Source organism: Glycine soja, chromosome 11 (genome assembly GCF_004193775.1).
Source record: "Glycine soja cultivar W05 chromosome 11, ASM419377v2, whole genome shotgun sequence".
In the NCBI taxonomy this organism is placed as follows: Eukaryota; Viridiplantae; Streptophyta; class Magnoliopsida; order Fabales; family Fabaceae; genus Glycine; species Glycine soja.
The window spans coordinates 30,161,696-30,233,784 of NC_041012.1; the positions used below are offsets into that span (position 1 = coordinate 30,161,696).

The 72,089-nt window shown below is 35.0% G+C and overlaps 1 long non-coding RNA gene and 2 other non-coding genes across 6 annotated transcripts; all 3 read left to right on the top strand.

Annotated features, from left to right (window-relative positions):
- Nucleotides 1-25,940: 25,940 nt before the first annotated feature.
- On the top strand, nucleotides 25,941-30,706 carry LOC114376053. Of its 4 annotated transcripts, none has more exons than XR_003658889.1 (5): nucleotides 25,941-26,098; nucleotides 28,276-28,451; nucleotides 28,683-28,772; nucleotides 28,848-30,113; nucleotides 30,380-30,706. It is a non-coding gene; the product is annotated as an uncharacterized LOC114376053 (long non-coding RNA). The 4 variants fall into 4 exon arrangements; XR_003658890.1 differs by lacking the exon at nucleotides 28,276-28,451 and having other exon boundaries at nucleotides 25,943-26,098; nucleotides 28,848-28,929; nucleotides 29,074-30,113; XR_003658888.1 differs by lacking the exon at nucleotides 28,276-28,451 and having other exon boundaries at nucleotides 30,219-30,706.
- Nucleotides 26,612-26,704, top strand: LOC114377726. Its single transcript, XR_003659165.1, has one exon. It is a non-coding gene; the product is annotated as a small nucleolar RNA R64/Z200 family (small nucleolar RNA).
- Nucleotides 30,707-50,258: 19,552 nt separating the features above from the next.
- LOC114377729 lies at nucleotides 50,259-50,351 on the top strand. The gene has a single exon (XR_003659167.1). It is a non-coding gene; the product is annotated as a small nucleolar RNA R64/Z200 family (small nucleolar RNA).
- The last annotated feature ends 21,738 nt before the right edge of the window (nucleotides 50,352-72,089 follow it).

The window sequence follows — 72,089 nt, forward strand, 5'->3', positions numbered from 1 at the left end:
AGCTTAGTTTTTAGATGGGTGTGTGTAGCTAAGCTCTAGCTTCCCAAGGAAGCTTCTCAAGGAGGTGAGCTTAGTTTTCAGATTGGTGTGTGTAGCTAAGCTCTAGCTTCTCAAGGAAGTTTTCTCAAAGAAGCTTCTCAAGGAAGTTTTCTTAAGAAAGCTTCTCAAGGAAGCTACCTAGTCTATAAATAGAAGCATGTGTAACACTTGTTGTAACTTTGATGAATGAGAGTCTTGTGAGACACAACTCAAAGTTCAACTTCTCTCCCTTTTTCTTCCTTCAATTTCGTGCTCCCCCCTCTCTCTTTCTCTCCCTCTTTCTTTTCCTCCATTGAAGCATCCTCTCCAAGCTTCTTATCCAAGGCTCATCTTGGTGGTGAAGCTCCTTCTTCCAAGGCTTATTCCCTAGTGGATGGCGCCTCCTCTCACTTATTCTCCTTTGTCTTCCATTGCATCTCCATGGTGGAAAATCATCATTAAAGGACCTAATTGAAGCTCAAAGATCCAGCCTCCATAGAAGCCCCGCAAGCAACTTCCATCAAAGGAAGAGCAATGTCAGAGTGGCTAGGGTTCAACGGAAAAACAAGGAAGAGCCTAGGGTTTAATTGGAAGAACAAGGAAGAGGCTAGGGCTTGAATGCGAGAAGTCACTAGCTGCTGCACGCTTTGGCTTTTTTTCTCTTTCTAAATTACGACGGGTTTTAGTAAAAACCCGTTGCAAAGTTTATTACATATAACATTCTAAGGCGGTTTTCAATAACCGTCTTAGAATGTGTGTCGTAAAATGCATTTTTTATTATAATAATTACAAAAATACCATCGTACCACTTTCTAAAGCGGTTCTTATATAACCGTCGTAGAACAGGTGTCGTAAAAAGCTACTTTTTTAGTAGTGATTGTAATTTATTTATTGAAAATTATGTTATACAGCAGAATTAATTAATTATATTATTATAAAAGGGTTTGTCTAACTACCTTATTTTTAATTTTAATGACCAATAGAATTTTGACAATTGCTTTATGATTTGAATTCTACCATTATTGATATGACTATCACGTTTAATGAATGCATTGTCTTTAATTTTTCTTTCATGTCATTTTTTCTTCATATCTTTTATGTATAACATTAAAATTTAAAAATTATTAATTAAAATTTAATACTTAAAGTTATATTAAAATGCATAAATATATGTAATAAAATTATAAAATATTAAAATCTTAATAATTATTATTTTTAATTAATTATAAAAATCTATTCTTTATTCCCTCTAGGTAAATATTTATCATGAAAAATCTTTTGGTGTATAGTTTTCATTTATTTTAACTTTGCAAAAAATGATTTTTAATTTTTTTCAATTTAGTGAAATACATAAAATAGTTCTCATTTTACATGACATTATGATCTGATTGTTCATTTTACATATTTCAATCAATTAAAAGAAATTAAACTTAAAATGTTTCTAAAGTTAAAATAAATGAAAACTTCTTTTATAGATTTTTATAATTAGATATCCAAATTTTAATACTTTATAATTTGTCTAATTATATTTATGTATTTTACTATAATTTTTATTATTAACTTTTAAGTAATAAGTATAAAGTTTTAATTTTATACATAAATGATATAAAAAAGAAATTAAAAATGATACATTAATTGTAATATTCATAACATTAACGATAGAATTGAAAATATAAAATAATTTTCTAAATTCTATTGATCATTAGAAATTTTATCCGATTTTCACTTGTAATGAGTTAGACAAACCCTTGTAAAAAAAAAAGTTCTTAACTCCGCCTATGTTCTCATAGCCGGTCCCAAGCCCGGACAAAGGAGGAGGATTTTGATATCAACAAATGTAATTTATTATAGTATTTTGGATATAATTTGTGATTGGAAGTTGGGTAAAAGCTTTTGCATTATAATTACATTTTAATTAAATTCTATTGACAAGAGATTTCTGAGGAGGAGTTTCTTGCTTTTTGGATAACAAATAAAGTGTGTTTAGTAACTTTTATAAATCAATTCTTACTAGTGTTGATGGTACCATCTTCATTGGTGACATCTATGCGAGGGCAGTCTCATATTTCATTGGCTTGTGGAGTGGCGTTGCCACATTTATCATTTGGGACTGACGAGAGTAACATTTCCATCCATATGTTTTGTTAAATTTTGTTATTTAAATTGAATAGGGAGTTTCATGATATAGATCTATTTTTACTGTTTCTTTTATGTATCCACTGCGATTTATCATATTACTTTTCAGTCATTAGTAGGTTACTCACTATTGAGTTATGCATTTGTGAGTTTTACTTAATTGTTTAAAGTGCTTCTAGTGTATTAGATGCTAATCTATTATTGTAAACACAGAGCTAAATAAAAGCTAAGTCAATTACAAGAGTCTCACTGTTAATATATAGCTTGGAATATAATGTGTTTTATGAAAAAATGTTGTATATACAAAGCACGTAGGTGATATACACGACTTGTTTGGATGAGTGAGGTATAATGTCCGTCGTACAAAACACGTAGGTGATATACACAAATTTCAAACCGTCGCTCCCAACCCTAACACAACCTCGCAGTCTTGCACTTGGCGCGGCCGCCAATACTGAGAAGCATTATCTCCACGGAGTCTATGTTTTGAGGTCATTAAGAAGTTCTATATGTTTAATTCTTTAGTGTCCTAATTGGTTTTATTCTATGCACCTTTTAGCCTAAATTATAAAAATAAGCTTCATTCATCATTTGATTGATCCTGTTCTAATTAATTTTCAACCAAGTACTAGTACTTTAGTGTATAAGGATCAGAACAAATTCATTGTCTTAAATGTCATATTTTATGCTAATTCCAGCTGCATTAATTGGTTTTGTACCAGTTAATTTATCTCTGCCTTCTGCTACTTCTAGAATTCTATCGAAACGATTGGGTTGGTTGAGTCATTTGTACGTGCTATAGTACCATTGGTTTGGTTTCCAAAGGTTGACTGTTTAGTCATTTTATTATATTTATCATGTGCTAGTTTTTAATGTTGTGTTCTTATAAAATGATTGAAAGGTATGAAAACTAGAAACTAATTGTCATTGCTGGATATTGTCATAATTAAAAATTAGGATAAGTTCAGTTTCAAAAGTTGTGTTAGACACTAATGAATACTGTGGTTTGTAAACGTTAGCCATATAAATGCTAAAAATGATGTATATGTGGTAGAGAAGCCACAGAAAGATCAACTACTCTTGCTGCTCACAATTTCGCCATCACCGGTTTTGCCACTGTCTCGGCAATCTTTATGAGAAATTGCTTTTGAATATCTGGATTGACCTCTTAGTTATGAAGATAACGTCCCTTGATATCAGTTTCAACTTGTTGTTTCAGATAAGATACTTTTCCTCATCCAATCAAACGGAAACTGAGAATGATGTTTGAACATATGAAGTTGATGAAAGGTGAGGATTTCTTGAATTTTGGAAAGGATTGAATGGTGAGGAGATAGTCCAATTCAAATTCAAGCTCTAGATAAAATATTATAATCTTTGTTTTTTATCTGTTTTTTGATGCATTATTTGGTACACCACTGCCAATAGTTTTATTGCCCTGGTATTTGCACGTTGAATGCCAACAAGTTCTTTAATTTGCTCTTCGTTTTGAGAATCAAGGGATGTAACTAAGTGATCTTTTAAACTTTTTTGTTTTCCTACATAACATTTGCTCAATTTCTCTGAGGCATTTAACAAGCATCACAAAGAACCAGGCAAGTACATAAAGCATGGGAGAGACATTAAACCAAGGATAGGGGCAGCATATTCATGTGATATTGGCTATGAAAGATTTCTTGGCCCTGAGTTTTGTTCTATAGCCACTCTTTAGATTTTCTCTATTATGCAGTCCTAAATTTGTCTTTTTTTGTTGTGAATCTGTGAACCCATCTCAAGAAAGAATTAATTATATACTGATGGTCTTGAGATGGATACTGAACCTATATCATGTTTTCAACAATTATGTTTGTGAACTAATTCCATTTTAATTTTGAAATATTTTTTACTTTGTATTATAATAATATTTCTTTTGCTTTAATGGGGTTCAAGATATAGCAAAATGAATTGCTCTTTGCAGATTGTCCAACTAATTAAATATTTTTATTTTACTCCTCTACATGTATAGCATTTTTACAAATACTTGTCTTGTGAGCTTCCTAGCTACTACGATTCTCAAATAATTAGTGAAGTTTAACATCCCATCACTATTATTAGTTGTAATATGTAATATGTTAGATCCATTGCCTTTTTTTATTCTGCTTCCTAATTCATTTCTTATTGTACTACACCATGTCTTTTTTTTGTATTGTGATAGATTCACGTTTGTATTGACATAATCTTTTGATAATTGCTTTGATTGATTGTTTCTGTATAGATTTTAGTAGTGGATAGGTTGGATTATTTTTATGTGTCTGCAGGTTTTAAAACATTGTAAATGAAGCAAAACACCTTTGTTAAAAATAATAATATACTGATAGACAATGTTTATTTAAGAAGCACTTTTATGTTTTAGCTAAAAAAGTGTTGTATTTTTATCTTATGTATAGCACTTTACAAAAGAAGGGCTGCCTATTTTCTCAAACTTATACAGAACTTTCCTGCAAGCGTTTATCTAAATATCTATTGCCTAGGATAATAGCACAATAAAAGGGCTTATATAAAGCAGAAAACAAAAAGCACATATCACATTAAAAGGGCTTATATAAAGAAAAAAACAAAAAGCACTATATATCTTGAAATTTGGTGTAGTGTGATGGGAGATTTCTCAGAAGGAACCTTGTATTTTTTGGAGGACAAAAAAATTCTGTGTATATTTCTCTAGTAACGGTCATAAATCAGTGGTTATTGAATGCTACTATTTTTGTTTTAGATATAACACTTTATATAAGAAGCATGGTCTATTATCTTAAACATATACAACACTTTACTACAAGCATTGTATGTAAATATATATATCTTCGATAGTAATAGCGCCAAAAAAGCACTATATAAGGCAAAAAGAAAAAGTGTTGCATATTTTGAAATTTGGCATAGTGTGACGCGAGATTTCTGAGAAGGAGCTTGGTCCTTTTTGTTAGACAAGTGATCCCTGTATCTTTAGAAGGGGGGTTGAATTAAGATACAAAACTTTGTCTAATTAAATTTTTAACTCTCTTTTGGATTAACAATGCACCCTTAATATGAATTACTCAAAGAACAATTCAAAATAAATTTCTTTAAAGTAAAAGATAAACTGCAATAATTAAAAGAAGTTTAAGGGAAGAGAGAATGCAAACTCAGTTTTTATACTGGTTTGGCCACACCCTGTGCCTATGTCTAGTCCCCAAGCAACCTGCTTGAGATTTCCACTATCTTGTAAAAAGCTTTTTACAAAGTCTGAACCACACAAGGACAACCCTTTTCATGTGTTCAGAAATCCTTACAACTTAAGAGACCCTCGGTCTCTTAAATAATTTCCTTTGAATAAAAAGAAGAAGAAGTTTCTCTCTTTAAGAGAAGGATATTACAATGTAAAGCTTGATGCAATCCTACCCCGCAAGGGCATTGGATAGAAGACTCCAAGTAGAATGGGCCAAAGATGCAAGAGAAGGCCCTAGGGTTCTTATGAGCCTTAGGGTAGATTACGGGCCCATGGGCTAAGTACGAGCCCACTTATCTTTGTACATATTAGAATAAGGTTTCATTAATTTTGGGTCTTGTATTTTGGGCTCCATAATGTAGGTAGGGTACCCTAGAAATATAGGATTTTTCAGCCCTTGTATTTTAGGGCACCTAGACTAGTTTTTGTATTAGGGGTAGTTTTGTAATTTCACATGCACTAAGTGGATATTTGATGTGTGTGGTTGGAAATAAATTTAATTGAATTCGTAGAAGCCCAATCCAATTAAATTTTAGAGGGGGAGGTGAGCATTTGCTTACTACACCCCATTGCCACATCATATAGTCACACTTTGTGCATGTCCTTCACGCTTTTCATGCCTCATGACACCTAAACACACTTAGTGGAGAATCTTGGAATTGATCTTGGATTAGTGGGCTGAACCATAACTAAAATTCACTAATCATAATTAGTGAAATTTTCTCTCCAAAGTTTGGCTCCACAAATTCAATTTCAAATTCAAGTGAAATTTGAATTTCCCTCCAATTTTGTGTGACACTTAGGCTATAAATAGAGGTCATGTGTGTGCATTTTTTTTAACTTTGATCATTTGAATATTAAACTTCAGATCTCAAAGCTCATTTAGAGCACAAAATTTCGTGCTCTTCTCTCCCTCTCCCTTCATTCATCTCCTTCTTCCTCCAAGCTCTTATCCATGGCCTCCTATGGTGGTGAGCTTCTTCTAGACTCATCTTCTCCTTGAAGTGGCGTCTCCTCTCTCTCTTCCTTTCTCCATTATGCTGCCATTCATCTTCCAAGAAGCAAAGGAATCCATTGATGAAGAAGATCCTAGGCCTACAAGCTCCAATGAAGCTTGCATCAAAGCTCCCTCAAGATTCCTTATTGAATTTGCAAGTGTTTGGCCAAGGAATATTTTGAGAGTGATAAGACAATTTGGTTATGAGAGGATAAGACAATTTTGTTCAAAAACACTCTTAACAAATTTTGTATCCCAAGTCACCTATTTATAGGCCTTAGATGGTCATACAAAAATTTCTTAAACAGTTGTAACTCTTGGGAGTTATTTTCAAAAATTCCTTACTGGTAATCGATTACATAAAAGTGGTAATCGATTACACAGCTAGTTTTTGAAGAGTTGTGACTCTTCAGACTTGAAATTTGAATTTTTCATGTCTGGTAATCGATTACACAGCTAGTTTTTGAAGAGTTGTGACTCTTCAGACTTGAAATTTGAATTTTTCATGTCTGGTAATCGATTACACAATTGTGTTAATCTATTACAAGCTTTAAAATTTAAATTTAAATTTCTAAAAGTTATTACAAACAGTTTTAACTTCTGGTAATCGATATAGCATTTTATCTTAGATATAACACTTTATATAAGAAGCATGGTCTATTATCTCGAACATATACAACACTGTTGGATCAAGTGGCCTCGGAATAATTAAGAAGGGGGGGTTGAATTAATTATGAACGGGTCTTGATTAATTAAAAAATTTATCCTTCTTAATGTTACTAGATTCAATTTGGCTTTACTACTAAGTTATGAGAAAGTAAAGAACAGAAACAATAACTTGGACAAAAGTAAAGCGGAAATAAAAAGTACACAGCGGAAAGATAAAGAGTGTAGGGAAGAAGAAGACAAACACAAGATTTATACTGGTTCGACAAAAACCCGTGCCTACATCCAATCCCCAAGCAACCACCAGTTCTTGAGATTTCCAATAACCTTGTAAAATCCTTTACAAGCAAAGATCCACAAGGGATGTAACCTCCCTTGTTCTCTTTGAACAACCAAGTGGATGTACCCTCCACTTGAACTGACCCACAAGAGATGGGCTCTTGTTCTCTGTATTACAACCCAAGTATATGTACGCTCTACTTGTACCACAAAGGATGTACCCTCCAATGTGTCAAGACAAAGAATTCTTAGGCGGTTAGTCCCTTGAATCTTTGTAAGGGGAAACAAAAGATATCTCAAGCGGTTAGTCCTTTGAAATCTTTTGTTTAAAGGGAAGAGGAAGAATCAAAAGAATTCTCAGGCGGTTAGTCCTTTGAATCTTTTGGCAAGAGGGAGAAGGAAAAATCAAAAGAATTATCAGGTGGTTAGTCCTTTGAATCTTTTGGCAAGAGAGACAAGGAATGAAGAAGAAGAATAGCACAAGTTTTCGGCCAATGAACTTTTCTTGAATAAATAAAGTTTTTAACAAAAAATCTTAGAAGAATGTTTTGAATAAATGAAAGAAATCTGAAAGTTGTGTCTTTAAAATTCGTTCAATTGTCACATATTTATAGTCATTTGATAACTCAAGTTAAAAGTTTATGACTCTTGGCAATTTCTTCAAAACTGGTCACTTTTTAAAAGTTGTGACTCTTTTGAAAACTAGTCACTTTAAAAGTTGTGACTCTTTTGAAAACTAATCACTTAAGGTTATGACTTTTGAAAAACTCTTCAGAAACAAGTCACTTTAAGAATTGTGACTTTTGGTAATTTATTTTTCAAAATAAGTCACTGGTAATCGATTACCATCATAGTGTAATTGATTACACATCAACATATGTGACTCTTCATGTTTAAACTTGAAAATCAAAACATTTAGAAACACTGGTAATCGATTACAGGTATTGTGTAATCGATTACACAAGTTTTAAATGATTTGAAAATGTTTTATCACTAGTTATGACTCTTGAAATTTGAAATCTAATGTTTTCAAACATTGGTAATCGATTACATTCCCATGGTAATCGATTACTGCTTTGTAAATTAGTTTGAAAAGAATGTTGGCTACTGGTAATCGATTACCAGAGAGTAAAACTCTTTGGTAAAAGATTTTTCTTTGAAAAATTCTCTTGAACAAAATTGTGTTATTCAATATTTTGAAAAACTCTTTTAATTCTTATCTTAATTGAGTCTTCTCTTGAATCTTCACTTTAATCTTGATTCTTGAAACTTGCTTTGATTGAACGACTCTTTGATTCTTGAAACTTGCTTGACTCTTGATTCTTCACTTGAGTCTTTGGCATCATCAAAATAAACTTGGAAAACATTGCTTCCACAATCTCCCCTTTTTTGATGATGACAATCCTGAAATCAAGAGAATACATGCAAGTTTTGTTCTATCGTTCACTCATCTCTTTCTCCCCCTTTCTTTTTGAATTTATGCTTAATTTTAAAGCTTTGAAAATATAATGTCTTGATTTCCAAAATACCCATTTTCTCTCCCCCTTTGGCAACATCAAAAAGCCAAAGTGTGTATAATAAAATCATACATAAATAATTTTAAAACATACACAAAGCATAATTTGAATATCATAAAGTTTAGATACATATCACTGGTCATATATCGAAATAACTAAGTTAAAAAAAACATACTTATAAACAACTAAGAGCAAATAAATATAATTACCATGTTCTGTCATAATTAACCAAGTAGCAAATACTAAAAGCAAACCCAATGTTCAGAGAATAATGTCATAAAACATAGCCAAATACAAGGCTTAAAATTAAAATATTATAATAATAATAATATAAATCTATGAGGATGGTGGTGGAAGGTCAAAGCATTGACGAATATAACTCATAACCTCCTCAAGCTGAGTGATGCAAGTATCCATTCCTGCAAACCGTGCATCAATAGCATCAATGCGGCTGTCCAAGGAATCAAAACGCTCACCAACGAAGGTGTGGAGTCCATCCAATCTGTCAAGAATGTTGTGCATAAGAGATGAAGAATCATCTCTCTCAGGAGGTGGTGATGGAGAATGATCTTCTGCGGCATGTGCTGGTGCATCTTTCTTCACCCAAGAACCATCCCTCTCTTTGCGGTATCCAAAAGAGGAGACCACATTCGCACCGATAGAGAAAGATCTCTTGACTTTAACAAAAGGTTTAGAGTCAAGAGGGACATTAAAATGTTGTAAGAACAAGGTGATCAAATGAGGATATGGAAGTGGAGCATTTGATCGCAATGCCTTATGCATGCGATATCTCACAAGATGGGCCCAGTCGATTTGACAACCGGTTAAGAAAACCCACATAATTATCAAATCTTCCTCAGAAACCTGTGCAAGGTTGGATGATCTAGGGAGTAGGATGTGCACAATCAAGTAGTGCATGATGCGTCATTCGAATGCCAATGAACCGGCAAGAAGCCTTCTGGTCATATCCGCTTGGTAGGTGCAAACCATCCGGTGGGCATCAGAAACAAAGAAATCGAACTTCCACTCATCATCAAGTGTACCCTTAAACGGTACACCGTCACTGGATAATTGAGTGAGATCAAAGAGAAGGGACTGGTCTATGACCATCTTAATCCCATATACATCGGAAATCAAGGAATCTTCTTGAATTTCCAAGTTAGAATAAAAAAATCTAACTAATTCAGGATAAAAAGGAAGTTTCATGGAGATAAATTGAATTAAACAAGAATTTTGAAATGCTTGAAAACAATCAAACACTTCATCATCAAAGAAGGATAAGTCTACAAACTTAGGGTCGATAATGGAATGAGAAGAGAAAAGGGAATTGTACCGGATACGTTGTTCTTTCGAGGAAAACAACGTAGGAGATGATATGGATGGAGGAATTTGAGTTGTCTGTGCTTTGGATGCTCCGTGGCTTTGAGTTCTGACGACTGCGGATGAAGTCGAAACACCCTTTCACTTCTTCGATGGTTCTTCCATTTTAAGGATATTTTGGAAGTTTTGATCGGTGGAGATGAAAGAGAATGAAAAATGATGAATTTTGGGCTTTGTGGGACGTGATTTGGTTGAGAAATGAGGAAGTTATGTGATTTTGAAATTTGGGAGAAAAGGGTTTGTCGTGGAGAAGAAATCGTGAATGGCTGCATTTCTGACGTTTTGAATTTATAGAGGGAGACGCGCTATAATCGATTACCAGAACTAAAACTTTACATGTAATCGATTACATATATACTGTAATCGATTACAAGAAGTTTGTTCTACTGTAATCGATTACACATAGTGGTAATCGATTACCAGAGAACTAACCCCTAAAAATCTAAGTAAAACTTATCAACACATATCATGGTAATTCTTTACTTAATTCAACTATTTTGCATACCAATATAATTCTAACAAAACTTCAATCATGTCAAACTATGCATAACCATTTCAAACATAATCATCAAAAATAAATTCAATTAATCATGTGTATTCAAATATATCAAACAAAAATCACACAAGGATTAAAGGATATAGAACACAGGCATTATCAAACATTTGTTTTTTAAAAAAACTTCACGCTTTGAGAGAGAAAATAACTCAATCAAACATATAAGCACATACTCATAATAGCAATCAATCAAGACAAACAAATAAAATTTTGTTAGTCATCATATAACAAGTTAATTGAGAATAAAATTTCAACCAACTTAATTTAAAAGAGAATGGTTTTGATGTTACCTTTTTCATGATTTAAGTGTCTAGATCTTCAAAGATGGAAGTCAGACTTTTGGTTTTTGCTTAGTCTTCTTGAGAGATGTTCTCATCACTCTCATAGTCCTTGGATAGAAGGTTAATCTCCTTCTCCGAACCATCGGATGAGTCATTGTCATCCCATGCAATATACGCCTTCCTGGATCTTTTTTCTTCATGACTTTTCTTCTCATTCTTCTCAGGCCATTGCTCGTTTGAGGGGAAATTTGCTTTGATATGACCAAGTTGATTGCACTTTTAGCATCTAAGAGTTGGAGAGTCTTCTTGGAATCTTTTTCCATGGTTGAAATTTTGACGCCTCTCAATTCTTCTCTTCTTGACAAATTTGTGAAACTTCTTCACAAAGAGTGAGAAGTCTTCTTCATCTTCTTCTTCTTGTATTGAGGAGGAGGCTTTGAGTGCTATGTTTCGTTTCCTCTTGTCGGTTTCTTCATTTTGATTTAGTCGTTGTAGTTCCATCTCATGTTCCTGTAATTTGCCAAAAAGAGTGGCAAGAGACATAGATGAAAGATCTTTACTTTCAGAAATGGCAGTTACCTTAGGTTGTCATTCCCTACTTAAGCATCTCAAAACTTTATTAATTAAATCTTCATTATGAAAGATTTTTCCTACCTAGGGCATAAGTAATAATGTTTTTGGCTTTAAGATTACATTGAACTTTTCTTCTATCTTCTTCAGACCATTTATCTCTAGGATTTTCTATTTTTGTGTCTGTTGATGTGCTTCCATCTATTATGGAGGGAACATAAGGTCCTATTTCTATGGCTTCCCAAATGTTGTAGTCTATGGCTTCAATAAAGATTTGCATTCGGGTTTTCCAGTAGTGGTAACCCTCACCATTAAAGATGGGTGGCCTATGGATCGAGTTTCCTTTGGGAAACAGAGAATTTGAGAAGGCCATGAATCTTGAATTTGTGAAACTTTTCTCAAGATACCTGCTCTGATGCCACTTGTTGGATCAAGTGGCCTCGGAATAATTAAGAAGGGGAGGTTGAATGAATTATGAACGGGTCTTGACTAATTAAAAAATTTATCCTTCTTAATGTTACTAGATTCAATTTGGCTTTACTACTAAGTTATGAGAAAGTAAAGAATAGAAACAATAACTTAGACAAAAGTAAAGCAGAAGAAGAAGACGAACACAAGATTTATACTGGTTCGGCAACAACCCGTGCTTACATCAAGTCCCCAAGCAACCACCGGTTCTTGAGAGTTCCAATAACCTTGTAAAATCCTTTACAAGCAAAGATCCACAAGGGATGTACCCTCCCTTGTTATCTTTGAAAAACCAAGTGGATGTAGCCTCCACTTGAATTGATCCACAAGATATGTACCCTCTCTTGTTCTCAGTATTACAACCCAAGTAGATGTACGCTCTACTTGTACCACAAGGGATGAACCCTCCAATGTGTTAAGACAAAGAATTCTTAGGCGGTTAGTCCCTTGAATCTTTGTAAGGGGAAACAAAAGATATCTCAAGCGGTTAGTCCTTCGAATATTTTGGCAAGAGAGACAAGGAATGAAGAAGAAGAAGAATAGCACAAGTTTTTGGCCAATGAACTTTTCTTGAATAAATAAAGTTTTTAACAAAAACTCTTAGAAGAATGTTTTGAATAAATGAAAGAAATCTGAAAATTGTGTCTTTTAAATTCGTGTCATGGTCACATATTTATAGTCATTTGATGACTCAAGTTAAAAGTTTATGACTCTTGGCAATTTCTTCAAAACTAGTCACTTTTTAAAAGTTGTGACTCTTTTGAAAACTAGTCATTTTAAAAGTTGTGACTCTTTTGAAAACTAGTCACTTAAAGGTTGTGACTTTTGAAAAACCTTCAGAAACAAGTCACTTTAAGAATTGTGACTTTTGGTAATTTATTTGTCAAAATAAGTCACTGGTAATCGATTACACATCAACAGATGTGACTCTTCATGTTTAAACTTGAAAATCAAAATGTTTAGAAACACTGGTAATCGATTACAAGTATTGTGTAATCAATTACACAAGTTTGAATTGATTTGAAAATGTTTTATCACAAGTTATGACTCTTGAAATTTGAAATCTAATGTTTTAAAACATTGGTAATCGATTATTGCTTTGTAAATTATTTTGAAAAGAATGTTGGCTACTGGTAATCGATTACTGCTTTCTGGTAATCGATTACTAGAGAGTAAAACTCTTTGGTAAAAGATTTTTCTTTGAAAAATTCTCTTGAACAAAATTGTGCTATTCAATATTTTGAAAAATTCTTTTAATACTTATCATAATTGAGTCTTCTCTTGAATTTTCACTTTAATCTTGATTCTTGAACTTGCTTTGATTGAACGACTCTTTTATTCTTGAAACTTGCTTGACTCTTGATTCTTGACTTGAGTCTTTGGCATCATCAAAATAAACTTGGGAAACATTGCTTCCACAAACACTTTCCTACAAGCATTGTATATATATATATATATATATATATATCTTCCATAGTAATAGCGCAAAAAAAAAAAGTGTTGCATATTTTGAAATTTGGCATAGTGTGACAGGAGATTTCTGAGAAGGAGCCTGGTACTTTTTTTAGAGCAAACAAATGGTGCTTGTATATTTGTCAAGTAACTATCATAATCAATACTCATTGGTATCAACAACACCGCCTTTGCAGGTGGAATCTTTGTCAAAGCAATATCATATTCCATTGCCTTGTGTTGGGACTGGCCATTAGACGACCATTTTTTTTTTCAATTGTTTTCTTTTCTTTAGGAATGAGTAGGAATTACTCTACTATTAGAAATATAATGTTTTCCTCTCTTTGTTAATTTTTTTTTCATATTTTGAATGAGTGTTGATTGTAGAAAGTAATAGGGAAGACTTTCTTATTTTATTCAAGCATTAAAAGTACTACTTATATAGAAATATTACAATGAAGTTTGTTCATTGATTCAAGGAATAATAAATGAAACAAATAATAGCTAATAATGGTAAAGATCTTATTTTAAAACAAAGTAAATCAAATCTCTGATTCATCTAATATAGGACACTACAATATCTTCTATTAATTCCTACACCCCCCTCAAGTTGGTGCATAGATATCTAACATGCCTAACTTGCTTGCTAAAGGCTCAAGAATGGGTCTTGTTAGGCTCTTGGTCAAGATGTCAGATGTTTTCTGATTGGAAGGCACAAACGACAAGCAAATAATCCCAGCATCCAATTTCTTCTTTATAAAGTGGCGATCAATTTCAATGTGCTTCATTCTATCATGCTGAACAGGATTGTGAGCTATGCTTATTGCAACCTTGTTGTCAAATTACAACTTCAATGGGAGTTCTATTTCCATCTCCAGTTCTTCTAAGACTCTATAAATCCACAATCCTTCACAAATCCCTTGGGCCATTGCTCTAAATTTAGCTTCCGCATTGCTTTTGGCAACAACACCTTGTTTTTTGCTCTTCTCCAAGTCACTATTTTTCTTAAAAAAACATACCTTTTCCAGGATTGCTCTTTAAATACCTAAAAATTTGGTAGAATGCCTCAATGTGTTTTACATAAGGAGAGTGCATAAACTGATGTACAACACTCACTGAAAGAGCAATGTGTTCGGGTATGAGACAAGTAAATCAATTTGCCAACTAACCTTTGGTATCTTCCAACATCAACATGCAAACTTCCTTTTTCCCACAGTTTCCCATTGGGATCGATGGGGGTATCTACTGGTCTACAACCGCTCATTCCAGTTTCTTCCAAGAGGTCTAGAATATACTTCTGTTGGGAAACAACAATTCCTCTTTTTGAGCAAACAATCTCCATTCCAAGAAAGTACCTCAAGGATCCCAAGTCCTTGATCTCAAATTCTACTATTAAGTTATTTTTTAGCCTAGCCAATTCCACTTCATCATCTCCAATGAAGATAATGTCACCAACATAGACTATTAGTGCAACAATTTTTTCTTTAGAAGAAAATTTTGTAAATAAGGTATGATCTGCTTGGCCAGAAGACTTTCTTATTTCATTCAAGCAGTAAAAATACTGCTTATATAGAAATATTACAATAAAGTTTGTTCCTTGATTTAAGGAATAATAAAGGAAACAAATAATAGTTAATAATGATAAAAAAAATCTTATTTTAAAACAAAGTAAAACAAATATGTGATTTATCTAATATAGGAAACTGTAATATCTTCTATTAATTCCTACAATGATACTTGGGCACCCAAATATTTTAGACACCTCATTGACACCTTTCATATGTGTTTATGTCTCTCTTGTCACATCAAATAGTTATTATCGTTTGTGAGTGAATTTTGTTTTTTCTTTAATTTCTTTCATGCAATTAGAGTTCTAACAGATCATAGAAAAGGGAAAAGAAAGAAAATAAAACTTCAAAGTAAAGAGAAAATATTATAAGGGTACTAATTTTTGTGTTACAATTATATATTCATAGAGTTAGGTAGTTAGTTATGACGTCTATCAACAGTTGTCAATAACTATAACTAACATACAAACTAACTATAACTAACCTCCTAACTACTAACTTAAGATAGTGGAATTGGATACTGTAACTCTCTGTACAATACTCTAATACCCACCTCCCTTCAAAATAAATGTGGGTGAGACTTTAAGGGAGTCTCAAGCACTTTGAATTTGGCTATCAAAAAAATAGTTTTGCTTAGAGAAAGTTGCTTTGTGAGAGAATCTGTCCATTGATTTAGTGCAGGAACATGGTGAACAACCATCTACTTGGTTAGAACTTTCTCCCGAATGAAGAAAACATCAATGTCCATATGCTTTATTCTTGCATGAGGGATAGGTTTGTGGGCAAGAGCAAGAACATTTTGGTTGTCATATAATACAATGGGCGTGTTGAAGGGAACTTGCAATTCATTCAACAAGGTCAGAATCCAAGATAATTCTACAGTACTTTGTGCCAAACTATGATAATATTGTGGCGAGGGGGATCCACTAGCCCTTCTCTTATTTAATATTGTGACCGAGGGCTTAAGGGGTTTAATGGAAAATGCACTAAAAGAAAACAAGTACAAAGGTTATTGGTGAGAAAAGATGGAATAGAAATCAGCATCCTACAGTATGCAAATGACACCATTTTCTTCAATGAAACATCCATGCAAAATGTAAAGGTCTTCAAGGAAATATTGAGGATTTTTGAGATGGTATCAGGCCTAAAAATCAACTATGCAAAATGTCAATTTGGGGCGGCTGGAAAATCTGCCTAATGGTTGAATGAGGCTGCCTCGTACCTCAATTGTAGCTTACTAGTTGTACCATTTACCTATTTGGGTATCCCCATTGGGGCAAACTCAAAAAGTTGTGTGACTTTGGAACCCATAGTTATAAAATGTGAGAGTAGATTAGCAAAGTGGAAACAATTCACCTCAAGTAGTCTCCAAATGGTGGTATGACCTGAAAAAGACGTGCCACAATTCAGGGGAGGAAAGCTGGTTCCAACAGGGCATAAGATGGAATAGGGTCTTGTTCAAATGCTAGATTTTAGGAAGATGGATTGGGGGTTGAAAGGATCCCTTTAAAGGCAAAGTATCCTGCACTGTACCTGAACTCAAAACAATAAAAGCAATACATTTTGCAAATAGGAGACACTTCAGAAGGGAAATGAGAATGGTGTTTGTAGTGGAAGAGGCTACTGTTCCAGACTAAAATAAGTATGTGGGCTGATTTTCTGGAGGAGATACAAGCTATTAATATAAATCTCTGGCAATCGGATAAATGGGTATGGACAAATGATACCAGTGGAAAATACGCAGTTAGAAGTGCTTATCAATTAATGGACAGGAACTCAAAAGATGATAACACATAAAATTTTTCATGACATATGGAAGCTAAAAATACAAAACAAGGTGGCATTTTTTGTCTGGAGATTAAGGAAGGACAGACTGCCCACTAAATTGAACTTGACACACATAAATATAGTTATAAATGATACACTATGTCCATTTTGTACGGAAAAGGAGAAGGATCGATGCAGGGCATTTGGTTTTTAGCTATCACAAAATTAGGCAGATCTGGTGGGAATCCTTGTCTTGGATCAATATAGTGGGACCTTTTTCACAACACCCAAGGAAGAATTTCATGCAACACTCAATTTGCAATACACATTTTGGTATTAAGTCACAGAGATGGTTAATTTGGTGGGTGGCACTAACTTGGAGTATATGGAACCATAGAAACAAAATCATATCATCAAACGATAGCCCCAACACAAGTAAGATACTAGATGATGGCATTTTTTTTGCTAGAGCTGGTTGAGGAACCTGGAAAGAGAATTTGACAATCCTTTTCATCAATGATCAAGCCATATCAGAGAAGAGTTTTGTAATTAGTGGAAAATAGCTCCACAAATAGGGACCACCAATATATAAGACTAGACCCAAACATATGGCAACACCTGAAATTGACCTTTTGTGATCAACATCTAATGCCCACTCTACAATAGAGGTATCAATTTGTATCATAAACGGGGATCCCCGAAGGGACTGTCCTGCTCAGGGCCCCACAAACGGGGAATATTTCCCCAAGAGGATGGGAATGGGAATAAATATTTCCCCACAAGCATGACAAGGATAGGGACAGTTTCCCCCGCCCCACAAGTCCCTGGTCAAAGGAAATTAAAAAATTGTCCTTATATTTTTAGAAATCCTAACAACTCAGTCCCCCTCAAATAGCTCGTTCACTTCACTTTTTATCCTAGATCATGTCGCATCATTCACTTCTCCCCAGACCGCACTGTTGCCATCCAATCTCATCACCATTCGCCACCTGTCACTTTGGAGTGTAAGTGTTGGCTACTCTCTTTCTGCCAATGGATTTGTTTGCTACACATTGAATTTCTTTATTTCTTTGAAAGATAATTTTTTTTTAAATTAATGGTTGTGGATGATATTACAAGTTATTCTTGTGGTCAATTATTGACAATATATAATTTGAGTATCAACTGTTTCCTTGTTTGTTTCTTCTAGTCTTTTTTGTAATAAATTATTACTTACAACAGAATGATGAGTATGGTACACTGGCATTAAAAGTTCATGTTTAGTTTCCCATTCTATTTTCTTAGCACTTATAATGGGTTTATTAGTTATTCTATAAATATTCACTATAACAGGTAACTTAAAAGTTCTATTATGTTTGACCGTTATATAAATTCATGGATATTAAAAACTGAATGATTATTTATCTATTTTCACTGATAATTGTCTAACATGTGAAACTAATTAGACCAATTCTCTTTGAATTACACCCAAAGATTTCCTAGCACATTCACACTAACTTACATCCTGGCTCTTAGTTGTGAATAAGTTAGTGTGTTCTTTAGACTAAGTTCTTAAATTATTTATACGACATAGTATAAATAAGATATTTTACATACTAAAAATCAAAACACTCATAGTCAATCTGACTTTTAGTAATTCACTTTAATCTCTTTTACATATTTTTCCATTGGCATTATATATATTTTTCATCTGATTTTATCTATTTCAATTTGATATTTATGCTACTCTTATATTTATATTGTTGAGTGGTTGATCAAGGCATTATTTATCATAATTCCTGGTTCACTGGCTACAACAACTCTAGAGTCATGTTGACTTATTTTAAACGAATCCATAATTTTAATAGCTCTAGAATGTATTGGAATCTAATATGATGTACCTTAATCCATTATGCGCTTTTTGTAAAACTTATGGATAAACATAAAAAGTGTTACATAAAATTCCAGTTTCAATTTAATGGGGTATTTTCTTTTGCAAGTGCAAGATAATTGTTTTGTTTGTCTCTGCTTTTGTTCTTGGCTGACAGTTATCTTCCATCAAATCATATTGTTTTGGAATAGTATAGATCCATATTTTTTACTTGGTTGATGAATGAGAGAACTTAAGACTTGTTGGTTGTTCAAAATATTACAAAATAATATTTGTAGTTTCAACTATTTGTATTATTATTGAATATTATGTTTGTATTATTTCAAATTAAATTTGTTGTCCATGTTTGTTTATTTGAGTTTAACTGCATATGGATTATTTGAATTTGAATATTATGTTGGCAAGACTTTTTAAGTGTCTTTGAAACTTATTTGTATTAGAATTTAAAATTAATTTTTTGTTTAAAAATATGGGCCCCACGGGGATGCGGGGAAGCTAGGGGGGCGAGGACGGGAAGCATGGGAGCACTCCCCGCCCTCGTCCCATCCTATTGACATCCCAAGTCCACAACACAAAGGGTCCAAACAAAGTAAGGTTGAACCAAAACAATAGCTTCAAGATGAAGACCATGCAAAACTATTCCTTTCAAGTACATTAAGATTCTTTTCCTTACAGTTTAGTGTGACTCTAGGGGATTGACCGTAAATTAACAAACCTGGTTCACAGAGTAACTGATCTATGGTCTAGTGATGGTCAAACATTAAAAAGTATCCACTATAGACCTGTATTAAGTGGGATTTTTAAAGAGATCCGAGCCTATTTTACTAAGTTTACAGTTAGAGGCCATAGGAGAAGAGATTGACTAAGCTGTTGCCATTTTAGTATTCTATAGTGAATCCCTTTTATACTTGCTTTGAGTGAGAAGTAATTACTTGTCAGAAAGAGATTTAGTCTCAATGCCAAAATAGTAATCCAGTTGACCAAGTTGTTTAAGAGAAAATTTTGAGTTGAGTTGAGTGGTTAGGTGTTGAATCAACTATGAAGAACTGTCATTAATGATGATATTATCTACATAGACTAAGAGATAAGTAGTGTGAGAGCCAGTCTTGTAAATGAAAATAGATGGATCACACTTGTTTGTCACAAAACCAAATTGAAGGAGAGTAGATTGCAGTCTTTCAAACCATTGTCTGGGGCCTGCTTAAGGCCATAGAAAGCTTTATTCACTTTCATAGTAAAGAAGTATTAGACTGTTGAAACCTAGGAGGTTGAGACTTGTAAACAGTCCATTACGTAAGTCATTCAGAAAAGTATTATTTACATCTAATTTTACAAGATCCCACTGATTTGTAATGGCTAAACTAAAAACAAGTCTAATAGTAACTGATTTTACTAATAGAGAAAAAATCAAACCCTTGCACTTGAATGAATCCATTGGCAACCAGTTATACTTATTTATGGAACCATTTGCATTTTCTTTCACCCTAAATACCCAGTTACAACTAATAAATAGCCTTCTTGTTAGATCGAAGAGGTATTAGATCCTAAGTATTATTCTTCATCAATGCTTCATATTCTAGTTACATAACTAACAAACAATTTTGAGAAGTCAAGGTATGTTTCATATTCTTTGGTTCAATATGAGTTAGAAGAAGTAAAGGATTCATAGGTAAACAATTACCTGATTTGGATCTAGTTTGTAAAAGAAGAAGAAAAGTGTCAGAAGATCAGAGGTCAGGAAGGAGAAAGAGAAAAATAAGAAGTGTAAGAAGATGAAAGATCAATGGTATTAGGAGAATGAGTAGTATTATTGTCAGCTATTAATAGAGATGTATGTGTATTGTCAATAGACTGAAGAGACACAGCAATAGAAGCTGACTGAACAACAATATCAGAATTTGACTTAAAAGCAGTGTCAGCAGTAGTTGCAACCTAATTATTTTGAAGAGATTGAGATGAAGAACTATAAGAGAAGTTAGCTTGATGAGGAGGCTGGTTATTTATGATTGGTATGGAAGGAAAAATAAAAGAAGTGGGGGATGAGGATGGTTCAGTTGTAGGAAAGGTAGACTCAACAAAACTAAATAGGGGTATTTAAACTCGTTAAATAAGACATCCTTTGAGACAAACATCCTTCCAAAAAGGGAAATACACTTGCAGCCCTTATGAGAAGTAGAATAACCCAAGAAAAGGCATTCATGAGACCTGGAATCCAATTTATGAGTATTGTAAGGACTAAGTAAGGGGAACACAACCAAAAAAGGTGCAAATGGGCAAAATTCTCCTCCCCAATCAGTTTTCGAGGTAGAGAACCATGCTTCTATTGGGGGTGTAGAAACAAGGTTAAAAGGATATAAATGGTAATAACAAATTTAATGACAAAAAATGGGGTTAAAATAGAAAAGAAGAAGATGTATTTAGCAAGAGCCCTATTAAAAAGGTCAGGCCCAGCTAGGCTGCAAGCCACCTAATTGTCTGCGTGGCCTATTTTCACCCTAATAAACACTCCTTATATTAAGGAAATTGCATTTTGTCCTAAAATTAAATTCCTTTTAGTTACCCAATTATTAAATCGCTCTAGAAATTGTAAAATCTACTTCCTTTTCAACAAAAAAAAGCCCAAAGGCCCATTGTTTGATACAACAAAGTTGTTAAACTAACAAAGCCCCAAAGTCAATCAAGCTATATAGCTGAAAGTCAATTCTAGAAAGCAAAGAAAGCTTACTAGTCCTAGAAAATTTAGAAAAAGCAAGTAAGCAAATATAAGCAATTACTATTTTATTATTGTATGGTTGAATTTGAAATGGTAATGAAGATTAATTTTATTTGGTTTATTCAATTACTAAATAAAATTGCATGCTACTATTTTGAGTACAATCTTAATTTTGAGTTTGGAGGCACAGTTTAGCCATCTTGTTTATGGGCTTGACGGTCATTTTAAGGCTACTAAGTGCACATTTGTAAATGTTTGAAAACAAACCTATTTAAGAAAATCTCATCAAATGACACTCACACATTAAAATTTATGAGCTTTAAGCATGGTGTTAATACAAATTCAGTATGCATATCATAACCTCATTATGGATTCAAACATGCATATATTTTATTAAGAGAAGCAAGATTATTTCTTTTCATTAAGAATCAAAGACAAGATACAATTTGAAATACAATCATACTCATGGGTACGAGCATTAAACCGAGAAGCCCTTGCAAGAGGTGAGTTACTTGGTTTATTTGTCTCCTAGCAAAACTCACCATTGGGTTTGGAATAACTACCATCCCTGTTCGACATTAAAGAAGTATCATCTGGTATTCATAAGTACCATGTTGATTAATTTGCTTGCAGATTATCAACCAATGGCTTACAATGGCTTACAATCAATCCAAAAAATAACCTTTGAGATGTTTAACTCTTGTGCATATTTTATAGCATGGAGCAAGGCCCATGCTTTCGCTTCCTCACTGTGTAGACAGTGACCAATACCAACTTTGTTCTCATCAATGAAAAGTGTTGCATCTATATTGATCTTCTAGTACTTCTTTTGTGGTTTTGTCTATCGTGAGTGTGCATCAATTGTCTGAATTGCTCTTGGTGGTTGAGAGGTCTTTTGAGCATGACTTCATTCATGGAGGAATTGCATAGTGAGAGAGATTGAGATGTTTAGAGTAGTATCTACCTCATTCTAAAGTTTTTCATTTTGTCTTTTCCAAATATACCACAAAACCATAGCAATTCTTGATTGGAGATTGGAATTACTGGTTTCCCATAGCTTGAAGGTTAGCTCGCTTGCAGGTCCAACCTGGTAGAATTTTGGCTCAATTAAACTCCAAAGCCCAACAACTTTCCACGTGTTTTGGACATGTTAACAGCTGAAGAAAATATGAAAGTTGTTCACAGAATTGGTATAACATTAACAACAAGTAGAAGAGCATGTGACTCTCTTGGTCTGAAGCCTAACACGAGTAAGAGGGAAGTTTCTAAGAACACACCATCCGAAAATACTTTACCTTGGGTTGTACTTATAATTTCACGATGAGGTTCCAATTTCTAGCTACCTTTTAGTGGTTATTTTGGATTATTATTTCCATGACATTGTGGTAAGTTGATTTGATGTTCTACTCACCATTTGCAATTAATCTCCATATGATTTTATCATTGACTTCACTGTTCAACAGGGGGAGGGAAGCAACATTTCTTTAGTCATTGTCATTGGAAATTTGTTGTACCACATCTGAATGCCAACATTGTTGTTGGTGGTTGATGAGTGGACTGACTTTAAGATCCTGAAGGCTGAGCGGGGTAGATGAAGTGATATATGGTCTTGCTGATGCTGGCACCCATGGTTGGCTCCAAATATTGATGGAGTTGTCATCAATTCCCCACAGAATACCATCCTTGACCTATATATGTGAAGCAAAAATACTATGCCATGCATAGCTTGGTTTATGCCTTAGTTTGGCATCCAAGTATCAAATATTTGAAAAATATTTAGCTTTGAGAATTTTAGAAATTGTATTATTTGGGTTATTAATGAAATTCCAACCCTTCTTCCCAACCCTGCTAGGTTGAATCCATGGAGATTATGAAACCTCATACCTCCAAACTCCTTCTTTATGGAAAGCTTGTCCAAATTGAGCTAAGTTTATTCTTCTTGTTGATGCACCTTTCGATCCCCACCAAATTCAATTCAACATCCTTTGAATCTCATCCTTTAGAGTTGTTGGAAGCAAGTAGATACTCATGGTGTATGACGACATTGCTTGAGCACAAGATTTAATTAGAACTTCCTTACCAGCTTTGGAAAGATACTTCCCCGATCAGTGATTGATGCATTTCCAAATTCGTTCCTCTACATAATTGAAAATTGCTTTCTTTGTTCTGCCATTGACAGATGAGAGACCCAAGTATTTTCCAGACCCTATGATTGTAGAGACACCCAAACCAAACATGATTGTTTGCCTCAAAGATTGTTGAGTGTTGGTGCTGAAAAAAATATATGACTTGTCTAAATTGATCATTTGGCCAGAAGCCCTTTCATAGGTATCAAGGATTTGAGTGGGTCTAGTTGTTTCTTTCTCTGATATCATACAAAATAGAAAACAATTGCCACCAAATAAAAGGTGTGAGAGAACAGGTGTTCCTCTCTACACCTTTATACCATGAATATCTCCCCTACACTCGACTTTTTTAAGGATGGAGGAGAATCCCTCTGTGCACAAAATGAAAAGGTAGGGTGACAATGAGTCACCCTATCTTAGCCCTCTTTTAGGTGAGATTGGTCCTACATGGTTCCCATTTATTTTGACTTGGTAATTTACAATTTTAAAACAAAGCTTCATCCAACTTATTTGTTTTATGTGAAATCTCATTTTATCCATCACCCGCAGAAGATAATCTCATTGGGCTCTATCAAAAGCTTTGCTAATGTCGATTTTCAAAGTCATTTCATTGTCTTTCCTTTTTGTTTTGCATCCCATATGGTGAATATATTTAGTGGCACACATTCTCTCTGCTCTCCCTAAATATTTTTTTAAAAAATTTTAAGAATGAGTGGGAGAGAGAAATAAATGAGTTTTAAAATATAAACATTAAATTACCTTATTATCCATAAATAAATTTATTATCATAAAATAAGTAGTTAAGTTTTTTGTCCAAATAATTTGGTATGTTAACATACCCCTTTATATTTATATCTTTTTTATTTCTTAAAACATAATTTTGAACTATACTTTCTAAAACAACATATATCAATTCCATAAAGTAATTTTTAGGACTATGTTTTAATAAAATACACATAATTATGGAATTTATTTTCTAGAAAATCATATATAAGTTCTAAAATGTAATTTTAAAACTATGTTTTAGCACATTTAAAACAAATTTCTATAAACTACTTTTTGGAATTGATAAATGTTGTTTTAAAAAGTGATTTTTGACCGTTATCGAACATTCCTTCCTTTAAGAGCTACAATTATCACTAATGGTGGGATGCATACTTATTTTGACATTAGACATTAAAAGACTAATTCCTATATCTAAAATTCCCAATACACAAAATGTGAGAAGACAACTAATGTCTATCAACAACTTTGATTTGTGAATATTCTCACACATTTTTTATTGTGTACAAAGAAGGAGTATTATGCACACCATATAATAGATAAAGTGTACATTGAAATGTATTATCACAAGGAGGAAATGTATAGTATCACATATATTTTATGAAAAATTCAGTAATACATAAAAAAGATTTAAAAAATAATGAATAAAGAGGTTAATCGTTTATAATAAAGATTGGATAAAATATAGGATTTAAAAAGTAACAAATATAGAGAGTAAAAATAGGATTTAAAAAGATATAATTGGTAATAAAAATAAAATGGGCAGTGGTGTACTTAGCAAAGAATGTGCAAATAACAAGCCCTTTCTTTTATATGTAAGTAAGCTATTTATTGGACTTGGTGGTTTAATATAGGATTGAGTCAGGCTTAAATAATGTTTTAATTAATTATTATTCTTTATAATTTATTGTGTATATGTTTATCATAATTTAAGATTTTATTTATATTTTAATTAATTATAAATTATTATTGTTTCAGGATTTCTTGTTATTGTTCAATCCAAATATTTTATCGTTTGACTGAGTTTTCTTATAAAAATATAGACTGCGAGTGACTCTATCTATTGTTCAATCCAAATATTTCGATCCTATCAGGTTCTTTATTTCTTTCTTACTCTTTTAAAAATTAGATTTTCTTCTTTGTCATTATTAGATTCTATTAGGTTCTTTTTCTGTTACACGTTCTTAAATCATATCTTCTATCTTTGTCATTTTTAGGTTCTTTTTCTGCTATCTTTAAGTGAATTAGTGATTTTTTTGTCATGTTTTATATAAAATATATATTGCATTAAATAAAAAAAATGTTAAACAAACCTGAATAAAATCGATGAAATAAATGGTCTTAAGACGAGTAAGTTTTATATAAAATATATAAATAACAAAAAATGTTGAATAAAAGTGATTTATTAAGTGAAGCCATGATCAAGTGTCGACATCTATCAAAGGGACGGTAAAGGTCCGCGGTGCATATTTGACATTGATTCCTATGCGCCTCTCCCCACCGTCCGATCCATATCTCTCACCCCAATCTCCAGCCTTTCATCTCTATATTTCACTCCACCCCTTTACTGCCATTTGCAATTGCTAGCAGAAACCCTCCTCGCTCGTGTTATAAAATACACATTCACATTCACATTCTCAACTCAACCTCCATCTCATTTCCACCGCAACTCACTCCCTCTCTCCCTCTCTCTAATTCATTCGTAATACACAGGTTAGCATTTCTCCTATTATCTGCTTTTTATTCAATCGTTTTTCTTTATTTTATGCTAAACCCTAATCACCTGCCTCTCATTACTTCATTCCATTACTCTCCTCTCTGATTATTATTGTTTCTATTGTTCACTTTCTGAAATCGTATTGTCGTCTTCGTTATTTATGGCTTTCCTTCACTGTTTTCTTGTTCTTGAAATTGCCTATTAAATTAAATTCCATCAGTGAATAGACATGATGATTCTTACGCTGGTCTGTTTTTCTGAATCATCATGATAAATATAATGTTTTTATTTTTATATTCTGAATTTCTTCATCTTTTCGTTGGGTTTCCTCTTTGAATTTTTATTTTCAGTGTACGCCCATGTGCTTTCCTTGGATTCTTGTTTTTGTTTCTTAATATTTAATTGTAATATTTCTTGTGAATTTCTTGATTTTGTTGTTTATTTAGGTATTTTCCTATAGAAATTGAAATCTTGAGCTAATCTTTTTAGGTTTTGATTTTTTTTTATATGTTCTGCAGTGTTCATTTCAGAAATAAATTCGCATGTCAGACTTCCGAAATTTTCAAATCGATGAGAATGAAAATTCTGTTACTTAGCAGAATTTTTAATTTATTTATTTATAATTGTGTTGCTGAGCAGAATTTGTAATTTATTTATTTATAATTCTGTCACTGAGCTGAATTTATACTTTATTTATTGATGATGATTCTGTACTCAGCAGAATTCATAATTTATTTATTTATTTATAATGCTGTTATTTAACCGAATTTATAATTTATTTTTTTTTATTCTGCTGTTAATGATAACTTATAATTTATTTGTTTATAATTTATTGATAATTCTGTTAAGCAGAATTATACTTTATTTATTGATGATGATTCTGTTACTCAGCAGAATTCATAATTTATTTATAATGCTGTTATTTAAGTGAATTTATAATTTATTTATTTTTTATTCTGCTGTTAATGATAACTTATAATTTATTTGTTTATAATTTATTGATAATTCTGTTAAGCAGAATTATAATTTATTTATTGAGAATTCTGTTATTCAGCAGAATAAATTATTTATATTATTTTAAAAGGGTTTGAATTACTACCTTATCTTTAATGATCAATAGAGTTTGGGCCATTCTTTTATAATTTGAACATATGGCTATCACCTTTGATGCATTGTCTTTAATTTCTCTTTCATATCATTTATTATTATTTTTTTCATCTCATTTCTTATTTTTTATTCATATCATTTATGTATAAAATTAAAATTTTATAATTATTAATTAAAATTTAATACTTAAAATTATACTAAAATACATAAATATATGTAAAATAAATTATAAAATATTAAAATCTTAATAAATAGTATTTTTAATTAATTATAAAAATCTATTCTTTTATTCACTCTAGGTAAATATCTATCATGAAAAAAACCTTTTGGTATATAGTTTTCATTTATTTTAGCTTTGGAAAAATGAATTTTAATTTTTTCAATTTAGTGAAATACATAAAATTGTTCTCATTTTACATTTGACATTACTATCTGATTGTTGGTACAATCTATATGTAAAATGACAGCTAGTTACCAAAAGTTAATTTTACATATTTCAATCAATTAAAAGAAATTAAACTTAAAATGTTTCTAAAGTTAAAATAAATGAAAAAAATTTATGTAGATTTTTATAATTAATTAAAAATAATTATTAAGATTGCAATATTTTATAATTTGTTTAAATATGTTTATGTATTTTACTATAATTTTTATTATTAACTTTTAAGTAACAACTATAAAGTTTTAATTTTATACATAAATGATATGAAAATAAATAAATGACATGAAAGAGAAATTAAAGATGATATTAATTGTAAAAGTCATAACATTAATGATAGAATTCAAAATATAAAAAAATATCCAAATTTTATTGGTCATTAGAAATGGGGTGGTTTAACCCGATTTTTACTTGGGATCAGTTAGACAAACCCTTGTAAAAAAAAGTTTTTAACTCTGCCTATGCTCTCATAGCCGGTCCCAAGCCCGGACAAAGGAGGAGGGTTTTGATATTAACAAATGGAAATTATTACAGTCTTCTAGATATAATTTGTGATTGGAGGTAGGGTAAAAAATTTTGCATTATAATTACATTTTAATTAAATTCTATTGACAAGAGATTTCTTAGGAGGAGTCTCATGCTTTTTGGAGAGCAAACAAATTGTATATAGTAACTGTTATAAATCAATGCTCACTTGTTGATGGCACCACCCTCATTGGTGACATCTCTGCCGGAGCAGTCTCATATTCCATTAGCTTGTGGAGTGGTGTTGTCGCATTTATCATTTGGGACTGGCCATGAGAGTAACATATCCATCCATTTGTTTTGTTAAATTTTGTTATTTAAATTGAATAGGGAGTTTCATGCTATAGATCTATTTTTACTGTTTCTTTTATGTACCCACTTTGATTCATTGATTATATTACTTTCCAGTCATTCCTAGGTTACTATTGAGTTATGTTTTTGCGAGTTTTACTTAATATTTTAATGTGCTTCTAGTCTATTAGATGCTAATTTATTATTGAAAAAAGCAGATATGAATAAACTGGGATTATAACGGTGCTTGGTAGAACACAGAGCTAAAAGCTAAGTCGGTTACAAGAGTATCACTATTAATATTATGAGTAAGATGTTAAACCATCATCTCTTGTATATATTAAATTCGGCAATTTAAGATCTTGTTGGTAATATTGCTGCAGGCACAGTGAGCAACCGTCTGTCAAAAGTTGATAACCGGCAAAGAATCAGTTTCAGCCCCTGCTTGATTTAAGCAACAATAAGGTTGACAAATAATCAGTTTCAGCACTGCTTGAACTTAAGCAACAATAAGGTTGGATTAATTCATTTGGTATTTATCATGTGATTAAGTCTCTGATAGTTAATTTTTTCTTTTTGAAATTGCCTTTTGCCTTATTTCTCTATAAGGTTGACAAATAATCAGTTTCAGCACTGCTTGAACTTAAGCAACAATAAGGTTGGATTAATTCATTTGGTATTTATCATGTGATTAAGTCTCTGATAGTTAATTTTTTCTTTTTGAAATTGCCTTGTGCCTTATTTCTCTCTTTATGAATTTTTGCGAATTCATCTATATGTTGAGAGACATGATGAGTTTTTCATTGCTCCGTTTTTGGGGAATCACAATGACTGATAACAATTGCCAATTTCTGATCTTCAAATGCAGATAATTTGTCTTTTTTTGAATTTCTAGAACATTTTGTTGCAGTAGAGAATTTTGCGTGTTAATGGCTCTGGTTTTCTGCTTTTTGTCGAAGTATTGGTATTCTTCTTAATGTGAGTGTAGATTTTATCATGCATGAGAATCGTTGCTATATATATTCTTTGCAATCTCTATTTTTTCAATTCTGTAGATGTGTTGCAATTGAAATTCATTTATTATATTGTTTTAGCTTTTGATTTTGGTTTCTGCAGTTCTGCATGTGAAAGTTAATCAAACACTGCATTTTATTCTGCATTTTATGATTATATGATGTAAAAAAAATTTATACTGGGTGTATTTTAATGAATTGAATTCTATTGGAACAATGCCTAAATTTTCAATATATCGCGTAGAATATAATGCGTTTCCAAAAATGGTGTATATATAACACACGAAGGTGATATAAGCCGCTTGTTTGAATGAGTGAGGTCTAATGTCCCTAATACTGAGTTTATATATTGTTTGGACAAAAAGCGGTGTCTAAGTTCTATGGTTAGTGACCTCGCAGTCTTGCTCCCAAACCTAACACAACTCGTAGTCTTGCACTCGGCGCAGCAGCCAATACTCAAGCTTGCTCATCCTTGGCCTGAGTGGTTCCAACTCATGAAGTGCTTGCTCGACAAGGGATACTTCTGTCGTGAAGAGGGAAAAATGTTATGCAATGCTGGTATGGGCATGAAGGATTTCAACGTCATTAGAACCAAGTGTGCCTCAATTTCGGTAGAGACCACTTTCATCTTTTAAGGTAAAATATACATTTTAAAAGAAAGTGTTCCTTGGATTGCTTTTGGCACATGATATAATCTGTTTGATGTTTAGTTAATCATTGGTGTATTCTGTTTGTACAAAGGTTTGGCCGTGCTTCAGAACTCTGTCAGACTGTGATATTCAATTGGACAAGAACCTAGGCTTGATTTATACCATTTTTATATTCCATATTTGAGTTTTATATAGTTTGGAGCGTAGGTTTTATTATGATAATTTTATTCTTATATTGTGTCTGCTGTACAGGAGATTTTTTAGATAAAGGAGGGTATTTCAACAAATAATGCATGCTGGGAAATTGGAGAATCACCGGTTAAGTTAGTGGGCTGAACATTAGTTAATGGCCTTTTCGGAAACCTATTATGTTCATATTGTTTTTATTGGTCTAAAATTTCCCACGTAGCCTTCAGTGTGTAGATTGAAATAACTCATTCTCCAGAGAATCTCACTTTCATGCTAGAGATGTCATTTTTGGTTCTCCGAGTTGTGTAATGGGAGGAGAAGGTAAAGGAATTGGATTGGCTAAGTGGAAATTTTATTTTATATATATACATGAGACTTGCCATTATATTATTCAAATGTGAATACCAAGGAAGATCTATTTGATTAGAAAATGGGAAATTTTGGGTCTTTATAAGTGAAATTTTGTGTTAAAGTGAGAAGCATAGGAGATTAATAGAAAATGTGTTGCATGAAAATGGTGGATGACTCAAGCAAAATATTATTGCTATGACTTGTCTGCTGCTCAATCATTTTGTTCCAATATATTTGGAGGTCATTAAGAAATTCTATATGCTTAAGTATTTAGTGTCCTTTTAATTGGTTTTATTCTATGCACTTTGTGTCTCAGGCATCATTTCTCCAATAGAAAACTTATCATGCAGTATCTTATGGGGTTAGATAGTAATCAAATGGGTACCCATAAAACAGAGTTTATTGTAACATTTTTTGCAACATGTCACATCACTTTGGAAAATTGGATATAAACTTAGACATAGTATTAGGAAATAAATTTTTGGAGTAACTTCGGATTTTTATCCAAAGGGTCGTGAGAACCCTAGGGTTTTCTCTTGCATCTCTGACCCAATCTATTTGAGTTCTCTATCCAATGTCCTTGCGAGGTAGGATTGCATCAATTCTGCCTTTGAGACAAAGAGAATGTCATTCTCTTCCTTAGACAGAACATATTTTATAGTTGTTTTCACCCGGTTCTTATCTTTATGGAATTTGGCCCATCCTTGTTAAATACCAACATGCATTTATAGCTCATTCCATATTTAATACTAAGATACCGTTTGGCCCAGTCTTATTTTTTTTTCTTTCTTAAAAGTTACTTAAGTTAAAATAAAAAATAAGTAGAAGTTGTTTATTATTTATTATTTTTTTACTTTAAACATTCTTTAAATTAAAAGTTGGATAAAATAATTGAGAGTATAACCATAAATATTAAATTTTCTAAAAAATATTTTCCTTTTTTGTTATTTTATCTTTAAAAATAAGAAGCTTTTTGTAAAGAAGTTTCACTGTTTGGCTCAACATTATTTATGATATTATTTGTGATATAATTTTACAAAATTTTGATATCAAATCAAATCAAATAAATTATTTAAGTAAGAAAAACAGAAAGTCATAAAATTATTATAACAAAAAACTATTTTCACAGTGATAATATAGATATTAATATAATTTGAAGTAAATTCTTCATCTATGTAAATTAAATGAAAACTTTCATATTTTATATATATATATATATATATATATATATATATATATATATATATATATATGTATATATATTATATTTTGTTTCGTTAGCATATTAAGAAATTTATCAATGGCAAAAGTGTTAAAATAACCATGCAGGATTTATCCATCAAGACAAAAGTTCTTTTGTGATTTCATTTATTCTCTCTTCACAATGGATTTATCTTGGTGATGGAACTATATCATCATGTCAAAAGGCAGCAAATGAGACTTTTAAGCTTAGAATGAGATGAAATGATTCATCTTTATATTGTTTGAACAAACATCTTGGTGGCACTGAAATCTAAGTTCTTCACATCCTGTGCTAAGAACAAAAGCTTAAGAGAGAAAATAACATTTCAAGGACTTGAGTAACACACTTGTAGTGTTCAAAATTTTAGAATTTGATATTAATTTTGTTTAAGAAAATATGTATCTAAAATATTTAAATAAACTCAACATGAAGCAACTACTACAAAAAGTTATAAATATCTGCAAAATGTTATCAAACTTAAAATTTGACGACCTTTAAGACTAAATCATAAAAAAATTAGTATCGATGAATAGAAACAAAATTAGAAGTTGAAGACCAATCAATTAATTTCAATAGAGGAATTCTTGAAAGGAAATAATCTGATTCTCCAAATACGAGTAGTCTTGCAACAAAGACCATCACAAAGCCACTTTCATTGCTTGAATGAAATTAATAATTGATGCAAAATATTATAGCAAAACATAAGATCACATGCTATGCACTACGATGATCGAAAAACAAAAGTTAACAATTGAGCTTTGCCACCAAGTATGCGTAGTTTGCTCACACCATTGTTTCCTTTAGCCTCATGTTGTCGAGATAAATTAAATCAGAACCTAAGATCACATACCCGACACTCCCAAAACAAATCAAGCCATTAACCTTTGCCAACAACAAAAAAATTGTTATTTTTCATTTTTGATATTTTCATTCTCATGTTGCCAACAAATGAAGTGTTTTGATTACCTAATAGCAATACGATAATAGCATTAAGTATAATTAAAAAGCAGAAATTGAAGGACTTAAAAACAAATATTTGTCTAGTGAAACAAAAACAAAGGAAAACATTAAATTAAAAATATGAACAAATATTTTTATATTTTTTTCTATTTCTTATACAAAACCAAAACTCATACTTTTGAAGGACTTCATTTTGGCAAACTACACTATGACTATAGTATTTGTACCTTCTCTAGAAGCAAGGAAGCATTCAACTTGTCAACATATTCTCCGAATAGAGTACACTCTATCCTCACCCTGCTTGTACACAATCATTATTTTAAATAGACAAATAAAACATAAGAATAAATAAACTTCCAAAGAAATATATCTTTCATCCTCAAGTTGAATCACATTCATCTTGGTCTTCTTGCCATCCTTTTCGTTCTCTCCCTCATTTCCAACTCTAGTGAATAGTCCCATGACATCTTATCCAACAAATATCACAAGAGCATAATAGTAGAAATAATAATCAAATCAAAATTTATTGAATTTAGAAGAGCAACCTTTCCCACTAAATAATCAACATCAAGACCACCATCCATGATTGTAGAAATAGGCACCAAATCATACACAATGTTTGGGACTGCACCATCCTCTAACAATATGACCTTGGTGCTAAATTGAAATATGAGTTTGTAAGGATGGTGGTTAGTCTTGAAACCACCAATATTAGAAGCAACACCCATCAGATGGAAGGAATAACATTTTCCTTTCTTGATTTCATTTTGAAATTTGTAAACCAATGTCCTCTTCACAGTGGTGTGGATTCTATCTTCCAACAAAATAAATTTCCTTCCTTGATTTCTTTAATGTTACCAGATTTTGTTTCCATATATTTTTTACATTGCATTTAAAAAATATATGAAAACAAAAAGTTGTAACATTGAAGAAAACCACCCATATGAGAATTTACCAATACCATCTCCAAGGAGTGTGATAGTTTTTTATTTTTGAAATTAGGAACCAACCACAAACGAACAACCCTAACACATAGTTTCCAGTTTTCTCTAGTAGCATCAATCTCAACAACAATGTTATGATTGTTGGCCATTATGAAAATTATGGATATACGGGTTTATGGATTTAGGAAAATACAGTGATAGCTAGAATGGTTTGTGCACTTCACACTAAAATTTTGAATCTATTTATAAGGTTCAAAATACGTTACCCTATCCCTCCATCAAAAATCACATTTGAAATTAAAAATTAAAAATTTGTTCATTAGTGGATCAGATTAGGGTTTGAGAGAGAAGGGAATAGTTGTGAAATCCCTAAACCTATTTTATTTGAACTTCAAAATGACATAACAGCTACAAACTTACCTAAATTTGGACTCCTTTGTAAGTGTGCATACATTATTTGGAGGACTCTCCTCCGTTTCCAGCATTCGCATACCTTTGTAAGTGTGGTCAAATCCCTATTCAAACTACTATCACTTTATTTTTCTATTTGGGTGAAAACTATGCTCTCTGGGTAGCCTTCTCTTGCTCTCTGTCTCCCCCCTACACGTTCTTCTTCTATGATGTTTTGCCTTTACGTTGGGTTTGGTTTTCCTTTATGTTGTTTTGCCTTTGCGTTTTGTTTAGTTTTCCTCCTTGTTGTTTTGCCTTTGCCTTTGCATTTTGTCTTTGTTTTAGATTGGTAATTCACTTTTATTATACTCCATTTTATTTTACTATTGCAATTCCTAAAATAGTAAATAATGGAGATAGTAATTTTTGGATGGATTGCTCACAAGTTGACACCTGTCAAAAACTTATTTTTGTGTTTGCTTTAGGTGTATATAATATAGATATAGATATCACCCATAGCAATAGTATAACACAGTCTACCCAACATACATATAAATAAGAAAAGCATATAAATATGCAGAATTTAATTAAATCAATTTTATTCAAATCACATAAACAAATTCAAGTGGGTAAAAAGGTCACATTCACTACACTATTACCAAAAAAAACTTATTAAAAACATATCCGGCTCAGAACAAGGCCGTCCAAGTTTACAAAATAAAACTCAAGTTAAGCAGTGGAATAAAATAAAGTAAAATAACATGTTTAGAACATCATGCAATTGAAAATGCCCTAATGTCACATCCAATCAGAGAATTGTGTCATAGTGTCCTCTAGCACAAGGTTCTTTAAAGTCATCCACCTAACCATCTACTCCCACGAGCACAAGGTTCGAGATCATCACAAGATCAAAATACAAAAAACACATAGGGAGTGATTTATCACATTCCTAAACAAGTAAAGATAAAAGAAAACACACACACACACACAAACATACATATACTATAATATCATATAAGTATAATAAGCTCAACTTAGCACAATGCATGTCATTTTACTACTCATTAATCACTTATTCCAAGGATTTAATCACAAAATCACATTCCACACCTTCACATTAATCACATGTTCAGAACAACACATCTCAAGTACAACACAACATCTCACATTCACACAATTCAATACCCACCATCACGTAACAAGTTACAATGATCATTACACAGGCACTATGCAACAGATACACTTTGACTCAATCCTATATGCAATGTGGTATCATGTCAGTGACAAAAACTTGTTGGGTGCTTAGGAGTACATGACAATATCAACCACACACTAGAAAGTTAGGTTCCTCTCACTTGGTAAAATCATAGGGAAACCAGTCAGGGTCACACTATTTTCCGAGAATGCTTTAACCATGTGGGATTAGCACAAACTTAAAGGAGCACTCAAACCGGGTGTATTTTCTCCCAAGGCCTAGACTCTGAAGAGTCCATTAGGACCTCTTCCTCTTGATTCAGGTCCAACCCAGAAAATATTTTAGCATGCAGACTGTATCTATGAATTGTACAAAACACATGACTCCTTAATTGTTCTCAAAATAATTTGAACTCATCGCACCTCAAAGTGATTAAATTTGTCAGGTTGCCTTAGTGGATCCCATCACAATACTCATTGCGCATCATCAAAGTTATTAAACTCGTCTGGTTCCCACAGTAGATCACATCATAATACTCATTGTGTATTAACTCTTCGCCCTTAAAAGGTTTTATAATCGTGTTATTGTACGGTTTATAGCTCACAACTCAATGCACAAAACATCTCAATATGCATGTATCTTACAATTAAACACATACTAAATCTATCACATATGCCCAATCTCAATCACAATGTTATAATCCCAAGGCAACATGTTATCACACCTCATGAATCATATACACATCACAATATTAATATATACATGGCACAAACACAAACTCTACCTATGAATTATGCAATGTACACAACTACTCAATTGTTTTCAAAATCATTTTAATTTGATGCGCCTCAAAGTGATTCAACTCGTCGGGTTCCCACAGTGGATCCCATCACAAAACTCGTCGCACAAAACTCGTTACCCTTAAAGGTCTTACAATTATATGATTGTATAGCTCATAATTCACAACTCAATGCATACAATATCTCCATCACATATTCAATTTCTCACTTGCACACAATGTCAATTACAATTTCATGATCCCAATATAACAATTTATCACGGTAATCTAGTAAATTTTGTCCAAAATACAAACAAATTATACAAAAATGTTTCTCACAACATGAGGAGTAAAATCCCTCAAACAATTTCACATAATCATATCAAAATTAAAGGAATCAAAGTCATAGGTCAAACACCAAGAGCACTCAATTATATCAATCAATTCGCATCATGACATCAATTGGTCCATCAAACATAACAATCTCGTAATTATAGTCTTAATGTAAGAATTACATTACAATAAAAATCCCAAAATAAACCCCAATTTGATCCTCTAAGGATTCCTACACATGTTCATTCTAATCCCAATTGCAATAAACTCATCTCGTACCTCTAAGCGGGCTCACGTGTGTAGTTCGACAACGATAGTGACATCTTTAGTGGTTCCCTAAGATTTCTCAAACTTTTCTTTGTTGGGAATAAATTTGTATGACCACAATCCAAGTCATCATGAAATCAATTCTAATTTTAATAATAAAGTATTATTTTGTTTTCATTGTCATATTTTACTATTTGATTCAATGGTCCATTTGATAATGTCCTTGATTAAAATTAAAGACTTGTTATTATAATAGAGATTATGATAGTGAGAAACAAGTTTGTTCTAATTTTAATGTAAACCGTTCTTGATCATAGGATTATTGTAAATAGGATATCAATAATCTGGATAGATTAATATATATGTGATAATATTTATTGGATAAATATTAATAGATCTCATTTATTAATTTGCATATATAGATGAGTCACATGTTGATGTGATCATTGAACTGACTCAATTGAAATTTTCTAATGGTTAAAATTTACCATAAACTGTCAATAGAAAATTCTCAAGAAGAGGTATAATAGCTTTCTTTGACCTAAGATTGTCATATAATTAATAGGTTATTTGTTGTATTTTGATTCTGAACACCTAATGCTTTAGAGTACTTGTTGAATGGATATTGAATATGATTAAATACCTGCAGAATTAATGATTAATCAAGAAGGAATTCATCAACTCTTGGTAATGAGTTTGAGCTCTATGAATAAAATTATATCCTGGCCAGGAAAATTAAATGAAAGAAGAAATGAGTTTCTTAAGTCGTTATGAGTTAACTCAAAAGGGTTTGACAGTAATATCATACTCTAGAGTTAACCCAGAACTGTAAAGATGGAAGAAATTATTACAGTACTCTTTTATTGCTACTTCATGCTATCCAGACGTTAAGGAGTGTTGCTAGATGTCTACCTTGATTAGTATTCATGCTATCCATAAATTATTACAGTAACTCAGAAGGGTTTGACAGTAATACCATACTCTGAATATCACTTCTCTATTCTTATTTTTTTCCACTTCTCAAAGTTGTTGGCGAATAGAGGTTAGTCTCAGTGTGGATACACATAGAGTCTTCACACTATTGAAGAATTTTTTGCTTCAAGAGCTCATCAACAGGTGCACATTTTAATATGTCATCTGTTTATAATATAATTTAAATACAAAATAGATCCTTTTATTCCACTATTTTTGAAAACCTTTTTTCTTACATTCTTATGATTGCTCTACTAGGGTTTTCAAGCATTAGAGAGAAGGAGAATGGATTGGAGCCTCAATTTCACTGTCTCTGTGCAAGTGACATTTCTCTCTCTACAAACATTATTTCACATATCCCAACTTCGAGATATTGAGAAAATGAGTTGCAAAGGTGGTGTCCAAATTTCACGGTGATCTAACGGTTAACGAGTCTAGGATCATAGTTTTTCTGGGACATATTTGGGTGTATGTGGGAGAAAGATACGGTTTTGGGAGAGGAAGAAGGGAAAACGAATTTGAGAAGAAGAAAGAGCATAGAGCGTAGAGATGTAAAAATTGATCTAATATGATTGTATTTATAGCTAGGGTATTCTTAGCCTATTATTTACTCTATTTTTCTTTATTTTATTATCTTATTAAAAGGAACTATATTTTACTCTTTCATTGAACAAATAACCAATTAAAATATTCCTTTATTTTAGGGTACTAATTTTTGTGTTGCAAATCTATTGAGTTAGGTGTCAACAGTTGTCAATAACTAACTTTAGTGGGCAAGAGCAACAACACTTTGGTTGTCACATAATATAATGGGTGTGTTGAAGGAAACTTACAACTCATTTAAACACGGTCTGAATCCAGGATAATTCTATAGTAGTTTATGCCAAACTACGATATTTTGCCTTTGCACTTGATCTTGCAGGTCCACCAAGATATATGATAAGGGCCCAAATATATGGCAAAACCTGAAATTCACCTTCAGTGATCAACATTTGATGCCCAATTTGCATCACAAAGGGCTTGAACAGAGTAAGGTTGACCTAAAACAACAACTTGAAGATGAAGACCATGCAAAACTGTACCTTTCATGTACCTTAAGATTGTTTTCATTGTAGTTCAATGTGACTTTAAAGGATTGGCCATAAATTGGCAAACCTTATTCATAGAGTAACTGATCTCAGGTCTAGTGATGGTCAAGTATTGTAAAGCCTATTTTAGGAAGTTTACAATTGAAGGCCATAGGAGAAGAGGGATTAACTAAGCTTCTATCATATTAGTTTTCTGTAGTAAATCCATTGTATACATGTTATGAGTGAGAAGTAAGAACTAGTTAGAAAGAGATTTAACCTCAATGCCAAGAAAGTAATCTAGTTGACCAAGTTGTTTAAGAGAAAATTTTGAGTTGAGCTGAGTGGTAAGGTGTTGAATCAACTAAGAAGAGCTACAATTAATGATGATATCATCTACATAGATTAAGAGATTAGTAGTTTGAAAAGCAGTCTTGTAAATGAAAAGAGAGGGATAACACTTTCTTTCCACAAAACCAAACTGAAGATAGTAGATTACAGTCTTTTAAACCATTGTTTGGGGGCCTGCTTAAGGCCGTACAAAGCTTATTCACTTTGCACTCTAAAGAAGTGTTAGATTGTTGAAATCCAGGAGCCTGAGACAAGTAAACAGTCTCATTAAGTAAGCCATTCAGAAAAATATTATTCAAATCTAATTGAGCAAGATCCCACTGATTTGAAATGGCTAAAGTAAAAATAAGTCTAATAGTAATTGGTTTTACTACTGGAGAAAAGGTTTATGAAAAATCAAACCCTTGGACTTGATTCAATCCAGTGGCAACTAGAGGAGCTTTATACTTATTTATTGAACCATTTTCATTTTTTTCATCCTAAATATCCACTGGCCTTCCAATTAGATGAAAGAGGTACTAGTTTCCAAGTATGATTCTTCATCAATGCTTCACAATCTAGTTGCATAGATGACAACCACTTTGGATAAGTCAAGGCATGTTTCACATTCTTTGGTTCACAACGAGTTAGAAGAAGTGAAGGATTAATACTAAGTAAATGAATACCTGACTTGGATCTAGTTTGCGTTTAGGATGAGTATTTGGTGGTGCAAAGAGGTTCAGGGTTCATAATTTGAGTAAGGATATTTAACCTATCTGATGAACACTCACCATCCCAAAAGAAGAATAAACAAGAGTAACCAAAGGTTTTTAAAAAATTGTAATAATGAGATTTCTTAAAGAAAACATGATAAGGTATGGAAAAGTTAAGAGAGGCTTTGGGAAATTTGTTTATGAGGTAAACAAATGTGAGAAAGACAAAGTTCCAGAACTTTAAAGGCAAGGAGGCATGATGTGAAAAGGTAAGACCAAGTTCAACCACATGTGTTTGTTTTCTTTCCACCACCCCATTTTGATGATGGGTGTGAGGGCAAACAATTTTGTGATTAATATCACAGTCAACCAAAAAATGTGCTAACGGATGAAATTCTCCTCCCAAATCAGTTTGCAAGGTAGAGAAACACGCTTCTGTTGGGGGTGTATAAACAAGGTTAAAGGGTATAATCGGTACTAACAAATTTAATAACAAGAAAGAGGGTTAACTTAGCAAACAATGAGGTTTTTTAACAATAGCCCTATAAAAAATGCCAAATTTAGGTAAGACATGACCCCCTCACGAACTGTTTGGCCTATTTTCACCCTACCAAACACTTCTAATACTAAGGAAATTGAATATTATCTTAAAATTAACTTGTTTTTAGTTATTTGATTATTGAATCACTCAAGAGATTGTATAATCTACTGCCTTTTCAACAGAAAAAAAAGCCCAAAGGCACAATGTTTGATACAACAAAATTGCTAAACTAACAAATTCCCGAAGTCAATCAGGCTATATAGCTGAAAGTTAGTTCTAGAAAGCAAAGAAAGCTTACCAGTAGTAGAAAAAAAATTAGAAAAAGGAAGTAAGCAAATGGAAGCAATTACTATTTTATTTTTGTATGATTGAATTTTAAAACGTAATAAAGATTAATTTTATTTGATTTATTCAATTACTAAATAAAATTGTATGTTACTATTTTAAGTACAATCTGCATGTTGAGTTTGGGGCTTCAATTTAGCCCATCTTGTTTATGGGTTTGTCCATCATTTTAATTATTGAATTTGTAAAATTGCACCTAATATCCAAGCCGAATAACAATTAAATTAATTAGAATTTACTTTTTGTGTAATAATTTTTTAAATGTAATTTAATTTAAGATTATTATATAATTAAAAAATCAATAATTGTTTTAAAAGTTATATTTAAGGTGATTAAAGATTTATTCCTAAAGTTTCAAAATTAAAATCATCTACAACCTACAACTACCTTAACCAATAAAACCTCCAAAATAAAATAATATTTGGATAAGCGAGCATGATCCATGTCTTTGTTAAAATATTATAAATTGTTAAAATCTTGAAGAAGAAAAATTGACAAAAACTAAGTGCACATTTGGAAATGTTAAAAAACTCTGTGTATTTAAAAAATCACATCAAATGACACTCACATGTGAAAACTTATGAGCTTTGAGTGTGATGTTAATGAAAATTCAGTGCATATCTCATAAACTTATTATAGATTCAGACATCCAGAGAAATTTTTGATTTTTTAAGAGAAGCGATATTATTTCATTTCATTATGAATTAAAGACAAGATACATTTGGGAATGCAATCATACTCAAGGATACGAGCATTAAACTGAGAAGTCATTGCAATGGAATAAGCTACTTGGTTTGCTTGTCTCTTAGCAAAACTCACCATTGAGTTTGGAATAACTATCATTCTTGTTCTACATTCAAGAAGTATCATGTGGTATTAAGAAGAACCATGTTGACTTGCTTGCCGATTATCAACCAATGCCATACAATCATTCTTAAAAAAACCTTTGAGATGTTTAACTCTTGTGCCCATTTTATAGCACAGAGTAAGGCATATGCTTTCGCTTCCTTTGCTTCTAGACTTCCTGAATCTTGCATAGTTTATGCCTTAATAAAGGTTCCTTCCTCAATGCGTAGACAAAGACCAATGCAAAATGACAGAGATTGAGATGTTCAAGTACTTCCTTTGTGGTTTTGTCCATCGCGAGTGTGCATAAGCTGCTTAAAATTCTCTTGGTAGTTAAGAGATCTTTCGAGCATGGCTCCATTTGTGGAGGAATTGCATAATGATAGAGATTGAGATGTTTGGAGTAGTGTCTACCTAATTCCTTAGTTTTTCATTTTGCCTTTTCCAAATACACCACAGAACCATAGCATTCTTGATTGGAGAATGGAATTACTCAATTATTGGTTTCTAAGAGCTTAAATGTTAGCTTGATTGTGGGTTCAACCTGGTAGAATTCTGGCTTAATTAAACTACAAAGTCCAACAACTTTGGACATGTTCACAACCGAAACACATGTGTAAGTCATTCTCTAACTTTTCATGACATTAACAAGTAGAAGGGCACGCGAATCACTTGGTATGGAGCCTAACACGAGTAGGAAGACAATTTCTAAGAACACGCTATAAGAAATGCTTTACCTTGGGTTGGACTTGTAATTTCCAGACAAGGTTTTTTCAATTTTCAGCTACCTTTAAGTTGTTATTTTGGACAATTGTTTCTATGACATTGTGGTAAGATGATTTGACGTTGTACTTACCATTTTCAGTTAATCTCCATAAGATTTTATCATTGACTTCGTTGTTCAACAGGGGGAGGGAAGCAAAATTTCATTGGTCGTTGTCATTGAAAATTTGTTGTAGCACATCTTGACGCCAACATCGTTGTTGGTTGTCGATGAGTGAACTGACTTTGAGATCATCAAGATCGAGCAGGGTTGATGAAGTGATATATGGGCTTGTTGATGCTCGCACCCAAGGTTGGGTCCAAACGTTTATAGAGCTACCATCACTTTTTCTGCACTAATTGCTTTCTTCGACCAATATATGTGAAGCAAAAATACTATATGATGTATAGCTTGGTTTATGCCCTAGTTTGGCATCTAAGAATCCAACATTTGGATAATATTTATTTTTGAGAATTTTATAAATTGTAGTATGTGGGTTATTAATCAAATTCCAGCCCTGCTTTCCTAACATGGCTAGGTTGAATCCGTGGAGATTACAAAATCCTATACCTCCAAACTTCTTCTTCATGGAAAGCTTGTCCCAATTGAGCCAGTTTATTCCTCTTGTTGATGCACCTTTTGATCCCCACCAAAATAAATTCTGCATCATTTAAATCTCATCCTCTAGAGTGGTTGGAAGCAAGTGGATACTCATGCAATATGAAGGGATTGCCTAATTAGAACTTCCTTTTTACTAGCTTTGGAAAGATACTTTCTCTAGTAGTGATTGATGCATTTCAAAATTCGATCCTTTAGACAACTGAAATTTGCTTTATTTCATTTGCCTATGATAGATGGGAGGCCTAAGTATTTTCTAGACCCTATGATTGTAGAGGCACCCAAAAGAAACGTGATTGTTTGCGTCAAATATTGTTGAGTGTTGGTGCTGAAAATTTTTTATGACTTGTCTAAATTAATCATTTGGTCAAAAGCCCTTCCATAGGTATCAAGGATTTGAGTGAGTGTAGTTGCTTATTTCTCTGATGCCATGCAAAATAGAAAACAATCGTCACACAAATAAAAGGTGTGAGAGGATAGGGGCCCCTTTGCACACCTTCATACCATGAATATCTCCCATGCACTTAGGTTTTTTAAGGAGAGAGGAGCACCCCTCTATGCAAAGAATGTAAAGGTAGGGTGGCACTGAGTCACCTTATCTTAGTTCTCTTCGAGGAGAGATTGGTCCTGCATGGTCCCCATTATTTTGACTTGGTAGTTTATGTTGGACAATGGCAAACTGAAGCCACAATTTATTCCCAAATTTCCTAACTGATTTTAAACAGTTTTGATTGTTATTCTTTTAACAAATATTTCCTTTTTTTTAATGCTCTTGATTAGCTATAAATCAAATAGCATAACCTCCACTTTATTAGCAATTCTCTAACGGTCAATTTGTTAAATGTGTAGCTAATAATTATGATTTGTGGACAGGAAAAGAAAAAGAGGTTTTTCATTGTTTTGCTATTAAAAGAGGACTGTCATAGTCTTGCAAGGGTAGAAAATAATTTCAATTCTTTTCTTATTATCTACTTCTAAAATTCTGGGCAATTGCTCTGTGATTTCCATAACCTAAGGCCACGAGTGCACATGTTCATAGGCTCGTTGTGTTAACCTTGGGGAGCAGTCGGCAAACTAGATTGCATCAAGGTCTAGCCGAATTTTGCTTTCAAGGCACTGATTTTTCACGGCACAACAAACCTCCAATCTGTGTTATATTTTTCTATTTTGTACTTCTGACTTCAAGTTTTTCCAACAATTTGAAAGCAAAAGTTCATTTTTTCCTTGCATCAAGTACTAAATAGAAATGGCTGGAAGTCTGTCAAAAATCATTCCGGATATGTTGAAAATAGAACCTCTAGACGGCTCAAATTATAGGAGATGGTCTCAAAAACTATTGATTTTGTTTGAAGCCTTAGAGGTTGATTATGTGCTATTTGAAGATCCTCCCGCTGATGTCAACGCTTCTGAATCATCTACTCCTGAAACTCCTGCTACCCCTGTCGTCACACCGCTTCCTGCAGAAACCAAGAAAGCTGACGAAGAAGCAAAGAAGAAATATGAAAAGGACAACAAAATTGCTAGAGGTCATCTGCTAACTCATATGGCAGATAATCTGTTTGATCTTTTCATTAATCAAAAGTCTGCGAAAACAATATGGGACACTCTGCTGAAACGTTACGGCGATGACGATGCTGGAAGAAAGAAATATGTGGTAGGAAATTGGCTGCGTTTCCAAATGATGGATGACAAACCAATCATGGAGCAGATTCATGAGTATGAGAATCTAGTTGGTGATATACTAAATGAAGGAATGAAGATGTGTGAGATATTGCAGGCTAATGTGCTTCTAGAAAAATTTCCACCTTCGTGGAGTGACTACCGCAACCAACTGAAACACAAGAAGAAGGACTTGTCACTTCAAGAATTAATAAATCATATAAAGACAGAGGAGGCCAACCGACTTAAAGATAAGCATGTTTTACATTCTGTAAATTCAGTTAATGCTAATGTTGTTGAGTTTGCTGATCAATACAGGTCAAAAGGAAAAGAAAAATGATTTCAGAAAAAAGGACAAAAGAAAACACACACTAATATCAACAAAGGTGATAACAAGATTCAGAAAAGAAAGGGTGAGTGCTATGTTTGTGGCAAAACAGGTCATAAAGCCTATGAGTGCAAACTGAGGAAGGGACAACAATCTAACAACTCGAAACCTGCTGCACCACATGCTCCTCAAGCACATCTAGCAGAAAATGAAGAAGTGATAGCTGTTGTGGTAGTGGAAGCAAACATGGTCGACAACAAGGTGGACTGGATTCTAGATACCGGTGCTTCTAAACACCTATGCGCCAACAAAGAGCCTTTTCACCAGATTGAGTATGCTGATGACGGAGAATGTGTTTTCATGGGAAATTCAGCTACAGCTGGAGTGCTTGGTAAAGGAAAGATTCTCCTTAAACTTACTTCTGGAAAAACATTATCTTTGAGTGATGTTTTGTATGTTCCCTCTCTGCGTAGGAACCTAATTTCTGGTAGTTGTCTAAATAGAGCTGGATTAAAATTGGTTTTTGAAGCTGACAAAGTAGTAATAACTAGAAATGATGAACGCTATGTTATTAAGTTCTGGTATGTCTACCCAAATGTGGGGGGAAGCCATTTTGTCGGCCTGTTATATACTAAATAGAGTTCCCCATAAACGACTAGATAAAACTCCCTATGAATTATGGAAAGGATTTGCGCCAAATTTAATTTTTTTAAAAGTATGGGGATGTCTTGCTAAGGTAGCTCTACCAGATTTCAAGAGGACTAATGTAGGCACCAAAACTTTTGATTGTGTGTTTATTGGATATGCTCAAAATAGTGCTGCTTATAGGTTCTTGCGTTTGAATGATAATTCTATTTGTGAATCTAGAAATGCAGAATTTTTTTGAACAATAATTTCCTTTAACAAAACATGTTAATGAATTGATTTCTTCTTGTAATACTACTTCAGTGCCTTTACATTTGCATACTTCTTCCTCTGTAACAAATGAACAAGTTAATGAACCTAGAAGAAGTAAAAGGAAGAGAATAGAAAGTAGTTTTGGACCAGATTTTGTCACTGCCTTCGTGGTTGAAAACAATGATGTCGATAAAATAAATGATGTTTTTGTATCTACTTTTCTCATTGAGGAAGATCCTAAAACTTATAATGAGGCTGTAACTTCCATTGATGTCAATTTTTGGAAAGAGGCAATTAATAGTGAATTAGATTCTATCATGTATAATCATACTTGGGATTTAGTTGACTTACCTAAGGGAAGTAAACCAATTAGATGCAAATGGATTTTTAGAAAGACATTAAGAACTGATGGAACCATTGATAAATTTAAGGCTAGATTAGTAGTTGTTGGTTACACACAAAAGAAAGAAATTGACTATTTTGATACATATTCTCCTGTTACTAAAATTTCCACAATTCGTTCTCTTATTGCTTTAGCTGCTATTCATGGACTTATAGTGCATCAAATGGATGTAAAGACAGCTTTTCTTAATGGTGACTTGAGAGAGGAAATTTATGTGGAACAACCTGAGGGCTATGTGATTCAAGGTCAAGAGAACAAAGTGTGTAAGTTGAGAAAATCATTATATGGCCTTAAACAGGCTCCCAAACAATGGTATGAAAAACTTGACCAAACTTTGGTAAGTGATGGTTATATTGTGAATTCATCTGACACTTGTGTTTACTCTAAATTGTTTGGACAAGAATGTGTGATAATATGTTTATATGTTGATGACATGTTAATTTTCGGTACTAATGTGACTATAGTGGAAAAGACCAAATTATTCTTATCTTCTCATTTTGATATGAAAGATCTAGGAGAAGCTGATGTGATTCTTGGAGTTAAAATGAGAAAAAGTGATAATGGTTTTTCCTTGTGTCAGTCACATTATATTGAAAAGATACTTAAAAAATTTAACTGTTATGATGAATTACCTGTGAGAACTCCCTATGATCCTAGCATACATCTTAAGAAAAACAATGGTTCTAGTGTTTCACAAACTGAATATGCTAAAATCATAGGGAGTGTTATGTTTCTCATGAATTGTACTAGACCTGACATAGCATATGCTGTGAGTAGACTAAGCAGATATACTCACAATCCAGGTAATGAACATTGGACTGCACTTCGTCGCTTACTCAGGTATCTTAAAGGTACTATGGATTGGTGTTTGCATTTTTATAAATTTCCTGCTGTGTTAGAAGGATTTTGTGATGCAAATTGGGTTACTGATAATGATGAAGTAAGTTCCACTAGTGGATATGTTTTTACTTTAGGTGGAGGTGCCATATCATGGAAGTCTTCCAAGCAAACTTGTATAGCACGTTCAACTATGGAATCAGAATTTATTGCTCTTGATTTAGCAGGTCAAGAAGATGAATGGTTGAGAAACTTGTTGGCAGATGTGCCATTGTGGGGGAAACGGTCTATACCAGTTTCTCTTCATTGTGACTCTGAAGCAGCTATTGGAATTGCTAAGAACAGTGTTTATAATGGAAAAAGGAGACACATACGCATTAGACACAGTTCAGTCAGAGAATTGTTAAAAAATGGTGTGATCTCATTACAGTTTGTTAGATCAGAGAACAACTTGGCAGATCCGTTCACTAAAGGTCTAACAAAGAAAGTTGTACTTGAATCGTCGAGGGGGATGGGGCTTAAGCCTTTGTGTTGAGGAAAGTATGGTGGATACCATCAATGGTCAAACGAAACCATATGATTACTCTATTGTATTACATTTCTCATCTCCATGACATGTGGTAATACATTGTGGATAGGTTGAACTTTCAGTTCTTAATGAGTGCATAGCCTTAATTATTAGGTGGTCCATATGAATTGGACTTGATGGACTCACCGCTTGTTATTTTGAAAGATGAGAATTTTTTGCTCTTAATGAATCCATAGCCTCTTTGGTGGTGCTTTTGAGACGCACTTGATGGATTCAACTTCGTGAGAGTGAAGGTGGGCCGCCTTCTATGAAAGAATTAGGCTTTCTTTCTAGAGCTCTCATTAGTATCCAAGGTGTGCGCATGGCCATTAAAAGCGCTAGTTTGTAATATCGCGGAAATCACAAATATTAGAGAAATACATGTGTTGTAAGGGTCTCATTTGAAAACTTGGTAGTTCAAGAGTAATTCACTACCTAGACACAATTGTTGCCTTACTTCACTATGTATCAATTCAATCATTATGATATTGATACTTAAACGTTACTCTCTCTTTTGCCCAGAAATTGTTTTTTTTTTTTTTAACTCCAGCTTTACCATTGGTGGGGGATTGTTGGACAATGGCAAACTGAAGCCACAATTTATTCCCAAATTTCCTAACTGATTTTAAACAGTTTTGATTGTTATTCTTTTAACAAATATTTCCTTTTTTTTTTAATGCTCTTGATTAGCTATAAATCAAATAGCATAACCTCCACTTTATTAGCAATTCTCTAACGGTCAATTTGTTAAATGTGTAGCTAATAATTATGATTTGTGGACAGGAAAAGAAAAAGAGGTTTTTCATTGTTTTGCTATTAAAAGAGGACTGTCATAGTCTTGCAAGGATAGAAAATAATTTCAATTCTTTTCTTATTATCTACTTCTAAAATTCTGGGCAATTGCTCTGTGATTTCCATAGCCTAAGGCCACGAGCGCACGTGTTCATAGGCTCGTTGTGTTAACCTTGGGGAGCAGTCGACAAACTAGATTGCATCAAGGTCTAGCCGAATTTTGCTTTCAAGGCAGTGATTTTTCACGGCACAACAAACCTCCAATTTGTGTTATATTTTTCTGTTTTGTACTTCTGACTTCAAGTTTTTCCAACAGTTTATAGTTTCCAAACAAAGCTTTATCCAACCTATCTATTTCATGTGAAATCTCATTTTATCCATCACTTGTAGAAGATAACTCCAGTAGGTTCTATCAAATTCTTTGCTGGTGTTGATTTTGAAATCCATGTCACTTGTCTTGCCTTTTGTTTTCCATCACTTATGGTGAATAAATTCAGAGGAAATCAATGCATTATTAAGAATGGATTTGCCTTCAACCAAAGAAGATTGTTCATTGGATATACATTTTGGAGGAGTGGTCTAAGTCTACTGGCTAAGGATTTAGAGATGATCTTGTACAAGATGTTGCAATGGGAGGCGAGTCTATAGTCTCTCATGATTTTCGGATTATTTATTTTGGGGATAAGGACAATGGAATTTTGGTTTTCTTGTAGTGGGATAAAATCTTGTTCAAGCCAAGATGTAGCTATTGAAAAAATATCAAGGCCATAAAGATTCCAAAATCTTTTGTAGAAAGTTGGGTTTAACCCATCAGGACTGGGGGATTGGTTAGAAAACATGGAAAAAAGGGCATCCTTAAATTCTTCAATGGAGAAAGGAGCAATTAAAGAAATATTATTAGCAAACAAGGTATAAGAAGGAATTGAGGGACTGGGGGATTAACCCATGAGGACTGGGGGATTGTGCTTGGCCCAAATAATGTTTTAATTATTTTTTATTGTTTATAATTTATTATGTATATGTTTATCATAATTTATGATTTTTTATATATTTTTTGATTTTACCTTTAGACTGTGATTACTTATAAAAGTATGCATTGGGTTTTTGCTTTTCGATACACGACGAGTTTTAGCTTTCTGACTCTGTTTTTTTCTTACTTTCTTTAGAAATCATATTTTCGTCTTCCTTATTGTTAGTTTTTATTAGGTTCGTTCTCTGTTACATTTTCAAAAATCATATTTTCTTCTTTCGTCATTTTTAGGTTCTTTCTATGTTATTTTGAGAGAATTAATCATATCTTCTTCCTCAAATTTAGTTTTTTATGCTATTATCTTTATATTAAATCATATTTTCTACTTTGTTATTTATCGCTTTCTTTCTCTATTTTGTTATTTTTGAAATTATCTGTCCAATTTAATTCAATCACCCTGTTTCTTAATCATCATGATAATATAATATTTTTATTTTTATATTCTAAATTTTTTCATCTTTTCGTTGTGTTTTCTCCTTGAATTTATTTGCAGTATACGCCCATGTTGTGCTTTGGTTGGATTCTAGCTCATTTTTGTTTCTTCATATTTAATTATAACATTTCATGTGAATTTCTTGATATTTTTGGCTTTGACTCATTAATTTTCTGTCTTTATTGTAGACTTGTAGTATAGGCTATTCCGATTCTTGATGTGAGCCGCTGCTATGTGTATGTCTTAAGAAACCTTAATTTTGTTGTTTATTTAGGTATTTTCCTATAGAGATTAAAATCTTGAGCTAATGTTTTTAGGTTTTGATTTTGTTTTTTATATGTTCTGCGGTGATAATTTCATAAATAAATTCATATGTCAAACTTCAGATATTTTCAAATAATTGAGAATAAAAATTTTGTTACTTAGGAGAATTTATAATTTATTTATTTATAATTCTATTGTAATTTTGTCACTGAGCTGGCTATATAATTTATTTATTGATGATTTTGTTATTAATTCATAATTTATTTATTAAATAATGCTGTTATTTAGAAGAATTTATAATTTATTTATTTTTAATTTTGTTATTTACCATAACTCATAATTTATATTTTTATTATTTATTTTTAATTCTGCTTAGCAGAATTGTAATTTATTTATTGAAAATTATGTTATACAGCAGAATTATTTATTTATATTATTATAAAAGGGTTTGTCTAACTACCTTATTTTTAATTTTAATGACCAATAGAATTTTGACAATTGCTTTATGATTTGAATTCTACCATTATTGATATGACTATCACGTTTAATGAATGCATTGTCTTTACTTTTTCTTTCATGTAATTTTTTCTTCATATCTTTTATGTATAACATTAAAATTTTATAATTATTAATTAAAATTTAATACTTAAAGTTATATTAAAATGCATAAATATATGTAATAAAATTATAAAATCTTAATAATTATTATTTTTAATTAATTATAAAAATCTATTCTTTATTCACTCTAGGTAAATATTTATCATGAACAAACATTTGGTGTATAGTTTTCATTTATTTTAACTTTGCAAAAAATGAATTTTATTTTTTTTAATTTAGTGAAATACATAAAATAGTTCTCATTTTACATGACATTATGATCTGATTGTTCATTTTACATATTTCAATCAATTAAAAGAAATTAAACTTAAAATGTTTCTAAAGTTAAAATAAATGAAAACTTCTTTTATATATTTTTATAATTAGATATTAAAATTTTAATACTTTATAATTTGCCTAATTAGAAATCCTAACAACTCAGTCCCCCTCAAATAGCTCGTTCACTTCACTTCTCGCCCTAGATCGTGTCACATCATTCACTTCACCCCAGACCGCACCGTCGCCACCCAATCTCATCACCATTCGCCGCCAGTCACTTTGGAGTGTAAGTGTTGGCTACTCTCTTTCTGCAAATGGATTTGTTTGCTACACATTGACTTTCTTTATTTCTTTGAAAGATAATTTTTATTTTTTTTGTAATGTAATGGTCGTGGATGATATTACAAGTTATTCTTGTGGTCAATCATTGACAATATATAATTTGAGGATCAACTGTTTCCTTGTGTGTTTCTTCTAGTCTTTTTTGTAATAAATTATTACTTGCAACAGAATGATGAGTATGGTACACTGACATTAAAAGTTCATGTTTAGTTTTCCATTCTATTTTCTTAGCACTTATAATGGGTTTATTAGTTATTCTATAAATATTCACTATAACAGGTAACTTAAAAGTTCTATTATGTTTGACCGTTATATAAATCCGTGGATATTAAAAAACTGAATGATTATTTATCTATTTTCACTGATAATTGTCTAACATGTGAAACTAATTAGACCAATTCTCTTTGAATTACACCCAAAGATTTCCTAGCACATTCACACTAACTTACACCCTGGCTCTTAGTTGTGAATAAGTTAGTGTGTTCTTTAGACTAAGTTCTTAAATTATTTATACGACATAGTATAAATAAGATATTTTACATACTAAAAATCAAAATACTCATAGTCAATCTGACTTTTAGTAATTCACTTTAATCTCTTTTACATATTTTTCCAGTGGCATTTTATATATTTTTCATCTGATTTTATCTATTTCAATTTGATATTTATGCTACTCTTATATTTATATTGTTGACTGGTTGATCAAGGCATTATTTATCACAATTCCTGGTTCACTGGCTACAACAACTCTAGACTCATGTTGACTTATTTTAAACGAATCCATATTTTTAATAGCTCTAGAATGTATTGGAATCTAATCTAATGTACCTTAATCCATTATGCGCTTTCAGTAAAACTTATGGATAAACATAAAAGGTGCTAGATAAAATTCTAGTTTCAATTTAATGGGGTATTTTCTTTTGCAAGTGCAAGATAATTGTTTTGTTTGTCTCTACTTTTGTTCTTGGCTGACTGTTATCTTCCATCAAATCATATTGTTTTGGAATAGTATAGATCCATATGTTTTACTTGGTTGATGAATGAGAGAACTTAAGACTTGTTGGTTGTTCAAAATATTACAAAATAATATTTGTAGTTTCAACTATTTGTATTATTATTGAACATTATGTTTGTACTATTTCAAATTAAATTTGTTGTCCATGTTTGTTTATTTGAGTTTAACTGCATATGGATTAATTGAATTTGAATATTATGTTGGCAAGACTTTTTAAGTGTCTTTTAAACTTAGTTGTATTAAAATTTAAAATTAATATTTTTTGTTTAAAAATATGGGCCCCACAGAGATGCGGGGAAGCTGGGGGTGAGGATGGGGAGCTTGGGAGCACTCCCCGCCCTCGTCCGACCCCATTGACATCCCAAGTCCATAACACAAAGGGTCCAAACAAAGTAAGGTTGACCCAAAACAATAGCTTGAAGATGAAGACCATGCAAAACTATTTCTTTCAAGCACATGAAGATTCTTTTCCTTACAGTTCAGTGTGACTCTAGGGGATTGACCGTAAATTAACAAACCTGGTTCACAGAGTAATTGATCTATGGTCTAGTGATGGTCAAACATTAAAAAATATCCACTATAGACCTGTATTAAGTGGGATTTTTAAAGAGATCCGAGCCTATTTTACTAAGTTTATAGTTGGAGGCCATTGGAGAAGAGATTGACTGAGCTTTTTCCATTTTAGTATTCTATAGTTAATCCCTTTTATACTTGCTTTGAGTGAGAAGTAAAGACCTGTCAGAAAGAGATTTAGTCTCAATGCCAAAATAGTAATCCAGTTGACCAATGTTGTTTAAGAGAAAATTTTGAGTTGAGTTGAGTGGTTAGGTGTTGAATCAACTATGAAGAACTGCCATTAATGATGATATCATCTTGTCATACCCTAATTTCGTCCGGGGACCTTTGCTTGATGACATGCGACCTTTCTTTGGTCCTTGTGAGGTGCTTGGCACCCATCATTAGGCAATTTGTGAAATTCCAGGACATGCCGGAAAACCAAAAAATATTGATGCACAATCCGTAAGTTTCCGTGACACACCGGAAATCAAATGGAAGCATCGTTGCATAATTAAGTGAGATTCCGTAACATTCCGTAAGTCAAAAAGGGGATGATTATGTAATCCGCAAGGTTCCGTAACATTACGGAAAGAAAACAAGTATCGTTACGAGATTCGTAAGTTTCCGTAACTTTACGAAAAAAGAATCACCAAAAAAGGTAAGGGGGGGTGAACTTATCAAGATAGGGGTGTAAATAGCAATTCAAATCTAGGCCCTTCCAGAACATTTTGGAAGTTGGGTTGCTTAAGGAGGAAGCAACTGGGCGGCAAGCTCCTCCACGTTTTTGAAAAATGGTTTTCGGGGCTTCCGCGGCTTCCGTAATACTTCCGTAAAATTTCCGAAAACCTTGGGTAAGCATATTCCACTTAACATTGGTAAAAGGGAAAAGAAAAAAGATGAAAATCAAATTCGAAAACAGTTCCGTAAGGCTTCCGTAACTTTTTCGTAAAATACGAAAAGGGGGGTGAACTTAGTAATTCGGGTGCGCTTAGAAATCTTCTTCATTAAGTCTTTGGGCGGCAAGCACCTCCTTTTTTTTCTATAAATAGGGGAGGGGGGAGCTGTTTCAAAATGTTCAAGACCCATTTGGCTATGCATTTCGGCTATTTTGGGCAAAAAACACGTTTTCGTGAAGAAAAATCAAGTCGAAGTACTTCCGTAACGCTTCCGTAAGCGATTCTGTGGAAATTCTTCATCGTTCTTCGTCGTTCTTCACCGTTCTTCATCCGTTCTTTGTTCGTTCTTCGTTCTTCAACGGGTAAGTTTTCGAATCCGAGACTTTCAATTCATTTCTTGTTTTGTGTACTTTCACTTTAATTTCGTTTACTTTCAGTTTTCTTTTCTTCCGTTTTTAACGTGCTTTAACCGTTTATTTAAGCCGTTTTCTCGCCTAGTAAATGATAAAATGAATTTCAACCGATCATTTGTGTTGTAATCTCATTTAATTACTTTTAAAACGAAATCTAACCGATCGTTCACGCTATAACCTCGGTTAAACCAAAAAAGGTAAAATAATAATAAAATAATCAAAATATCTTGAAAAATAATAATAAAATAATCAAAATATCTTTGAATAAAATAATCAAAAAAATCAATCGGACGTTTTTCTTTGGAAGTTTCCTTGAATGAATTGATTAATAACCAAAGTAAAACTAAGACTAAAATTGACTCACAAATCAAGTTTTGTCCGAAAAATCACTAAAAACCGTTTTAAGGTCCAACGCCTTAAACGGTCCTCTTTGCTTTTATCGGTTAACATGGACCGTTCAAAAGCATAAAATCAACATGTAACTTTACCGCTTTTGCAAGAACTACGTAGGTCTGATTTCCTCATCGCAATTGAGGATACGTAGGAGCAAAAGCCCCGCTTTTGTCGACCACCCCAAGAGATCGTTAATGGTCCAAATGCCTTAACGTTTCTCTCCTTTCAAAAACAAGAGATCGTTAATGGTCCAATGCCTTAACGTTTCTCTCCTTTCAAAATCAAAAGACCGTTTAATGGTCCAACACCTTAAATGACCTTTTGTTCAAATAAAAAACATATTTTGCAAAAAAGACAAAAAATAAACTTAAACCAAACACTTTGTTCCGAAAGAACTACGTAGGTCTGATTTTCTCATCCCAATTGAGGAATACGTAGGAGCAAAGGGAAACACCCTTGTCGACCACAAAAAGAGAAAAAATATAAAAAGGGTACAAAGGATATAAGGACATAAAAGGGAACGTAAAAATCAAAGTCATGTTTGCACATTCGATTAAAGGCTGTCGTCCCTTGTGACGGACGTGTGGGGTGCTAATACCTTCCCCGCGCGTAAATACAACTCCCGAACCTTTCACTTAAAAGTTCGTAGATCGCGTCTTTTTCGGTTTTTCCAACGTTTTCCTCAAATAAACGTTGGTGGCGACTCCGCGCGTATTCCTTTCGTGGAACACGCATCCCGCGAGTCACGCGTCGCCCTCCCGCCGAAGGGTAGGTTGCGACAGTTGGCGACTCCACTGGGGACTGTTTTTAGAGAGTTAGGCCATTTAATCTTGTGCAATGTTTTACCGTGACTTATCCCTTTGTTGGTTTTCCTTCATTATGTTCTTATGTATATAAACTCTTTGTTGCTTTTAGTGCGTTTTAAAATGTATGCATGGGGTAAATATTTATTCATTTGATGCACACAAACACCAACACTATTTGCACACACTGTGAGTGAAAAAGGGCCCTATACCCGGGTTCATGGGAACATAAGGAGCGGAGGTGAATCTGTGGTCATGCTAGGTCTCCGACTTGCTTGATTACAGTGAACCCTCATCTAGAGCTTTTTTCTTTGAAAACTTATTGTTGCTAGTAGTCCCTACTGCTGCAATATGTTTTTCGAAGAGAATGATACCTCTAGAAACTATCAAAAGAGATATGACTACCTTGGGGGTTATTACTAAAAGCCTAGTTAGCTCTCTCCCTTATAGGTCCCTTAAATAGGGGCACGGAGCAAACACGCCGCGTGCCATTTTTCACACTGCCATGCATAAGTGTCATATACCCTTTTACTTATATTCAGTGAGTATTGTCATACTATGTACATTCCCGTGTTGCGCCTTTCACATATGCATCGCACATGGGTTCTGTCTCGATCCCCTCTGTAAACAAACCAACGAAGGGTCCGTGTCACCATTTTAAATACATACGTTGGGGCACTTTGCTACCCCTAGACGTTGTATCTAAGAAGGAGACAGTTTCTCGGGCTCCCGTATTCGTAAATTGCATCTGTGTCATATGCATTTCTTCATGCATTCATCCATTCCACCCATGATAGATGTCAGAGTTTTGATTCGCACTAGATTTTATTTCACTTTAGTAAAACATGGGATCAAGTCAAAAGCCTTCGCTTAAAAAGAGGTTCTATCAAGTCAAAATCAAGAGCTTAGAGGTCACTAGTTTAGGAGAGTTGGGGCAATTAATGGGTCAACTTCAACGGTAAGCCTTCCGCAAAGCGTATGGTAAGATTTGGGACCTAGCTAGGGTAGAAGTCTCCATGGAACCGATTGCATCCCTTTCCCAGTATTATGACCAGCCCCTAAGGTGCTTCACATTTGAGGACTTCCAGCTAGTGCCGACTGTGAAAGAGTTGGAAGAAATCCTGGGATGCCAACTGGGAGGAAGGAAGCCATATCTTTTCTTTGGGTTCTATCCCTCCACGACAAGAGTTGCCAAGGTAGTGAAAATCTCAGCACAAGAGTTGGAACGTCTAAAGAAAAACAGAAATGGAGTAGTCGGAGTACCAAGGAAGTGTTTGGAGGAAAGGGAAAAGGCCTTGGAAAATCAAGGCGAATGGGCTTTCTTTTATTGACATCTTGGCGTTTTTTATCTTTGGAGTTGTCCTCTTTCCGAATATGGAAGGGTTAGTGGACCTAGCAGCGATTGACGCTTTCCTCGCCTTTCATCATGGCAAGGAAAGCCCGGTCGTCGCCATTTTGGCCATGTATGACACGTTCGACCGGGGATGTGAAAAGAGCAGCGCAAGAATTGTTTGTTGTGCACTGGCTCTCTATGTGTGGCTGGTTTCACACCTTTTTTCTCCAAGAAGGTAGGCCCGTCTATCCGCTACAAGGTCACCGCTCGTGCGTCGAAAAGGGAAAGGGTAATTGATTCATTGCACCAAGAGGCAACAATGTGGACGGACTGATTTGCTCTTACTTTGAACAGGAGTCAAGAACTTCCCCGATTGCTAGCCAAGGCCAAAGCAGTGGCGGACACCTACTCCGCCCCCGAGGAGATCCACGGACTTCTCAGCTATTGTCAGCATATGATAGACTTAATGGACCATATGATTAGAAACTGCTAGGAAGTTTGTATTGTCGCTCAGATCTTGACTAGTTATAACTTTTTGAAAAAAATGAGTTTATCCCACGTTTTTACTCCAAAAATCAGTGTGAATCAAGTCACTCCCACATTTTATCTCTAGCATGCATTGTATGTTGGTCTCGTCCTTTGTCACGGGAAGCCGGAAGGTCCATATCACCTTCTTAATTGTACACATGGGGCACTGCGCCCCCAAATGCGCAAGTAAGAAGAGATAATTTTCCGGGCTCTCGTGTCCGTAAAATGCATTCATATCATGCATCGCATAAGCATCTCTTCATAATATCATAATGAACATATCGTTCCTACATTTGTCCGTTATCATATTCCAGCCTCACATTTTGCATGAGTCATTGCATCATCATATGCGTTCAACATACTTTTTGTTTGCTCATACATGATCCTTGTATTTTCCTCTACAAAACAAAAACAAAAAAAAAGGGAAGTACGAAAATTCACGCTGCATTCTTAGTTGCATATATTCGGTACCATGAGCCAACCATGTTGGGATCATAAACCCATTTCACTTAAAAACAAAATGATTGAACATGGTACCTAATGCATGTTTAACTAAGAAAGGATGTTTCTTCGGGCATCTCAATTTCATAATTACATTTTCCATGCATAGCTTAAAGTATGCCCGAGTCATTCATCCCTATGAGATGTTGTTGAAGTATTGGCGATCAGAATTGCCATTCCTTGGATTACGGGGTTGAACCAAGCTCATGCTTTTACAAAAAGGTTCATCAAGTCAAGTTGAAATATGGAAGTAACCGTCTTGCAAAATTGGGGCAAAAGATGAATCGAGTCACATCACTGCTTCGTCTACTGCCAAACATATTTAGGATTGTTTATGTCCTTGTTACTTCCAGTTTCACCTTGACAAAGATGTCATGGACCATGTTGAAAATCTAAATTGATTCAACCCCATATCCTGCGTAAAAATTCGCAATACTTCAACTGTACATCATTCGCATACATCCATGCTTTTCATTGGTTGCATTGCTCATTGCATTCTTTCGTTGAAAAATAAAATAAAATAAAATAAAATGAACTTAATCATTGTTATCAAAAAGAAAAGGACACGCTTTACGGCACCCTTACCGAACTCGTGCTAGAGCTAGAGTAATGGGTGAAGCAGAGGAGGTGCAAGAGAAGATGAAGGCCGACATGGAGGCCATGAAAGAGCAAATGGCCACAATGATGGAGGCCATGATGAGCATGAAGAAGATAATGGAAGCCAATGCGGTTATAGTTGCCGCTACTAGCGCTGTCGCTAAGGTGAACCCGATGCTCCCATCTGGCCTCAAGCAAATGAATCATCCAACCTCAAATATGGTAGGCAAAGATTTGGGAAGTACGGATGACCCCATGATGTGCAAATTCAAAACAAGCACGCCTTCCCGCCATATGGTTTGCCTCCCAAACTATACACCACCCAATGTGGTGTACATTCCCAATGAGGATGTCAATAACTCCACTCCCATACTCATTAAGAGCCAACAACCTCAATCTGATCATGCACATGTCTCTCGACCCATGGAGGAGACACATGAAATTCCCCACCACGATCTAGCCAACTTCGAGCCTTGCCTCGGATATGCTGCTGAAGGGCAAGCAGTTGGTGGTATACCCCTGCAAAACACTTTGGAGGGCCCTCAATATCATCCACAACCACAACCCTCACGTTCCACAGCGGTTAAAAACCCTCATGACTATGGCAGGAATGGGAAAGTTGGATCATCTAGAGGAAAGGCTCAGGGCCATTGAAGGAGGTGAAGATTATGCCTTTGCTAACCTAAAAGAGTTGTTCCTAGTACCCAATATCATCACCCCTCCCAAGTTCAAGGTGCTGGACTTTGACAAGTACAAGGGGACTACTTGTCCCAAGAACCATCTAAAGATGTATTGTCAGAAGATGGGGGAATACGCAAAAGATGAGGAATTGTTGATACATTCCTTCCATGAAAGTCTTACTGGGGTAGCTGTTACCTGGTACACTAACTTGGAACCTTCCCGAGTCCATTCTTGGAAGGACCTAATGGTTGCCTTTGTTAGGCAGTATTAGTACAATTTTGATATGGTTCTGGATAGGATGCAACTACAGAACATTTGCAAAAAGGGGGACGGATCTTTCAAAGAACACGCCCAAAAGGTGGAGGGATCTGGCGGCCCAAGTGGTACCCCCAATGATGGAAAGGGAGACGATAATCGTGATGGTAGACACATTATCGATACTCTACTATGAAAAGATGGTGGGCTACGCACCCTCAAAGCTTTGCGGATTTGGTCTTCGCCAGTGAAAGGATCGAAGTGGATCTGAAAAGAGGCAAATTTAATCATCCTGCTTAGACGAATGAGAAAACTGGGGCAAATAAAGAGGGTGAGGATGAGGGAGAAACCCATGCTGTGACTGCCATTCCTATACGACCAAGTTTCCCACCAAACCCAACAATGTCATTACTCAGTCAATAACAAACCACCTCCTTACCCACCACCCAGTTATCCACAAAGGCCATCCCTAAATCAACCACAAAGCCTGTCTACCGCACTTCCAATGACGAAGACCACCTTTAGCACAAACCAAAAAAAACACCAACCAAGAAATGAATTTTGCAGCGAAAAGCCTGTAGGATTCACCCCAAATTCCGGTGTCATATGCTAACTTGCTCCCATATCTACTTGATAACGCAATGGTAGCCATAACCCCTGCTAGGTTCCCTCAAACCCCCATTTTTCTGAGGATATGACTCGAACGCAACATGTGCATATCGTGGGGGAGCCCTGGGGCATTCCATTGAGCACTGTATGACCCTCAGGCGTAAGGTGCAAGGTCTAATTGATGCGGGCTGGATAAAATTTGAGGAGAATCGCGTGTAAATCCTGACATTGACAAGAGATGCCACACATGGGGCAATTTTGAAAACTGTTGTTAGATGTCTCTAATGACTCATCAGGATTTTCAAGTGCAAGCCATTGGTCAGTTTGCTCAAGCGACCTGTGCTCCTGAGTTTGGACTTCCAAGACCGTTCAATCAGAGATTACTCGTCTTGCACGTTGGTGGGGTTGCCGTAAAACAATGAGTAAAGTTCAAAACAAATAAGTTTCAAAATAAAAAATAAGTTTCAAAATAAAAAAAAATAAAAAGGCATTTGATTGACTGTGTTTTCAAGTAAAAATATAGACGTTCATGTGACTTTATTTTATCATTCCAGAAAGTTTGTCTTCTTAGAGAAGCGAGTTGTCAAGAATAGGATGTTGGACAAATGGCCTCAGTTACCTTAAGAAAAAGGGGGGTTGAATTAAGATGCAAAGACTATTCCCCAATTGAACTATCACTCTTTCTTTTTGGATTAACAATGCACCCTTAACATGAATTACTCAAAAGACAAATCAAAATAAACTTCTTTAAAGCAAAAGATAAATAGCAATAAAAGAAGTTTAAAGGAAGAGAGGAATGCAAACTTGATTTATACTGGTTCGGCCACTTCCCGCGCCTACGTCCAGTCCTCAAGAAACCCACTTGAGATTTTCCACTCTCTTTGTAAAACTCCTTTTACAAAGTCTGAACCACACAGGGACAACCATTCCCTTGTGTTCAAGAATCCTCTACAATAAGAGACTCTCAGTCTCTTAATCCCTTTTCAGAAGTAAGAAGAAGAGAAGAAGAATTCTCTCTTAAAAGGGATAGATTGTACAATGAAGACCAATCAAAATTCCTTATTGAATATGCAAGTGGTTGACCAAGGAATCTTTTTGAGAGGATAAGACAGTTCAGTTCAGAAAAACTCTTAATCTTTTGAGAGGATAAACTTTGTGGGCAATGAAAACTCTCTTTAAATTCGTGTTTCCAAGTCACCTTTGATGGCCATTCATAAACCATTTGAATAGATGTGACTCTTGGAAATTATTTTCTGAAAATCTCCTCTGGTAATCGATTACAAGACTTGTGTAATAGATCACAGGCTTTAAAATTTGAATAAATTGCTGGTAATCAATTACCATCCATGTGTAATCGATTACACATTATAAATTTTGAATTCAAATTTCTAGTGACTATTATAAACATTTTCAGCTGCTGGTAATCGATTACCGGAGAGCAAATCTCAATTTGAAATGATAGAATTCTTTGGTCAAACCTTTTGTTTTTTCAATTTGGAAACTTCTTCCAAAAGATTCTAGAAATCAACTTGATCATATATCTTGACTTTCTTGGATTCTTGTCTTGAATAAAACTTAGAAGCACTTGATCCTTTAGCATCATCAAGACATCAAAACATCTTGCTTCTACATAGGAGTCATTTGACTTAATCCATCAAAAAATCCTTCAACTATATCTCGTCCTTGGAAAATTCTTTTTGCAAGAATCAACTGCTTCTTTCATTCTTCCTCAATACGAGGCTATGAAAACAAGACAACGATTGGTACCTCAAAGCCTTACACTGGGGCAATGAGGGGCATCGTGCATGAGCCTCAAGTGAACCTAGGGGCAGATTAGAAGTTCTCACCCAATAGGTTCCCTCCTACAAGGTCATGACGAAAGAAAACGATTGGTACCTCAAAGCCTTACACTGGGGCAATGAGGGGCACCGTGCATGAGCCTCAAGTGAACATAGGGGCCGATCAAAAGTTCTCACCCATCGATGTTTTTAACAAAAAAAAAAGGGACAAACCCTAGGATTTCAATGGATTGATTAAACATCAAACGACTCCATTGTCGTCACTCCAAAATGGTCAAGTGACTAAATCAAAAAGAACATACACTCTGAGGGAGTTCCCGAAGAGATTTGCAAAAAGATAGGATGAGGTTGCATGAATTATCACCTTTTTCAAAAGGGCAGTCAATCTGTGTTTTCCAAAAAAAAAAAATCAAATCAAAATCAAAATCACAAAATAGGGAAAGAATGCCATGAACATTGTACAACTTTCCATTACATTGCATTGTTTCATACAAAGTCCGCATTTACCCAAATTTCACAACAAAGGTTGCATGCATTTGCATCCCTCAAAATCATGTTAACTACATAGATTCCCTACATCTAAATGTCCAAATCTTTTGAATTTGGGATGACCGGCTCTCTCGATGAGTCGATCTCTTGCTTTCTCATAAGGATGGACCCTCGGGTACTAGTACCCTGGTCTTCAGAGGACTACACGTCCTCGCCAACAGAGGGCTGCACGCCCTCACCTTAAGAGGACTGTGTGTCCTCACTTTCAGAGGACTGCATGTCCTCACCTTCAGAGGGCTACACGCCCTCGCCATCAGAGGACTGCGTGTCCTCACCTTCAGAGGGCTACACGCCCTCGCCATCAGAGGACTGCATGTCCTCACCTTCAGAGGGTTACACGCCCTCGCCATCAGAGGACTGCATGTCCTCACCTTCGTAGGGCTACACGCCCTCACCTTTAGAGGACTACACGTCCTCGCCAACAGAGGGCTGCACGCCCTCACCTTGAGAGGACTACACATCCTCGCCAACGTAGGGCTACACGCCCTCACCTTTAGAGGACTACACGTCCTCGCCTTCAGAGGACTCCATGTCCTCACCATCAGAGGGCTGCACGCCCTCACCTCCAGAGGACTACATGTCCTCACCATCAGAGGCCTGCACGCCCTCACCTCCAGAGGACTACACGTCCTCGCCTTGAGAGGGCTACTCGCCCTCGCCTTGGGTACTAGTTACCCTCACCTTGAGAGGACTAAACATCCTCGCCTTGAGAGGACTACATGTCCTCACCATCAGAGGGCTGCACGCCCTCACCTCCAGAGGACTACACGTCCTCACCTTGAGAGGACTACATGTCCTCACCATCAGAGGGCTGCACGCCCTCACCTCCAGAGGACTACACGTCCTCACCTTGAGAGGACTACATGTCCTCACCATCAGAGGGCTGCACGCCCTCACCTCCAAAGGACTACACGTCCTCGCCTTGAGAGGGCTACTCGCCCTCGCCTTGGGTACTAGTTACCCTCATCTTCAGAGGACTACATGTCCTCACCTTCGTAGGGCTACACGCCCTCACCTTTAGAGGACCACACGTCCTCACCTTCAGAGGGCTACACGCCCTCGCCATCAGAGGACTGCATGTCCTCACCTTCGTAGGGCTACACGCCCTCACCTTTAGAGGACTACACGTCCTCGCCAACAGAGGGCTACACGCCCTCACCTTTAGAGGACTACACGTACTCGCCAACAGAGGGCTGCACGCCCTCAACTTGAGAGGACTACACGCCCTCACCTTTAGAGGACTATACATCCTCGCCTTGAGAGGGTTGCACGCCCTCACCTTTAGAGGGCTACGTGTCCTCATTTTCAGTGTGCTCCACATCCGTACCTTAAGAGAATTTAAGGTCCTCTATCCTTAAATGCTTAACCAAGACTTGCACTCCCGGTTAAGGGGCCAGTAGTTTCCTTTTAACGGTTCCTAGGCCACCCCCTGATATTGGAGGAGGGCCAACTGTGCAAGCACAACCAGAAAGGGAGGCTATCGCACAGCTACTATGCATACCGGGGCAAGATTTCACCCGTGCCGCTGCAAAGAGACGAGTGCGGATCATGCGCACCAACATGACCACTCTTACACAGATATAGATGACATTGCTACTTAGCAACATTCTGCCCAGCGACCGCATTGCCAATCTCCCCCTGCAAAAGTATCAGTTGGTCTGTGTCGTCCCGACATGGGTAAGTATGCATATGGTTCAACTGATTTCTGATACCATCTATTGTTTGCAGGGATCGCACCCACAAAGACAGCCAGTGGACCTGAAGAAGTCCAACAGGGCCCTGGGGTTTCCAGCTCTGGTTACGGGCCTCTGTCGGCCCTATAGGGCGCCCGTCCCCCCAGCAAGCTCATGCCATCATGACATAGGTAAGTATGCACCTCCCCCAACTGATTTCTGATGTCATCTATTGTTTGCAGGGATCGTGCCCGCAAGACACCTAGTGGACCCGAAGAAGGCCAACAGGGTCTTGGAGTTGCCAGCTCTAAATACGGGTCTCTATCAGTTCAAGGGAGTGCATGTTGCCCCCAGCAGGGTCATCAGGCCCCCTACTAATCGAGCTTTCATCAAGAAGTACTGCGTCTCCAAGCAGGCGCAGGGCGAAACACCACAGCAGCCTGGGGATGGCCGGCAGCGGCAACAGACGCACCGCCATCACCTCTAGAGTTCACCTCTGCTCATCCACAAAAAGGTTTGAGTATTGCCTACACCACATGGCCGACCAATAGGCGACCAAGTCCAAAGCCAAAGGTAAGCAAAGTACTAGGTCATTGACCGACAAGTCATAAGGCGTCCAGCTCAAGACGTTAAAGAAGCGCTACTAGGAGGCAACCTAGTACCTTTTGAATCTATGCTTGTTATTTGATCACTTTTTATAGTAGGACGCACCTAGTTGCTCATGATCCTGGGAATTTAAATAAAACAAGCGCAAGCTCGGAAGGTAGTCATACCTCACAAAATATATATATGTATGTTTAGGTAGTGAAAATACCTTAGATATGCATGTATGTAAACAAAAAAACACTTCACAAAATATATATATGTATGTTTAGGTAGAAAGATACCTTAGATATGCATGTATGTAAACAAAAAATACTTCACAAAATATATATATGTATGTTTAGGTAGAAAGATACCTTGGATATGCATGTATATAGCAAAAATACCTTACAAAACATATATATGTATGTTTAGGTAGCAAGATACCTTGGATATGCGTGTATATAGCAAAAATACCTCACAAAAATATACACATGTTTAGGTAGCAAAATACCTCATGAAAAAAAGGGAAAAAAAAAACAACAAAAAAAAACAAACAAGAAAAAGAAATGAACAAATGAAAAAACAAGGAAAAAAAGAGAAAAAAGAAAAATAAGTTGTCTAGCTGAAAAGCCAACATGCTTTTGAAAAGAGATGACTTCCAACTTTTCTTTGAAAAAAATTCGCTGATCATAGCTAGTTTTTGGAAAAAAAAAATGTGTGTAAACCTGAAGGGTGAATGCTGTGAAATTTTCCCGGACGCCCGAAATGGACTTGGATGAATGCACAAATGGATAAAAGAACATATTTTGGAAACATTGGGTTGACTAAAATAGAGGAAATGAATCCTGAGCCCTAGCATCACATGACCATAAAAATTTGACACTTGAGTGTCCGCATAGGTGCATGCATGACCAGTTTTGCATAAAGTTTCCAAATCATCATTTTTGCATTTGTGTCATGGAAATAATGTGGGGCACCCCTTTTATCCTTGAGCCAAACCAAACCCCGACATGTATCATGTCTAGCCATTCTACAAACCTTGAGCCAAAATCATGACTCACTATAATCCTTACCCTCGGAAGCAAAAAAGGAAAGAAGGAAAATTTCCAATCAAAGAGAAAGCAAAAAGAAAAGAAAGGAAATTCCCAATCAAAGAGTGGGAGAAAGCAAAAAGAAAAGAAAGGAAATTCCCAATCAAAGAGTGGGAGAAAGCAAAAAGAAAAGAAAGAAAATTCCCAACCAAAGAATGGGAGAAAGTAAAAAAAGGAAGGAAAGAAAGTTCTTGATCAAAGAAACTAGAAAAATGTGCAGAAAGGTCTTTTGACCAGACAATATCTGAACAATACAGAATTGTCACCAAATGAACAAAAGAAAGAAAAGGAAACCATGACCTAAAGTGGTCTTCTCCCTTTGATTACCAACCAAAATCCTGTGCGTCGGTGACTTGTTCGCCTCGCGCAAAACCAAAACAGAAAAGGGAAAGGCAAAAAAATAATCAAAAGCCGAAAAACTCCCCAAAAGAACCCATTCCCAAGGGAAGTCCTATTTGATCCATGATCACACATGTAATTTTTGATTTGATAGGAAATAATTTGCAAAGTCAAGTCATGACATATCTATGGTTCGGAATTAGGATGAAACACTTACCTGTGCGAGATTGATACACTTTGAGTGAATTTCTTCTATTTTTGTCGAACCCAGTGTTTCCTCTAAATGGTCATTTAGAAACGAAATGCTAACATCCAAAATCTCATTTATGGTTATGGGAGATTTCATCAGCAGACTCTCCTTCCCCGGTAGACGCATTGCTTTTCACTCAAAAAAGCATATGCTGCTCTAAATCAGTTGGAATATTTGTCTCTTTGCTAAAGCATGTTTGCGTTTTAGTGGAGAAAACACCGAGACTTTTTCAAGTCTCACAAGTTATCCAGAACTACGTAGGTCTGAGTTCCTCATTGGAGGATACGTAGGAGCAAGAGCCTCGCTTTTATCGACCACACCGCCTTTTGTTGCCATGACCCAAGAGCTGGTAGCCTGCGGAGACACCTTACGGTTATTCGCACCTCGTCATTCAGTGACCCCAAGTGTGATTGACGAGCAGAGGCCAATGTGGTCATCTGCGCCCTTTCCGGAGATGTCAGCATCTTCCGATGGAGACTTTTCCAGTCTCACAAGTTATCTAGAACTACGTAGGTCTGAGTTCCTCATTGGAGGATACGTAGGAGCAAGAGCCTTGCTTTTGTCGGCCGCCCCATAATCTTTGTCATACTGACCCTGAGGTCATGTGACATGCACCCTTGTGTCATCCAGAGGCGGCGGGCCCGATGATACGCGGAGATACCTTACGGTTATCCGCACCCTTTTTGTCATCCAGAGGCGGCGGGCCCGATGACAAGCAGAGACAAAATTTGGTCATTCTGCACCCTTGTGTCATCCAGAGGCGGCGGGCCCGATGATACGCGGAGATACCTTACGGTTATCCGCACCCTTTTGTCATCCAGAGGCGGCGGGCCCGATGACAAGCAGAGACAAAATTTGGTCATTCTGCACCCTTGTGTCATCCAGAGGCGGCGGGCCCGATGATACGCGGAGATACCTTACGGTTATCCGCACCCTTTTGTCATCCAGAGGCGACGGGCCCGATGACAAGCAGAGACAAAATTTGGTCATTCTGCACCCTTGTGTCATCCAGAGGCGGTGGGCCCGATGATACGCGGAGATACCTTACGGTTATCCGCACCCTTGTGTCATCCAGAGGCGGCGGGCCCGATGATACGCGGAGATACCTTACGGTTATCCGCACCCTTGTGTCATCCAGAGGCGGCGGGCCCGATGATACGCGGAGATACCTTACGGTTATCCGCACCCTTTTGTCATCCAGAGGCGGCGGGCCCGATGACAAGCAGAGACAAAATTTGGTCATTCTGTACCCTTGTGTCATCCAGAGGCGGCGGGCCCGATGATACGCGGAAATACCCGAGTGGTTATCCGTATAAACATTCTTTTGCTATCTGTAAGACAGAACGCTTGATAGCATGCAGAGACTGACATAGTCTTCTGCACCTTTTGTTCCTCCGGGAACAACAAGTCATTTACATGTGGAAATTTCATGGTCACCCGCGACTCTCGTCAACCGAGAGGAGCGAAATTAGTGTCATACACTAATTTTCGTCCGGGGACCTTTGCTTGATGACATGCGACCTTTCTTTGGTCCTTGTGAGGTGCTTGGCGCCCATCATTAGGCGATTTGTGATAATCCGGGAACGACAAGTCATGGTCACCCGCGACTCTCGTCAACCGAGAGGAGCGAAATTAGTGTCATACACTAATTTTCGTCCGGGGACCTTTGCTTGATGACATGCGACCCTTCTTTGGTCCTTGTGAGGTGCTTGGCACCCATCATTAGGCGATTTGTGAAATTCCGGGAACGACAAGTCATGGTCACCCGCGACTCTCGTCAACCGAGAGGAGCGAAATTAGTGTCATACACTAATTTTCGTCCGGGGACCTTTGCTTGATGACATGCGACCTTTCTTTGGTCCTTGTGAGGTGCTTGGCACCCATCATTAGGCGATTTGTAAAATTTCGGGAACGACAAGTCATGGTCACCCGTGACTCTCGTTAACCGAGAGGAGCGAAATTAGTGTCATACCCTAATTTTCGTCCGAGGACCTTTGCTTGATGACATACGACCTTTCTTTGGTCCTTGTGAGGTGCTTGGCACCCATCATTAGGCGATTTGTGAAATTCCGGGAACGACAAGTCATGGTCACCCGCGACTCTCGTCAACCGAGAGGAGCGAAATTAGTGTCATACACCAATTTTCGTCCGGGGACCTTTGCTTGATGACATGCGACCTTTCTTTGGTCCTTGTGAGGTGCTTGGCACCCATCATTAGGCAATTTGTGAAAATCCGGGAACAACAAGTCATTTGCATGTGGAGATTTTACGGTCACCCGCGACTCTCGTCAAATCGAGAGGAACGAAATTAGTGTCTTATCTTTACTTTCCTTTTATCTCCAATAAAAGACAAGTAAAGAGGGGCAACTGTCATACCCTAATTTCGTCCGGGGACCTTTGCTTGATGACATGCGACCTTTCTTTGGTCCTTGTGAGGTGCTTGGCACCCATCATTAGGCAATTTGTGAAATTCCAGGACATGCCGGAAAACCAAAAAATATTGATGCACAATCCGTAAGTTTCCGTGACACACCGGAAATCAAATGGAAGCATCGTTGCATAATTAAGTGAGATTCCGTAACATTCCGTAAGTCAAAAAGGGGATGATTATGTAATCCGCAAGGTTCCGTAACATTACGGAAAGAAAACAAGTATCGTTACGAGATTCGTAAGTTTCCGTAACTTTACGAAAAAAGAATCACCAAAAAAGGTAAGGGGGTGAACTTATCAAGATAGGGGTGTAAATAGCAATTCAAATCTAGGCCCTTCCAGAACATTTTGGAAGTTGGGTTGCTAAGGAGGAAGCAACTGGGCGGCAAGCTCTTCCACGTTTTTGAAAAATGGTTTTCGGGGCTTCCGCGGCTTCCGTAATACTTCCGTAAAATTTCCGAAAACCTTGGGTAAGCATATTCCACTTAACATTGGTAAAAGGGAAAAGAAAAAAGATGAAAATCAAATTCGAAAACAGTTCCGTAAGGCTTCCGTAACTTTTCCGTAAAATACGAAAAGGGGGGTGAACTTAGTAATTCGGGTGCGCTTAGAAATCTTCTTCATTAAGTCTTTGGGCGGCAAGCACCTCCTTTTTTTTCTATAATTAGGGGAGGGGGGAGCTGTTTCAAAATGTTCAAGACCCATTTGGCTATGCATTTCGGCTATTTTGGGCAAAAAACACGTTTTCGTGAAGAAAAATCAAGTCGAAGTACTTCCGTAACGCTTCCGTAAGCGATTATGTGGAAATTCTTCATCGTTCTTCGTCGTTCTTCACCGTTCTTCATCCGTTCTTTGTTCGTTCTTCGTTCTTCAACGGGTAAGTTTTCGAATCCGAGACTTTCAATTCATTTCTTGTTTTGTGTACTTTCACTTTAATTTCGTTTACTTTCAGTTTTCTTTTCTTCCGTTTTTAACGTGCTTTAACCGTTTATTTAAGCCGTTTTCTCGCCTAATAAATGATAAAATGAATTTCAACCGATCATTTGTGTTGTAATCTCATTTAATTACTTTTAAAACGAAATCTAACCGATCGTTCACGCTATAACCTCGGTTAAACCAAAAAAGGTAAAATAATAATAAAATAATCAAAATATCTTGAAAAATAATAATAAAATAATCAAAATATCTTTGAATAAAATAATCAAAAAAATCAATCGGACGTTTTTCTTTGGAAGTTTCCTTGAATGAATTGATTAATAACCAAAGTAAAACTAAGACTAAAATCGACTCACAAATCAAGTTTTGTCCGAAAAATCACTAAAAACCGTTTGAAGGTCCAACGCCTTAAACGGTCCTCTTTGCTTTTATCGGTTAACATGGACCGTTCAAAAGCATAAAATCAACATGTAACTTTACCGCTTTTGCAAGAACTACGTAGGTCTGATTTCCTCATCGCAATTGAGGATACGTAGGAGCAAAAGCCCCGCTTTTGTCGACCACCCCAAGAGATCGTTAATGGTCCAAATGCCTTAACGTTTCTCTCCTTTCAAAAACAAGAGATCGTTAATGGTCCAATGCCTTAACGTTTCTCTCCTTTCAAAATCAAAAGACCGTTTAATGGTCCAACACCTTAAATGACCTTTTGTTCAAATAAAAAACATATTTTGCAAAAAAGACAAAAAATAAACTTAAACCAAACACTTTGTTCCGAAAGAACTACGTAGGTCTGATTTTCTCATCCCAATTGAGGAATACGTAGGAGCAAAGGGAAACACCCTTGTCGACCACAAAAAGAGAAAAAATATAAAAAGGGTACAAAGGATATAAGGACATAAAAGGGAACGTAAAAATCAAAGTCATGTTTGCACAATCGATTAAAGGCTGTCGTCCCTTGTGACGGACGTGTGGGGTGCTAATACCTTCCCCGCGCGTAAATACAACTCCCGAACCTTTCACTTAAAAGTTCGTAGATCGCGTCTTTTTCGGTTTTTCCGACGTTTTCCTCAAATAAACGTTGGTGGCGACTCCGCGCGTATTCCTTTTGTGGAACACGCATCCCGCGAGTCACGCGTCGCCCTCCCGCCGAAGGGTAGGTTGCGACACATCTACATAGACTAAGAGATAAGTAGTGTGAGAGCAAGTCTTGTAAATGAAAAGAGAGGGATCACACTTGTTTGCCACAAAACCAAATTGAAGAAGAGTAGATTGCAGTCTTTCAAACCATTGTTTGGGGCCTGCTTAAGGCCATAGAAAGCTTTAGTAACTTTCACAGTAAAGAAGTATTAGACTGTTGAAACCTAGGAGGTTGAGACTTGTAAACAGTCCATCACGTAAGTCATTCAGAAAAGTATTATTTACATCTAATTTACCAAGATCCCACTGATTTGTAATGGCTAAACTAAAAACAAGTCTAATAGTAACTGGTTTTACTAGTAGAGAAAAAAATCAAACCCTTGCCCTTGATTGAATCCATTGGCAACCAGTTATACTTATTTATGGAACCATTTGCATTTTCTTTCACCCTAAATACCCAGTTACAGCTAATAGCCTTCTTGTTAGATCGAAGAGGTATTAGATCCTAAGTATTATTCTTCATCAATGCTTCATATTCTAGTTACATAACTGACAAACAATTTCAAGAAGTCAAGGTATGTTTCATATTCTTTGGTTCAATTGAGTTAGAAGAAGTAAAGGATTCATAGGTAAATAATTACCTAATTTGAATCTAGTTTGCAAAAGAAGAAGAAAAAGTTTCAGAAGATCAGCGATCAAGAAGGAGAAAGAGAAAAAGAAGAAGTGTAAGAAGATGAAAGATCAATGGTATTAGGAGAATGAGCAGTATTATTGTTAGCTATTAATAGAGATGTATGTGTACTGTCAAGAGACTGAAGAGACACAACAACAAAAGCTGATTGAACAACAATATCAGAATTTGACTTAAAAGCAGTGTCAGCAGTAGTTGCAACCTAATTATTTTGAAGAGATTGAGATGAAGAACTATTTGAGAAGTTAGCTTGATGAGGAGGCTGGTTATTTATGATTGGTATGGAAGGAAAAATAAAAGAAGTGGGGGATGAGGATGGTTCAGTGGTAGGAAAGGTAGACTCAACAAAACTAAATAGGGGTATTTAAACTCATTAAATAAGACATCCTTTGAGACAAACATCCTTCCAATAAGGGAAATACACTTGTAGCCCTTATAAGAAGTAGAATAACCCAATAAAAGGCATTCATGAGACCTGGAATCCAATTTATGAGTATTGTAAGGGCTAAGTAAGGGGAACACAACCAAAAAAGGTGCAAATGGGCAAAATTCTCCTCCCCAATCAGTTTTCGAGGTAGAGAACCATGCTTCTATTGGGGGTGTAGAAACAAGGTGAAAAGGATATA